The sequence below is a fragment of the Brienomyrus brachyistius genome, chromosome 16, assembly GCF_023856365.1.
Source record: "Brienomyrus brachyistius isolate T26 chromosome 16, BBRACH_0.4, whole genome shotgun sequence".
NCBI lineage: Eukaryota > Metazoa > Chordata > Actinopteri > Osteoglossiformes > Mormyridae > Brienomyrus > Brienomyrus brachyistius.
The window spans coordinates 28,925,534-28,997,622 of NC_064548.1; the positions used below are offsets into that span (position 1 = coordinate 28,925,534).

A 72,089-nucleotide genomic window follows, 5' to 3' on the forward strand; every position below is an offset into this window, starting at 1 on the left:
CAGAGTGCATTGCAGCTTGCCGAGTATGGAGCTGCGTAGCCACAGACCAGTTAGAGTGCCGATGCTGACCCCAGTCCACAGCTGAAAGTGCCTACAATGAGCATGTGAACATTAGAACTGAATCATGAAGCAATGGAAGAAGGTGCCCAGATATGCCACATTTTGTGTTACATCAACTGGATGGCTGGGTGAATGTGCATTGTGACCTGGGGAAGAGATGGCACCCAAATGCACTAATGGAAGAAGGCAAGCTGGCAGAGGCAGTGTAATTCTCTGGGAGATGTTTTGCTGGGAAACCCTGGGCCCTGGCATTCATGTGGATGTTACTTTGATACACTCTACCTACCAAAACATTTTTGTACACCAAATACATCCCTGTATGGCAACTGTATTCCCTGATATCAGTGGTCACTTTCAGCAGAATAATGCACCCTGTCACACTGCAAAAATTATTCATGACTGGTTTGAGGAACATGAAAATGAGTTCAAGGTCTTGACTTTGCCTCCAAATTCTTCAGATCTTAATCCATTTGAGAATCAGTGGAATGTCTTGCACAAACAAGTCTGATCCACGGAAGACCTACCTCACAAGTTACAGGACTTAAAGAATCTGCTGCTAACGTCTTGGTGTCAGATACCATGGGACACCTTCATTGGTCTTCTGGAGTCTATGCCTTGATGGGTCATTTTGGCGACACGAGGACCTACACAATATTAGGCAGGTGGTTTTAATGTTAAGGCTGATCAGGGTGTGTGTCTGTGGGTGTGTATATATTTAACATCTATATGTTGCACAACTGAGGCCACGTCACATTAATTAGAAAGAGGCATTAGGTGACAAGGGGCATTTACTGTGCTTGTGGAGGATTCTAAGCAATTACAAAACACTAACCTCCGATTTCTTTGGACCTCAGAAGGTGGGCCGAGACCTTGATGCCTGAACCAACCTCCAGCTGCAGTCCTTCTGTGATTCGATACCCAGCATCAAAATGAATGACCGCATGCAGATGCCACAGCTCATATAAAATTCTGGGGGCCCGATAGAGGGCACGGGGATTTGGTTTGTGAACAGCATCCATAACACTGAAAAAATATTACATCATACACCTGGTTACTTGTCAGGAATTACCAAGTTCCTCACTAGTGACTATCAGTCTTGTGCGACCTGCACGTGTGATTGGTGGATATGTGCCCACAGGTGCCCCCAGCAGAGGGGACTACCTGCAGCTTCTCCTTTTAGAGGTGAAATCAAAAAGAAAGCATGGGGCAAATAAATATGTCTGCTGCTGGTGCTTGACTAAAAAACAACAATCAACAATATCCATTTGTGAACTAAGCTCAACCACAGCTTGAGAGCGCATTAGAGGTGAAGAATTTGTATTCATTTCCCCTGACAAACATAATGGAAGAACAGCTCAGATGTAATTATCTGTAATTATCTATTTAGATATCTCATAAGTATTTCTTATGGGCAGAACTGCCAAAATATCCTAGTGGTAAAAAGAAACACCTTAAGACTACATTATTGTAAGGAAGAGAGATTCGGATATTACATGATCAGTCAGTGTTAAACTGGAGTCACCCGAACCAACAACTGTTTCCAGCAGAGCCTCATGGACAATTAATTGAACAAATGAGTCGGGTGACGTAGGTGGAAGAGACCCAAATAAAGACACATGCCCCTCGACCGCTTTATGGCCCGAGTTCACCGTTGGCCGAGGCTTTCCTAAGTGCAGCGATAGAGACGCGAGATTCAAGGGGACCCCACACAGTGAGTGTGGTTGTTCTTCCACCACACATCATAAAATTCCTACCACACATGGCTGTAATAAGCCAGCAAGTTAAGCTGTTGTGCGAGTTAATTTATTTTTTTAAGGTGCACAGACATCCGTGTTTAAAACATTTTAAGAGTGTCAAGGGATTTCTCACCATTGGCTACGTCATGTGGTAAGACCACCTGGGAATTCTCTAGACCAAAAGGAGCAAAACACACCCACCAGTTTTCCAGTTGAGCCTGTGGGAGACTATATGACACAAACCAATATACATGTGAACATGTAGGATGACTGTCCTTATCTGGTTTAACATATGTGAGCTGAAGTTCATGTTCATGCGTAATCAATAAGGCTTGTGTTACGAAGTTTGGGATGCCTGGTATTCCCAGTGCCTGCTGATGGTCCATGCTTTCCAAGATATACTGTGGGCGTCAACGAATTTCAGTCGTTAGAGAATGTCGGGTCTGAAGTATTTGCAGACAGCGCCGCAGACCCATGGCCGTCCGGCAGAGTGTGCCAAGGGAACTGATTAAGTTTGTCTGCGTTTCCAATTCGTCCTGCAGCCTGTTTCAAATCAATACAAGGAACCATGCTGCTTGCGGCAGATCGCACCCCTCGGCCAAAAGTGAAGTTATAACATCTTACAAAGCCCGCGAGGGCTGGTGGTGCGGGGGGTGGGGGGGTTCCCTGCAACATATGGTATGTAGACCTACAATCAAATCAGATTTTTCTTAACCTGCTAAATCGTAAAAGTCATTTATTTTTGACCAATGCCTTATAAATGCCGAGCTTCGTAAGCTGTTTCCACCACGTCATTTGTTCTCCATTCCCTAGGCTACGAAACATTAATTTAGAAAGCTATTTAAAATCCGTTCACGCTGATTTAACTTGTCCTGCAAGTGAAACCACTTTTGTTTCCGAGCTACTGTTACGTGATAATGAAGCAGCGGAAGAATTCCCTGGGAAGCTGGCTGACTTCCTGCTGTCCAGATGGGGCTGGTGCACACGGGACCTTGCATGTCCAGGAGATTTACCCAGAAATGCCCCACGTTCAGTAAAGTGAATTCGGGGTAAAGGGTACTGTGTTATACGTAATCGGCATAATGATGGTTCTTTTAAGTAAGAAATAAGATACTGAAACGACTACTGAATTTTTTTTTATAAAAAGCTTCATTTGCATCAACCTCAAAACACTCGCATAAATAAGCATGAAGTGTCACTGAATAGGACATATCATAGCGAGTATGACTATGATAAGTTAAAATTATACGATGGATCATCTGTTACTTTGTTTCCTCTCCTCTATACCCTTCCGATTAACTGTCAGTAGAGAATTAAGGTTATTGTCCTCTGCACTATATTAAAATCATTATTTGAAAGTAAGAACTACTAACCTTTCCATCACCTCTAAACAGGATGAGGAAAATTTGATTGTTATTCGGTTTTGTTTGCGAACAACAGCAATCTAATGGGACGCAAAGGACGTTTAAGAATCAAATTGATTACGTATACCTTTCTAAAGTGTATTTTTATAGTAATGAAATATTTTAATCAATTTTGCCATCATATATATTGTATTTTTGAACTATGAACAAAGTTATTCTCACTAAATTTTAGAGATAATTTCATACAAAACGGAGTTGTAATTATTGGACAAGTTGCACATTTTTAATTATTATTTATGTGTGGATGTACCGTTTGGACTACTGCAATAATTCGTTGTACTCTGTACAACGAGAAAGGAATGTAATTCCAGGCGCTTGTAATAACGTAGGCTATACTTTCTTTGGACTTACCCCATATGTAATATGTGTTTGCCGCAAAGTCAGGACAGTAGATTGGTTTGTTAAAAAGAAACGCACCACTTTTTTTCAAGCAGAAAAAAACGCTGCTGGATAGTTTTTGTTATTCAAACATAAGTATACTCATAATGGGAATTGTTTATGGACTGCAGATTTTCTTTTTGATTTCTGCTTTTTTAAAATATACAGCATTATACAGTACTTCCTCCGGCAACAAGAGATGAGATTGACTGATGCGTTAAGGCGCCCCTGAATTTACCTGCATATTAGCGTTTACTGCTCCTGCCACTCACTCAGAGTTCATCCAATAGGATGCGATCAGCCGTCTGACCCCGCCCCTTCGGGATTATTGAAGTTTCTTTAGATTCTCCAGCGGAATCATCAGCCAGTTTCAGCTTCATCACTTACTGAGGGAAAACACCACCATCAGAAAATGTTTCCAAGCAGATGTGTATCCCTGACCCTGTTTCTGTGGATTACGGCCTCCCTGACTGCCGGGAATATCGCAGCGAAGAAGCAGGACGACTCCTTCACCGGCAGCATTTATCGTGCAAGATGCGCATCTAGATGTCTGAGCCTGCACATCACTCGCATATCTGCCTTTTTCAAGCATTATCAGGTAGAGCTTTCGCGAATACGCGATTTTAATATCATTCCCCAAATGCATTGATTTAAAGATATTTTATTGTGTACGGCTGCCTATTCTTTATGGAGCATGACAGACGGCCATAGGTGGTATGTCAGAAATTATATTTATTTTATCCCGCAGGCTATATGTTATTGAATTGTTTTAGAGAAAATAACGAAACGTCACAAATACACTTTTTGAGCACTGTCCGTGCTGTGAGAACAGCGAACAGTCACGTCTGACCCGCTGAATTACAAAGTCTTTAAAAAGTCATCCGGAATAATAATAATAATAATAATGTCAATTTTCCTAGCAAGCCCCTGGAGCCTGCAGTTATATTCACCGTATGATGTACAAGACGTGTTTCAGGTAACTGAATTAGGGACCTTGTTTTTATTGGGGGCGTGTGTAATCATCTTCCAGATTCGTCGAATCAGCAAATGCTTGCAGATGAAGTTAACTTAAATGGGAAAAAGTTATCAGCTTTGCGTTGGGATTAAGTAATAGGGAGACCATGTTGATGGTGAGGAAAAATGAAACACGTGTGAAGTTGACGGAACGCAGAGACCCGAAAAGTACAGCGTTAAATTTCACTTCGCTCTCCCGGCTTTTTACGTTCCCTGTGCTGTTGGAACAAGTTCTGTGTTAATCAGCTCACGTTTTATTTTCGCCAGGCTTCAGTCGGAAATCGAAAATTCAAATATGCAACATCATTTGATGAAGCACATCTCTATCGTGCAATGAAAACCGGCCTATTTTTATTAAATCAGACGGCAAAGCTAAAACTTATTGCTGGTCTCATGTTAAATTACTACTGTAATGGATTCTTTTCTACATAATTGAGACTTTTGCCCTGGCATTTGTCGATTATTATTACACGTAAATCGATGTTTCAACGAAGCACGGGGGAGCCCCCCTCGTGCATTGGATGTAGCTGGAGTGGGTGCATATGCTATAAAGCGTTGGCCCTTCAGTATCTTTATGCGTTCAAGATCTCTATATACTGGCATATTTGCCATACTGTTTCAAAACCGTTCTTTAGCCTCTTTTCTACTGCATGGGTGTTTTAATAGCTGTTTTTTTTTTGTTTGTTTAAACGTGATGCATACTATTATCTGTTTACCGCTGTTTTTTAGTGATTCAAACTAATCAATGGCTGTAAAACCAGTCCATGTATACGCCGGCATGCGATTTAGTTCATTTTTATTTGTGGCTTAGTTTTTGCTGATCAAATTTGTAACTCATATTGAAAGTTAAATTGGACTCACTGGGAGTGCTCTTTAAAGTAAAGGGTCAGTTAAGCTTTCATTCCTTGGAAATTAATTTCCCTTTGTAGCTCATTAGGAGAAAGTGATGGTGCTTGTAATTCTAAATAAATTCAAAGACTGTGCATTCCTGTTTAAGGTGTGATTGAGAATGCATCAATGGCAGTTATTTTTACTTGGAGTGCAATTAAAAATGACAAGAAGTGATTGCATTTTCCTGTGTTAACAGGGGATATTTTAACCTTCCCCGGGGTCACGCATCTTAAGAATCGTAATAAAACAGTCTATAAGAAAATCTGAGAATTTTTCTCATTCTTTCTTTTGTTTGATGGTGTTTTTTGGTTCAGGGACAAAATATTGATCAAAAGTTCCTTCTTATACACTGCCAGCATTACACCTTTGCTGTCATATGACAGACCACTAATAAAATTTGACTGAACACATCCCAGTTATATGGGGCCTCAGTGAGTTTCAGTCTTTTTTTTAATTATTAGTCAATTTTTAATATTCAGATAATTCATAGCCATAAACAAATTAGCTGACATGCTTGGAAAACTTATGAATGCAATATATATACAGACACACGTGGCTCTATATTGCCTTAATCATATCAGTCCACCTAGAGATCAGTGAAAATCAGTTCAGGGGTTTCTGCTTTGTCTTTCATCCATATGAAAGGGGAGGCAGGTAAGTCAGTCAGCAATTTCAGCTGAACCGTTTCCATTTTTGTCAGATATGAATGCGAGGGATTGCACAAAACTTGAAAGAATACAGTTTAAGAGAACCACCCCCTCTGTTGCACTTTCAGCTTGCCAGTGCTTGGTATACTGGCTGTGGACCGGAGCTTGGGGACTCTTACTGCAGCCACAGGAAGCAGACGGGGAGGTTATTCATTTTCTAGACAATTATTCTAAAGAATGTCCACCGCTCAAAGCTCTCAGACATCGGGTGCGGACACACTTCATTCACTCAAGACAAATTTTCCTAAGTTCATAAAGGTGTGAAGGTGCGGCACATGTCACAGCAAAGTGAAACTCTGAAGAACACTGGTTGCAGCCAGTGGACTGGCCAGGCAGCCAAATAAATGCCCCTGACATCACAGTGAGGAATCACATCAGTTGACTCTCTGCTCTTAGAGTGAAACACATCTGGCAGTGGGGACACAGGGACGGGGTTTTGTGTGTCAGAAACCAGCAGTCCCTCAGCACTAGGAGCCGTAAATGGCCAAAGGGCAGACATACGAGTGACTTATGTCAGAGTTACTGGATCTGTCAGGCACAGCTGCAGAGGCCTAACACTGTAACTTACCACAGAGTCACATCTTTTCCCGTCAATTGACCTTTTGATTTAGCCAGGAAACATTGTGCAGACTGGCTGTAGGGGAGGGAAGATCCTCATTATCTGTGCCCTATTGCTTTGGTCAGACCTTAATTTGCTGAGGGACGCACTGCATTCCTGACATTGAAAACTATGGATCAATCCTACTGTGAGAAATAGGGGGAATCACTCTGCTGTCATGACACTTTACACCTTTTGCTGGGCTTGTGGGGAAACTTGGACCTTAGTATTTCCGTGGTGTCTTTAGTCTTGCAGAGCAACCGGGTCCTGCCACTCACTGGCCAACATGCACACGATGCATGCGGTGGGAGCCTGGAATGTATCGCTTTCTGATAAGAGATGGAGAGACATGGTTGGGACCCGATTAGTAGTAAACTGAAAGTAAACAGCAGGCCTGTTCTGGGAACCAACTAGACATCTGACCTTCTGTCAGATTGTTTACCTGATGAACTGGTGACACAAAGCAATGACGTGTTTGAATGTGGCCTGGAAGACTTCATTACGAGGCAGTAAAATATTACTCTTGAAATTAATATATCAATTATACATATGGGTTGGGAAAAGGTTATATACAGCAGTTTAAAATAGATAAATGAAAGTTGCCAAGCAAAGACATTCCTTAACTCCTCATTGACACAAGAAGAGATGAAATCTCGATCGCTGCTGGATTCCTGTGCATATTTTTCACAGCAAAATCCTTTAAATCACAAATGGCATTCAGTCTCTGGTCTCCTGTGTGTGTGACCACCTACACCCACCAAACACAATCTTAATACTCTGACTTTATTAAGCACATAATACTAAAGCAAATTATCAATAATGTTAAAGTGAATTAAATCTGATTTTCGCTGTGTTCACATTTCATGGTGAAATGTAATCTGACAGGCATAACAAGCAAATATGAAGCAGAGAACAAGAAAAATAAAACTATAAAAAAACAAATAAAACCAATGCGCCTTTGTATTATTTAGCCCTATTGTTTATATGCATTTTATGAGTTTGGACAGTCAGAGGAGCCAACATTCTGGTTTGTTTTGACATTTTCATTCAATTTCCATTCATTTTATCCACAGCGAGTTGCATAATCACTGTGGCAAAACACAATACACTCATAGTGGAAATGTGCACCGCAGCAGTAACATTAATGACATTCTCCTTAGTGACAGTAGTGGGTCAGTTTATTAAGAAGTGCAATGTGCTTTAAATGACAAATATGAGAATTCATCATGAATCGTCTTTGTAAGCCTCTAGGCTGGTCTTGCTTTTCTGGAAGAGCTTCCTGTATGACAGGTTTCTGTGTGGCCTATAAGATTCAAAATATATTTGTCGATTTCATGGTGGGATTGTAGACACATGTCTTTACTTAAGCCACTCTTAGCTGCTTGTGTTACTCATTTCCATTTTTTTAAAAGAATGGAGTCCGCTTTTGGTTAGCTGGCAGAAGTAGCCTTTAAAGAAATGCGTGTTTAGTTTGAACAGGATGAGATGTTGTTCTTCCTGCTGTCACTGTGTAGGAATATTCTGCTTAAAATCACACCATTGATCAGACTGGGAAGACTGTTTAATGCCATTAACCTGAAATGTATGTATTTAAAGATGCGTGCAGAATGAAGAAAAGCCTGTCATCTTTGAAGTTTCACAGTGAGGGGTTTGCACACTGCTGACAGCTAAAGTTGTTTCTCTAATTATTTTGAAACATTGTACTGTGGAAGAAATGCAGAAACAGCCATTGAGGTTTAGAGGTCTGGTCAGTCCCAGCACATTCACCCCCTGCATTTTTATAGGCTTCCAAATAATAATGGAAACAATTCCATCTCCCTTAAATTCTTAAACAAAAGAGTGTTTTCACATTGGTCCTGCAATGTGATCCTGTTATAAATTTCCACTTTCCATACTCTGCCTTTCCATGAGGATACTGGTGGCCCCATAGTGAGGGCCAGGTCACAGGTCATCCTCACAGGTCAAGCCTCAGTGCTATTCCGCTTCAGTCGATGCTGCTTCCTCACAATGGACCCCTGGGAAGCTGGTGCTGATATGGCCACATGCATCATCACCACGAGGTCTGTCCATCCCTGTAGCTGTCACAACAGATGTGTGTGGATTTACAGAGCTGCTTCAGGTGCCTGTGTGGTGCAGACGTTTTCCTCTCTGCATCTCTGGAAATCCTTCTGATAGCTGACCGCTATTAGCAGAGCATTGCAAATGCCGGTTTGGATGACTGGCTTATTTTACGATCTCAAGACCTCATTTCAAATGTTTGTTATTCTTTGTAACAGAGAAATTCCAGATGTTCCAGATTGTGTCAGACATGGCAAATAATTTTAAATGGTTTTACATTTAAAATGTTTTTGTTCATTAAGCATGCTGCATTGTTGAATTGGATTGAATACCAAGAACTCAATGATTCCAGCAAATAAAAATAATTTCTTTAAATGAACTTCCGACTGCTCCAGTTTAATCTCTCATTAATTCCATTACAGCATAAAGACATTTTTTGACACCGAGAAATATAACACTCTTTCTTCAATGATAAGGTCTTTCCTGGGTTTTATTCTGGTAGTTTCAGTCTTGTGCATTGCATGTGCTGTATGCTGGTTCTGTGGGTAGCACTCTTTCTGTTTACCTCCAGGCCTGGAGGTCTGAATCCTGCCTCTGTTTCCCCAACATCATGCTGGTTTACTCTGCTTTTCTCCCAGTGTCTAAAGACATGCAGTGAGACTAACTGGCATATCTACATTGCCCATAGTGTATATTAACTGTGACGGACTGGTACCCTACCCAAGCTGTACTCCAGCCTTGTGCCAGACGTGCCTGGGATCTGCTCCAGGTTTCCCCTGACCAGGATAAGTACTCAGAAGATGGATAGATTAATCTTTCATAAGCTTCTTGTGGCTAAGTTCATTTTTTATTGTTTTTCTAATCCATTTTGAGCAGTAATGAAAGGCATCAACTGAAGGTTGATTATGACTCTGCATTTCATGTTAAAGAATTAATTTAAAGCTGGTTTAAGATTAGTTCATTGTAGTTTTTGTTTTATCTTTCAATGATGATAGATAGCCAGACAGGTATTGCTTATTCCTGCATATGAGTGCATGTATGTGTAGCCATAACTGTTACAGGGATTGACTGTGTAATCGTTGGTTTCTGACTGATAAGCCTTTTCTGCCTTGTGAAACTCTATTCATAATTCTTTAAGAGATTCTGGAAACAGGAACTGTTAATGGATTTTTATGACAGCCAGAGGTTTTCATCCTGCAATGCCACATTCCTTTACCTTTTAAGAGTAGGGTTCACTGCAGAAGATGGCCATGAGTTCTCAGAATAACATACATATTAAGTTACTGACGTAACTCATTATGTGTGAAGTTCTCAAGGCTGTTGTGAAGTTGTCAAAGACGGCGTTTCTTTCATATCATCTGAAAGCCTGTTTGCAATATATTCTTTCTTTTTCTTCATGCTCATCACAGAGCGAAGGCCATCTGAATGATCAACACTATCCACACCAGGAGTAACAGACAACCTGTGGGTCAGTTCTGAAGAAAGTACTTATGAAGCTGCCAACTTGCGGGATGGTAGTAGGGCTTAGGAGATAGGTGTGCAAGCTCATTTAAATACTTGGAGCGATGCTAATATTGGTTACAGTTCGTCAATCACATAGAAGGAATGCCTAGCTGTAGGGCAGTTCCAGAAAAGTCCTGCCACTTTTAATCCTTACATCACCTTAGATCTACAACCTAACACACATGCCCATCCTTAAATTTCCATGGACAAAAGCAACTAAAACATAAAAATCCCTAATGTACTTCTTTAGTTGACAGTCTAAAGCAATGTTGCATCTTAAGGTGAAATAGTAAAATGGAATAATTCAGATTAGCTTGTGCCGAAGAGCAGAGGCCCAGATGAAGATATGAGAGTTCACGTATATTGTTATGACGGTGTGGTGTTGCACAAGGACGATCCACAAAGCGTACGGTTATAAGTCCGGGTTTCCCTGGACACGTCTTCATTTTGGGCCCCTGTTCAGGCATCTGGGCGGTTTTTCAAAAATCAGAAATTTGTCCAGGTTTAGCACTGCGATCCATATGACCCAGTGTTGCAAATTACAGTTCAGTACCAAGTGAAGGAAAAGGCACCAATTTTCAATATATGACAGCCACTCAGCATCGTCACACAGAGTCTGTAAAGCTTTTGCAAATATTTCCTTTAAAAATTAAAAGATATGCACATCCCTACATGTCACTCTGCTCACATGTGACGTCAACCTCCAGAAACTATTCTCACTGACACTATTTTGTTTTCAGTGAATCACGTCGTTTGCTTGAAGTTTAACAAACTTTAGCTATTATTTTATTTGAAAAAGACTTTGTCAAACATAAGAACATAAGAACTATACAAACGAGAGGAGCCCATTCGGCCCATCAAGCTCACTTGGGGAGAACTAAACTAATAGCTCAGAGTCGTTAAAATCTTATCTAGCTCTGATTTAAAGGAACCCAAGGATTCAGCTTGCACTACATTATCAGGAAGGCTATTCCATACTCTGACTACACGCTGTGTAAAGAAGTGCTTCCTTAAATCCAGCTTGAAATGTTCTCCCGCTAATTTCCACCTATGGCCACGAGTTCGTGTATTTGAACTAATGCTGAAGTAACTATTTGGTTGAACAGCATCCAAACCTGTTAGAATCTTATATACCTGGATCATGTCCCCCCTCAGTCTCCTTTGCTTGAGACTGAACAGATTTAGCTCAAGTAACCGTTCCTCGTATGACATTCCTCTAAGACCAGGAATCATTTTTGTGGCCCTACGCTGCACCTTTTCTAAGGCCACAATGTCCTTTTTAAGATATGGTGACCAAACCTGCACACAATATTCTAGGTGAGGTCTCACCAAGGAATTGTATAATCTTAGCATTACCTCCCTTGACTTAAACTCCACACACCTGGAGATATACCCCAACATCCTATTGGCCTTTTTTATTGCTTCCCCACACTGGCGAGAATGGAACATGAAAGCATCAACATACACACCAAGGTCTTTCTCATGATCAGCTACCTTTATTTCAGTGACACCCATGAAATACCTGTACTTTATATTTCTGCTCCCTAGATGGAGTACCTTACATTTATCGACATTAAATTTCATCTGCCAGGTAGCGGGTCAGTCGCTAATTAAATCAAGATCCCGCTGTAGCTGCTGAGCCACTAATTCAGTATCTGCTACACCACCCACCTTGGTGTCATCTGCAAATTTCACCAGTTTACTGTATATATTGGTATCCATATCATTTATGTAAATTAGGAACAATAGTGGTCCTAAAATCGAACCCTGCGGTACCCCACTATGAACGCAAGCCCACTGTGACATTGTGCCTCTTATAACTACTCGCTGTTTCCTATCTGTTAACCAGTTATCAATCCAGGTCGCTACGGTACCTAAAATACCTGTCGCTTTGAGTTTAAGTAGGAGCCTCTTGTGGGGGACAACATCAAAAGCCTTTTGGAAATCATGGGCCTTCTTATCAACTTCCTGAGTAGCTTCCTCAAAAAACTCCAACAGATTTGTTAAACAGGATCTACCTCTCCTAAATCCATGCTGGCTATCCCGCAAAATGTTATTGGAGTCCAGGTAATCTACCATTTTCTCTTTGATTATAGCCTCCATAACTTTACCAGTTATACAAGTTAGACTGATTGGCCTATAGTTAGACAAATTACTTCTATCCCCTTTTTTGAAAATAGGCGTTAGAATACATGTTGGTATTGTGTCAGTTGTGTGAAGATTGTAAAAACAATTAAGTGTAAAGTCACCACATGTGGATATTCGTTTTACAGGATGGCTAAGGAAAACTCATTAATGTTCAAAAGAGAAGCGCTACCCACCTGGCTGGTGAATGCGACAACTCATTAATATGCTGATGCCTGGACAGGTCCTCTGTTTCATATAACTAAATATGGTAACCCCAACATAACGGTTCTCATCCATAAGGGGTTCTATTATGAATAACGGGACTATGAGGGGTCAAATTAATACAGGTAAAAAGAGAACAAAAACTAACTAGACTAAGTTATACGGGGAAATAACATCATACAGGAGCAACACAGCAAACTGGAGTGAACAAGGAACAATCACAATGACCAACTGAGGAACAGAATGAGGGTAGAAACTTAAATACACATAATGAGGGCTACATGAGGGACAGGTGCAACCAAAACAATTAAACAGCACAACAAACAAACAGATACAAGAAAACATAATTAAGAAGAAAAACAACAAATACCAGGGCACAAGAATACAAAATGTCCAACAGGGTGAGGCTGATCTCTAGGACTTGCTGCAGTGATAGCCGCCCGCTTAGCTCATTTAGCCATGCAGCGGCACAAGCGACAAGGCAACACACTAGGAACAGAACCACCCAGGGAAGCAGAGTGGCCAGTCTTACCTGCTATCCAAACAGGGAGATGACGAATTGTTGCATTTATTTTGGAAATATTTATTTTGAAAAAGTAGAATATAACAATGCCATTTATCTTCTTGTCCTGAGCAGGGCCACAGAAGGTCTGGAGCCTATCTCAGGCAGCATAGGTGACCAGGCAGGGGTACACCCTGGGGGGGATGCCAGTCCATCACAGGCCTTAAGTAGGATTAGAATATAAAGTATAAATAATGGAGAAACAGCAAAACATAAATGCATGTGAGGATTATTTCCAAGTGATAAGAATGACAATGCCTGAATCGACTGATATTCCATTGAGTCCTCAAAGAAATATGATACCAGAGATGCCTCTCATTATTCATCCTAAACCAAAGATTCTGCTACCCACTTTCGCACAACCCTGTTGTTTTTTTCCCCAGTTTTACTTTATAAAATTGATCAGCTTTTCTAAACTGAAAAGCCAAGTGCCTTGAGTTCTACAAAGCTAGAATTTGCCAGTTTGGACTGAAATTACATTTAAGGCAATTTAGTCCTTCAGGAAGTTCTTGTGAAGCTGATATGCATGACATGAGTCGGTGAAAGGAGATGTCAAGTACCTATGTATGGATATGATGTTACTTTTAGCACGAAAGACATCATGTTTATCAAAAACGTTTTTATCTAATTGACATGAAGATGCTTACTTGTTGTTCATTTTTTCTTTTGCAGAATAACGGATCCTTGGAATGGTGTCACAACCATAAACAATGCTCCAAGGTAACATGGCAATAGTCTGTACTGTGTCTGTTTTTGAATCTGCTCAATGAAATATTCTTCACAGCATGGTGTTTAGGATGCTTGAATACTAATCTTGTTAGCTACCATGCCAGAGAAGGCCCTATACATTGTGACAGAAATTAATCATATTGTAAGTGATAGAATTTGATGGTAGCATATAGGTTTATATAGGGGTAATAGAGACTGACATATCAAACAATATCATTTTGCTATCTTCTTTTTAATAAGTGTTTTTATGGATTACCTGGCATCAGTATTGTGGACTGAACAATCTGCTTTAGTGTCGCTAGTTGTGTTGTAAGATCCAAGTATGAGGTAAGGATGATATCAAGGTAAACTTCTTTGAATAAATACTTCAAGAGGAATGGTTGGGGTGTGGGGGATCTCCAAAAATAAAATTTGCTGGGGGGGGGGAGCAGGCATTGATCACGTGCTTCAGATTAAATCATGTTCAATCCAGAGTCTGCCAGTTGAGTACCCCTGGTAGTTGGTATATTTGCCTGAATGATGATTACACAGAATAGTTTAGGAGGGTGTTAAGGGTTTCCACATGCTGCCCATGACAGCTCGAGCACTGGTGACAATCTACCATCTGCATATTCTTTGCACATTCTCACCATGTCCTCACCATGTTCTAGTGGGGTTCACTCCGAGGGCCCATCACACCACCTTAACACAGCCTTGGGCTTAGGATGAATTGGTTAATGCCCTTCACTGGAAATGACAAAAGCTTAGAATAAAATGCATAGTTACCAATGGATGGATACAGAATTTTATCTCTGAAAATTCATGCTTGTGACAGTGTGTGCTTAACGTTGCAACCAGATGTCTTTCCTTTTGATTGGATTTCATTTTATTCTTTATTCACTGTTTTCATATGTCTCAAATTGCCAGTTGCTGTCACCTTGATTTGAAGTTAAGGTTCTCATTGTAATTGAAACACTTTTGCAGACAATGTTCATTATATTATACAATGTAAACATGGTATTAGTGATGCCAGAATACTGAGTCAGTTTTATGAAAGAATATGATAAATCTAATGACTTTCCATAATTTTTTGCCCCCCCCACCTTCTGAGGCACAATCATTATGCTCCATCCCCTCCCACCAAACCAATATTGCACCATTGTGTTATTTATGGCTTTTTTGCCCCTTGCCCCATTAGAGATTAAAAGGGGACTTTATTTTTTCCTGGTCATGGTGTTTTAAGTAAATCCTTTAGTGATTAAAAAGCATTTCCCTGAAAGCTTTGTAGGTTGGATACTAATATATTTTCCTGATAAATAAGGGAATGAGCAAATGAGGAAAATTATGACTGTTACACGATTGAATTAAAAGCAGGCATAAACAGATGGATGTGATAAGATTGAATATGACTCTTCTCCAGGTTACGGGAGTCACTGTGTGCATATACACAACACCACGGCTTTTTTGGAAATCTCTAGGAATTAACTTGTGGCATCATGAAATGTGTTGTGTGGGGCTAGTGCTAACAAGTGCTGCTTTGGAAATGAAGCTCCGTTTGAGGTTCCTTTTCTTTAATTTCTGTGTAATACATATGACTTTGTAGCCTTTTGACATACTGATAGCCAGTAGTACCTTTTGTTAGACAGTCCCCTGGCCATTCATTATACAAACTGCGTGTTTAAAAATGGTTTGGGTACAGAACAGTAGAATGTTGTTCAGGTGAGTTTCTGTGGTGGGAGGGGGGGGGATACAGGGCTCCCGTGACAACATGCATGCCCCCCCCGTTGCCCCCCTAAATACACATGCTACTTGGGTTTGAAATAAAGTGTATTATTAAGGGTCCAAAGCACAAAGTGCTATGGAACCTTCTTGAAATTGTTAGGATTTTTTTCTTCCCCAAAACTGAATGCCCAACCTAAACCGTAAGTCTTAGGCCTGCCAAATTTGGCAGGCAGATGTCAATTCCTACCCACTACTCAGGGCCTCCAACCCGTCCCAGTCAGTCAAGTCGGGGCGCTGTAGCGCCCCTCAACGCGTTTCGGTCGATATCTCCTGACCCGTTGGTCCTAGTCGAAATTTTTTTTTCTTCATATTCTGGCAGGCGTGTCCAACCAACTTGCCATTTGGACTATGAAGCTCCGCCTACTTAGATTTTTTGCTAATTTGCATAATTTGCAAATCCTACTTTTTTCTTAAAGTCCTACCTTGTCCTACCAAATCAGACAAGTCAGGTGTCAAACGAATCAGAACTCTCAGCTGATCAAAACAATTCGGACATTTGCCTATCCTACGGCCATTAGCCACGCCCAAACAATGTCCAAAATTGTCCCGTTTTTGTCTGACTGCTATAACTTGGCCCAGCCTTATCCTACCTCTACCAAATTTGAAATCCTACCTTCCTACCCCATTCAGGGGACAGGCTCCAAGGCGGGCCGCATTTCATCAATAGGGGGTGCTACAACTAGCACCTGTCTATATCTCCTGACTGCCTTGGCTAATCCGAGTGAAACTTGACAGATATGTACTAGGACCCCGCCTGAGGTCAGACAAGTACAATGAAAGTCATAAGTCCTAAAAGTGTGGCCGCCATCAGCCAATCAAAATCAAGCAGCCATTTGACAAGCTTAACGATGGCCAATCTAGACCAAATTTGGCTCGTACATTTGTCCTCCGACCCTCTGCCCACCCTGTAAAGGACACCTCATTTGGCCAGATGTCGCTGTCGTGCCCCCATCTGCATTTCGGCCTATTTCTCAAGAACTGTCGAGCCTAAAGTTGAAATTCATTGCCAGTGCAATTCAGTATGTCGTGCCAAATCAAACAACATGCAGAACTTGGTTCTCCATCTTTGCGTTTTTCCATAATTTATATAGGTCTGAAAACATGACATTTCATTAACCTCCTAGGATTTTCACCCCACCTTTATAAATCTGGTATCATTCAAATCAGGAGACAGTCTTAATAAATAATTATAAAAAAAATCCTAAACTTTTTGTAAGCTACCGCCAGCAGACACACCCTTACTGTACTGGTGCCACGCCCATTTCAATCAGACAGCTATATCTCAGGCCTGCTTAAATCTATCCTCACCAAATTTAACATAATGATGTAGCATTCCTCACCTGACATACCGTCCAAATTTCGTGTCGATTGGTGAAACGGGAGCGCTACTACCACTGTTTATATATGTCCAAGACCCAGCTAGGCTAATTTAGCTAAAATGAGTTTCCAGATCAGGTAGGAAACTCTCTCCCTATCTCAGCCTTCTTACCCAAAGCAGCGTGTGGCTTGCAATCAGAGGGTGGCCGGTTCGAATCCAGCTTCGGTAGGTGCTTGAGCTAGGTGGCCCAACAGGAGCCTGCTGGTGTCAGTCAGTCCTACTGCTCTCTGCCGTCCGACCGTCCTAACCTTTGGACCCTTCAGTCACTGCCTGCAGTTACTAGTTATTATTACTATTATATAATTTACATATGTGGCCTAAAAGTTTGTGCACTGGGAACAGGCAAAAACACAAACATTATTTTCTTGAGGAACTCAACATGAGTGCACTGGGCAGTTGAGTCGCTTCAGTTGGTGAAAAGGGAAGTTAACGACAGAAAAAAAAAATTAAAAAAAAATCAAGCTTGTGGAAGCAAGACAGTGTCAACAAGAAATCAGAGTTACATATTTGTAAAAGCTGTGAAATGTGACTAAGGAGGACATTAAGGTCAAATGCATCTGCCCCCTAACAGAACATCTGGCCCCAGTCTGTCCCCCCTAGTTGAAATGGTCTAGAATCATCACTGATGTCACCCGTTCACAAGGCCAAAATGGTTATAAAGAATTGCTGGCGGAATTTTCTGGATTCCATGCTTTCCCTTTGATGACTCTGTGCCTCAAAATGTCTGTTAAAAAGCCTTCAAACTCACCCATCTCCTGTACAACAGATTTCAAGTCCCTGCAAACATGATTTCATGAGATTTACTGACAGAATTTATCAATTGTGCTGTTATGTGTTATGCTGCCGGTGTTATTTTAGAAATATATTTTTTAAATGTATATTTTGTGCACCTGTGAATTTCAAACATAAAAGTTCAGAACTTTTTGCATTTTACATATGACATGGGATTCAATTAATTTGAATTATTATGTTACCCTAAATACATTACCTTGTGCGGATAGGAGCCTTACAGCATTGTAGCTTGGAAATCCTTTACGAAGTGCTTCATTTGATGGGCAGAATGTTGCTGCCATAAAAGCTGAAGTAGTAGCTAGTGTGAGCTGCAGATCGTGCAGCAAAGGGCTTCTTTGAGGACTGAGTACAGGTGAGCTTAAGGAAGGTTTAGAAATGATTTCAACGAAGATTATTTCACCACTCCCCTTGTCAGTCCTAGAGGAAATCAAAGCTTCCAGCTTTGACTTCTGATGGCACTGCAGTCGTCCTGGTCTCAGAAATGAGAATGAAGCCCCCCCCCCCCCCCCCCCAGTGGTAGTTAACCCCAGTGATCTCTAGCTATAGCCGGTAGATGGGACATTTAGGACGACTGCAGAGTCATTAGCATGTCACAACACAGGCTGCCCCCTCTCAGCTTAAGACCGACAGCACAAATTTTTCAGTCAGCTCTTCTTTCTTGTTTTACCACTTAGAATGCAACCACTTGAATAAAAATTTGCCCAAACTTTGCCAAAATGTTGGGCTAACTGCAAGGGCTCTTCTTTGTGTAAAGCTGAAGTGGGTCTGGATGGATGACAGATTGTGCAGATTTGTGAAGTTGGAAGGCAGGGACAGGGCAAATCCCAAGCGCAATGACCCCGGCACAGAAATCCTGGCATCAAACTGTCAAAGTATCCTGTGCAGCCAGAAAATAAGAAAAGTCATTTTGTGCTCCGTTTCCTTATTTATGCTCATGCATACTTAGCCGAGAGCCAGCACTTCATTCTTAAGAAAAACAATGACCAAAAGTGGATAATTTCTTTTAATAAATGGAATGTAATCCTCATTTGGAATAAAATATGATTAATAAGCATAACAGAATAAATGTTTGGGGTTTTCTGCAGTTTTTTTTTTTTAAAGGAATAATCTATTTTGTAGTTACCATGTTCAGTGATAATGGCTGTCACATTATTTTGTATTGTGTTTATTGTGGAACTTGTATCTTTACAGGAATAGTTTTGCTGTACTGAATGACAAATATTGAACTTCGATTGATACAACCATGTATTTCTGCTAAAAGTGCTCTTTTTATTACATTCATGCTTAGTTTCTGAAGAACAATGTTCAATTTAAAGTAAGTGTTAAAGATAGTCAGTTCTTGCAAAAAAATCATCAGTTCAAATTATGGGAAATTATACTAAATTTGTAATTTAAAATTCCTAATAAGGATGTAAAAATATTTATAGCAAAAGTGTATTTCCTTTAATGGCATTTTCTTACATTTGGTTGCAATTTCAGGTGATCAAGTTGGAAATTCAAATGACAGTCATATCCATTCCATGAGATTATTGATGATTTTCTGCCCATTGCTTGTTGTTTTCCACTGCTCTGTGAAGGAGATGCAATAGGCGATCTGTGTGGGTTTGTGTGTATTTTTATGGTCTTGAAAGTTTGTCTTTAAAGCAACTTTTTGTCATACAGGATGTGACACCCCCTTTAACTGACTTAAGGCCCGCCTGATTCCTGCATTCTCACTCTTGTTGCCCGATTCCCACCAAGTGCTCCTGCGTTCTGACTCTCACTCAGTGCTTTATCACTGAGCTGTTCTGCAGCCTCACTTGTTGGCTGCACAGTCCTGGGCCCATTGAGGGTGTCTGGCCCGGCATGTGGGTGGTGAGTCTGCATGGGGGGGGGGGGGGGGGGCAGTCAGCACGCAGCAGGAAGGGCCTGATCTGGTCATGGCTGTTAACTTCCCTTTGGTGTGTGGGGTCTGCAGCGTGGCCCCCACTGCCTTTAGGGCTCATTACTCACGTAGTGGGTGGCAGGGACCGGCGTAACAGTTACTGTGGGGGGTTGGGGCTTTCAGGACAGACAGGACTGAGGACAGCTGGCCAATACCTAAAAACTTCACAGGGAGTGCATGCTGGGGAGGGGAACCTGTGTGTCTCTTGTGGCATTTCAAGGATCTTTGCTATAATCACAGGATAGGCTGCATATTAACTCCAGTAGAGAAACCCAATACTGTTTACTCATCTACTGAACAGAAGTGTAACTGCCCCAAAACAGCCCAACAAGGACAAGCTGAGTCTGCGAAGATGCATAGTCAAGGAGCAAAGTTTCAAAAATTCCTCCACTGGATGTGTGAATGGGATAAGTGTGTAAGTATGTCCCATTTCTGGGAACTTAGTGCCGTTTAGAAATGTAACAAAAGTTCATTATTGGTTTAGATGAGAACTGAGTGAGTTTTTGGTCCCAGTACTGCAGCATACGAGGCCACCAGCAGTATAATCTCAGAAAGATCCTTATAAAGAATAGAAAAAAAAAAAAGATGACTGAGTTTTGGAAATTTTTCTTCAGTTCTGATATCTGTTTTTGGTAAGTAAACAACTAAAATTTATTTATTAAGTGCCTTTTACAGACAACAGTCACAAAGCCACATTTTCCCAAAAGCCTGAGAATAAAGGTAAGTTTTAAGCTGGCAATAACAGCAACAAAAACAATAACTGATGTTATTATTTGAAACGATATTTAACTACAACAGCTTCCGGAGGTACTGCTGCTGAGACTGAAAAGCCCAAGTCTCTCTTCTCAGACTGAAGTGCAAATATGAACCTGTGTGTCTGTAGCAGGACTTTTACCTGGAGCCTTATGCTGGTTGTTTGCTCCTCCCTGCAAAAGGGCTCAGTCATCAAAAGCAACTAGCCTTTCATTATCGTTTTGCATAGGATCTTTGGCTAAATATGCATATGTCCATATACAGAATAAAATATGTATGCATACACTCACAGTGAACAACAGGTGGCACCTTTAAGCATGAGTCCTTACCAGACCATTTATTATATTCAGACATTTATTCTGTGCCTCAAACTCCTTTAGATCTCACTGTTAAAACTACCAAATTTATTTCCACTTTCCTGAAGGCCCCACGTATTTTGAATGTTGTGTATTTTTCGGTTTGAGCCTAGAGCACCTGATACTTTCTCCCGGATCAGGCAGCGCCTCAGCCAACCAGTTCACTGCTCATGATAGCTGGATGCTTCAAGAGGCTCTTCGGACCTCCAGCAGATCGGGCTTGTGTCGCATTTGCGTTTAGAATAGATCACGGAGCTTATGCACTGAAGACTGCTCATTTGAATCTGAGAACACTAGTATGTTGTTGATGTACCGTGTCTCGTGGGATAGAATCACAGTGCCGGCAGTGTTTGATGAGCCAGTGACCATTTCATTCAGGGGCAAATGAATGCAGCACCCGGGCTTATAAATAAGGCGAGCTGTGTGTGCTGGATGTATAATTAACAGGCTGAGATCCCCACCCCGTACCTCCCTGCCAGGGCCCTCCCCAGGGAGCCTTTGTCGGCTGCCCCTCTATATGCATTTGAAATCAATAATTAAACCAGCACTCTGTCAGTGTGATACTGCCTGCCACTATTATTACTGTTCACTGACCAGCATCAAACTGCTACATTTACATGCACAGCATTGAAAAGAAACCACAGAGCAGGGATTTCTGAAATAAATCGAAACACACTACTCTTATAAGCTGCTTCTTTAATATCACAAGGGTAATTATGTCAGAACTAACGTTTGTGTGACTACAGCTGCTTTATTATTGCCTGGCATAGCGACAGTGTGAGAAATGTAAGGACAATAAATCAGGCACATTAATGTTATGAATTATTTTGGATATAGTTTGGCTCTATGTCTTATTTGGTGTAGACTGAACAAGAAGACACAGTTTGGTAGTGTTTTGTGGGTTCTGCAAATACAATATGAAAAGTGACAGCTGAGGACCAGGCAGTGTCATTAGCCTGAAAGCTTAGCTTGTGCTGAACATGGAGTCTCTTTGAATGATGTCTTCTGACTGTGTACCGGACGCCAAACGAGACCCATGGCTGTCTATAACCCCTGGTTAACACTGCAGATACTATGGACTTGAAGGTACCTCTGAAGCTGCAGACAGGTTGTGTCAGACTGGGCCGCATTCAAAGAGCCGGGAGATTAGAGTCATGAAAGGCATCCTGTTAACTCCCTCCTCTGTCCTGGTGTTCAAACACTCCCGAGCGTCTGGGGCAGGTTTTGAGACACACACCTTGCAGAGGAAAGCTGAAAAGGAGAGGTTTTCAGCACACGGCTGTCCTGAGCATGAATATATTAAGAATTAATTCACCATTCTTGAAGAGATGTTTAAATATTGCCAAACCCATGTAAGAAACTAATCTTAAGCACTAAGTGAGAATCTCGCATGAGATTCTGTCATACAGAATGTTTTCTGGTTTCCACCAATTCTTTTGAGTGTTTTCTTTCATACAAGGAGGCTTCCTTCAAAAGCCTGACCTTGGAAGAGTCTGCCTACCATGGCTGAAGGTGAGGATGGCTGCCTCACATAAACATCATGAAGCCCTGCAGTAATGACATTCCCCACGAGATGCCTGCTGCAGTAGCTGTGTTGTGACTGAGATCCAGGGCCACAGATATAATGCTTCCAAAAGCGGCCTCCATCTCATTCGCTATTAAAATATTCCTTTAAAATGAGCTGGCAGAAGGATGCGAGGACATCAGAGATCTGTACATCTGCCTGACGTCCTCCGCCTCTGCCGCCTTGAAGTTTTAACTTTGTTTCTGGAATCTGAATCCTCTGTGCCGTCTCTTCCCACTTTATTGCCAATCTGGCCTGAAATGAAATGACTTTGAATCACAATGATGACGTGGAAGACAAAGCCATCGCCACGACCAAGAATAAGTTCTTCGGTGTGCGAGTAGCACAGTGGCGACAAGGGAAATTTTAATGTGGGTAATCGCACCTAGAGCAGAGGAGAAGGAGATTTGAGTCGCTGACAGAAGTCAAGTGAGCAAAAAAGAGCAGCTTTGGGGAAAATGAGCAGAGAGGATTGATGAATGAGAAGAAATGTGGCGATGATGAAATATGACTAGATGGGGGGCCATGAAGCCAGGCTACAGGATCACAGAGCGCAGGAGAACTGCTGCAGCCCATTGATAGTGGGTGGTTTGACTGTGGGCCTCACCAGCACTGCCTTTCAGATGCTGCAGGGTAGCTGTGTGCCTGCGGGGCAGTGCATGCCTCTAGGGGACCTGTACCTGGGTGCATTGCTGTAATGGCAGCGATTGGGCCATGGTGCGCGTGTGTGTGTGTGTGTGTGTGTGTGTGTGTGTGTGTGTGTGTGTGTGTGTATGGGCAGGCGAAGTGATTTAGGCTGCCATGTATCAGTCTGTTAGCTTAGGTCCTCACTCTTCACACCTAAACACCGGGGAAAGCTGCTATATGGACATGTCGAATAGGCCTGTCAGATCATGTACAAGTTACGCTAAAACATTTTTGGTAATACATTACTTGACAGGACACTACAAAGTATTTGTAAGTCACTTATTACTGAAATACAAATCATGAACAAATATATTCACTACTTAATGAATCACGGCATTTTTTATATTATGAACAAACATGACAGTGTGTAACTAACAAGTTTGTGATAAGTAATACATAAGTAATAGCATAATACTACATTATTTACATCCCATCAAGTAAAGGGTTACCAATTTTTGAAATTATCAAACATCTCTGTTATTTAGTTTGATTACATTTAATAATCTAAAGATGTATATTAATATGTATACGTATATAGCTGAATGTTCTACTCTGCTCGTAGGCAGAAAGGCAGATATGAATAACTTTGCTTTTTAAGTTTAATGGCCTCGCTGCCTCCAAGCTTTTCCCCTTGTTGTCTCAAGTTGTAAGCCTTAAACACATATAACTGCGAGAGCTGTAATTTCAGCCACACCTTTTAGCCGTTTCACTGTCAATTGAAACAGTGGCTTTAGGTAACACAACAATAAGTTTTTGCCAGATGACACAAGCGAAATTCATGTTAACTGCTGTAGTTATACTCGCACCGCACTGCCGCGTTCGTCCTGTACTAATACTTATCACTGGTAATTTGGCTAGAGTGTTCTGTGTTATTTCATGTAGCTGGTACTGTAATGTCCCATGTCATCTATACCAGAAGTGTGTCGGATCACTCACAAAAGTTTATTCATACAGTCTTAGTAACAACATTCATAGATATTCTTTTGTTGTCCAAGCAAACTCCTCTGGGATGTCTGAGCTTATAAGATGCCCATATAAAATTATATTGCTCTTGAGAAGCTTGCTACAGTGCATCCCCCCAACCGCCTCCTGCCCCGCTGATTTATTTCCTGCGAAGACAGTCACTTAACCTGACTTTCACATTGGGCCCCGATAAAAGCCTTTCAAGGTTCTTCCAGCACGACAGCCACTGGTGCATTATTATAGCATGAAATGCGAAGGGAAGAGGCCTCACTGCTGCCCCACTTAAAAATGCAGGATGTGTCACTTTTCTCAGGCGACGGTGACGACGCTGCATGAGCGAAACATAAAAACACTATTGTGGGAGGCCTGCTAGGGGCTTCTCTGTCCATCACGCTCATCTCATCAATATTTATGTACAAACTTAATAATAATTCATTTCATTTTTTTATTGACATGCTTTAGTAGGTATTGCTCATCTATAACGAGTTTAATGTGAGTGCCGTGTCCTTCTTCTGTATTATGTTGCTATACTGCGAAGCAATGTGCAGATTTCTTCAATAATAATCTTGTAATGCTGTGGATTAAGATAAATTGATGCTGCCCACTTTAGTTAGGAGATGCGCTGGCGTCACCCTGACATGTGCGAGTTGTTTTGGCAGTTTGATTGATTACTGTGGCATTATAATTATATGCAGCTTTCGAGCTGACTTTGGCATGACGTCTCTCATCATTTCTTTCTCTCCTCCCACCGAAATGTCAACAGATGGATGTGGCTCTTCAACAATAACAACAAATTGTCGGTTATCAGCACACCTGTGACTGGCTTCAGGGGTAGCTTTCAGATGGTTAGCCTATCTTGGAACTTCTTAGGACAGGTCCACTTTAAAAAGACCCATGAGTGTAAGCCCAAAAGGGAGATATTCTGCAGATTGTCTTTTTTTTAAATCGGGTTTAATTTTTTTTCTGTTTGCACTTGTCTTCATTATTGTATGGGATCTCAGACTGGTTTTATACACAAAATAGGTACAAGCCAGTTTCAACGAGGTATTTGACAGCGGTAATGAAAATACCATGGTAAAGTACATTTATCTGCTGCTATGCAGTTCATATACAGTATGGCCACCTTCATTCGGAAAACATGTTCCTCCACTACGCTTGATCCTGTGTGTGTGTGTGTGTGTGTGTGTGTGTGTGTGTGTGTGTGTGTGTGTATTGAGTGGTTTGTATCAGGGATTTGCTTTTACTCAAGCATGTGCTGACTTTGGTTCCTATAGTGATGTTCTAGCAGAACTTGTTTCCCTGCTCGTTGTCAAAGCAGGGTGTCCTTGAAGCCTGGCCAACAGGGGGATGGACACTGAGGCTTAATGCAAGAGTTTGGTCTGCTGAATGTGCTCCATTAGGCTCAGTGACTGTCTTGTAGTAGGATCAGACCTCACAAACCCCAAGACATGACGTTGCAATTCATCACATTGCCCCAGAACAGTGGACGGTGAGACTACTTGCTCATTATGATACGGAACCTTTGTTAGATGATCTCTTAAATAGGAATTCCATAATGAGCCCGATTTTTTTTACTTTGTTTTCCTCAAAATGGTTTTTGCTCCAAAGGCTTGTTTAGTACCCATGATTATACATCACGGTTCTTCACATAGCAGGTAAACCTCTGACTTTCATCCTCTTAAATTAGTGCGTGGATTTTGGTCCATGAACTGATTGGCAGCTATATTGTTCACTTTGTAACTGCATCATGCCTGTCATTGCATACAGTGTTAGTCCTCACTGTTGCATCTCCCATGCAGTCAGTTTAAAAAAGAAAAGAATAAATAATCCCTCAGGCATACAGTGATGTATAATACCTCTGAGACACCTTAACAACAGCTGGCTAGTTATGAAGCTTGAAATCCCGGTCCAATTTTAAAAGTCCTGGGGAGCACTGTGCTTTTTCAGCTGGTCCATCAGATTTAAAGCAATGCCTTGTATCTGTTACCTCTGACAGCACCAATGTGTGGATTGTTTATAGCAGATGTAGCACCTCAGAATATGCCATTACTGCTAAGAGCAAAGAGCCTGGTAATGTACTTATGACAAGCTTCTACAGCAGATGTCAAGAGGTTTTGGTTATTAGGGAAGATTGGGTGTCAAGTGCCAGAATGAGGTGTTATTAACTTCCGCCTGTGAATGGGACAAGTGAGCTTGATTTAAGGCACTTTGAAACGCCAACCCTGTCTGGTGCCGAACTGTTTCCATATGAGAAACTCTAAGCCTAATATCAATAAGAATATACATTACACTGCCTCAGAGTCTGAAACATTGATATGCAGAATTTCTCTTGAAAGGGGCCAGAATTTAATTTCCTGAACTTATATTATCAAGACTTATATAATTAATGTGGAAGGTTTAGACAGAATATTGGTTTAAGACCCTGTGTCCAACAATACTTAGAGGAAAAGTTTCACTCACCACTTTTAAGTTGCATCATGCCTGTTATTCACCATTTTTATACTCAGCCAGAGGTGAGGCACCTGATTCCCTGTCTCTCTTCTCCTCACGTGTCCCAAATCAAGGCCCACATATATATTAAAGTCAATGCTCATTATTCTCACACAGATGTGGAATATCGAAACAGCAGTTAGTGATGTACTGCTGGCAAGTTGCTGGAGTTGTGGTTTTGGCAGACAAATTGGTTACATAGGAGAAATGTTTTGGTGGTTTGAGTCAGGTACACTTTAAATATGGAGTTCTGTTTCCGTTTGTCTAGAATGAGTGGTTTTGAGATCAGCCAGGTTAGAATCTCAGTGCTTACATAAGTGTGGTTTTGTGGCTGACAAAGTCCAAAGCGAAGGTTACGTAGGCGCTGTGATACGTGTCTTCACTCTGGGAGGTACTGATCTCCAGAAATATTTGGAGAGCTCTACATTCATAGTCATTTCTTTTTCATTACTGTAACAAAATAATGAAATTATTGAATTTGTGACTGATTAAATGTATGTGTTAACTGTTTTATATTCAATAAATAACCACAAGAAGGATTTACAGGGTATCATTACCAAAATATGACTTACACGCTGTGCAGCTGCAAATTAAAGCAAAAAGATGGTTACAAAAATGATATTTATCCAGATGCAATGTGGGTGTTCCATTAGTAGCAGAGGGAGAGTCAGACTGCAAACAAAAGTGGAATTTGGTGACACAGTAGTTACCATGCAAGTCTGCAGTGCACTCTGCCTTTCTGCCAACCTGTCCAAACTCCATGCTCTTTACTACATGTGTGTTGTAGATCTTTTGATGTTGCTGTACATGGCCCTTGTGTGTCGGAGCGCGTGCAGGGTCGGCACGTGTCGGGGAGTGCCTGGTCATGCCACCACCGGCCTTTATTGTGGATCGGCGTAGCTGACGGCTCTGTCTCCTTCTCCAGTGCCTGGAGCCTTGCAAGGATTCATGGGACCTGAAGGAGAATCAGTGCCAAGATTTGTGTGAGGTACAGCACCAGTATTACCGAGTATTACAGAGTATTGCCGAGTATTACTGAGTGTGACAGTGCAATGCAGGCAGTCAGAAATGCTTTCTAGTGGTGTTCAGACTGGTGACTTTATCAACATTCAAATCAATTTAGTCGTTCTTATCTTTCCAAACTCACGCTGCTAGTATCTTAGACTGCCCGTGAATGTAAGCCGTGAAATTGCATTTCTGTGTTCCATCCTTTCTCTGTGACCTTTGCTTCAGTCGCTGTTTCCCAAAAAGCATTACGAGTGCCTGACAAGCTGTGAATTCCTGAAATCGGTGGAGACAGTGAAACAGGGGGACTGTCCCTCTCCGGAAAGGGCCAGTGGCTTCGCGGCTGCCTGTGTGGAGAGCTGTGAGGAAGACGCTGAGTGCTCCACAGTGAAGAGGTGCTGCTCCAACGGCTGTGGACACACGTGCCAGCTGCCCAAGAACCTCTACAAAGGTGGGGCAGCATCTCACCATGTACATGTGTGAAATGGCTGAAATTCACTTCTGTCCTAATTAGCAGTTTTTTCTGTGAGATGCCTTGGTGACATTAGAGGTAAAGGGTTTAACTTTTATCCTAATATAATTACCAAAATTAAGAGAATTGAAAGTTCATGCAGCTAGAAATTTTGTGTTACCTACAGCAATATGTGACTTCAGTCTGAGGTCTGAAGCTATGTTTACCTTATAAATTAGACTTTAATGGCCAAGAGGTTATATGACATTTTAAAGTCTGGATACTGAATTGTACTAGAGGCCATAAAAAGGTGAAACTGAGAAGTCATGCTAGGTTGTCAATTTTACAAGTAGATTAACTTAAGATGGTGTAACCCGCCCAGTTATTAAAAGAAAAGGCATTCTATATAGTGGCTGCTACAAGCCAAACTATGCAAAAAGCTGTGAATCAATGTGTCCCCATGGATTCTGAAATTGGAAATTTAAAGATTTACAGCCTTGCTAACCAGTGTGAAAGGGGCAATTCATTTACTCAGCTTACACATGTTATCGTTCCTGTGTGTCCAGAATATTCTGCTGTTGTGGGATGATCTCTGGTAAATGATGCTTAAAATGACTAACCAAAGTGACTGGAAATGGGGACTTGCATTTCCAGAGATTACTCTCAGATGTGCTATAGAGGTGGAAGTATATGGGATGAAAAAAGAATCAGATAAAGTTTAAAGCTTTCAGCTTTTTGAAATCCTTTGAAAAAGTGAGAATCTTGATACGTTTGTATGTGTTCATATTTCACATATGCTGGCAAAGTGATTTCAGTCATTTTCGGTTATGCTATATCCGACTGCAACAGTCCACCAACTGTGGCAGGATATAAGATGTTACATGATGCTTTAAGATAAGATAAGATAAAATAAGATAGGACTTTATTGATCCCACAGTGGGGAAATTTGCGTGTTAATAGTTTATATGAGGGCTTGCATCATTTTCAAAAGTGTCCATTTCTGTCTTAAAATTATTTGTGTAGCTGACGAATCTATGAGTGATCCTGGCAAGAAAAATCCATCCATCCACCTATATATTTTCTATAAATGCCAGTTCAAAGCAGGCTTGCAGTGAGAGTATACAAGGCAGGGGGCACATTGGGTAGGATGGCAGTAGCTTTATCCTTTTTAAGCATGTATAGTGCATCGTTTTTTTGGCCCCAAATTATAAACATTTCAGTTGAGTTTTGTGATGATAGTAAGGGGACAAAATCACAGTTTACTCTTCATGTTCAAGCACCTGTGTCCTTAACTAGCTTTGTGTGGATTGTGAGATTCAGGTGACTATCATGATCCTTTTAAGCTTCATTTCTAACAATATATTTGCACAGATTATGGAAAATGACGCTTCAAGACAGTGGAAAGTTGATTTGTGTTCATAGACTGTGCTCACGGGGATGTCGTCAGCTATGGTTCATCGCAATAAATAGAACCTTTAGAACTCAGGGGAAAAAAAAAAAAAGCTATTTACATTAATTGACTTTCACCATATCATTTCTGAGATTGGGTGGCAGACCCTGTTTTACTTTAGTAATATTATTGAGTTACGAAGGTTCCATAAGAGGTTCCATAAGAGCCATGAGGGGGTTTTCTGAGAGACAGGCACAGCAGGTGGAAGGTGTAAGCTGCAGTAATTGGGAGGCAGAGACAGAGACACTGTTCATGACGTTTTGGAGCGTGACTGGTCAGCGGCTGCTGTCGTGTTGGGACTGTCACCTCCCCCGTCTGGCAGTGTAACCTTCACTCATACGCAGCTGGGTCCTGAGGGACGTTTTTGGCTATTAAAGCTGCACAGGCTCACATGTACCTGTATGTGTAAACGAGGTCTGTGGCACTTCAGCCACTCACTGCCACACCTGCTCGTGTAACACAGGGATACAGCTCTAGAAGAAATTAAGAGATCACGCCATATTTAAAAAAAAAATGGCATTTGTAAATCCTGGTTTAATCCTGGTTCTGCTGGCAGAAGGTGACTGAGCGGCAGGTAGCTTCCAGGGTCAGTATTTCTCAGACAGCAGGACACAAAAGCAAGAAGCAGGAGACACTGGGAATGACCAAAAACCAGCCAGGTGGAGGGCAGAAGCAACTTTCAAATGGCAGCGATGACCATTAACTTATCTGACAGCGCCTCGTGAATAGGAAGATGACATCAAGTGACCTTCAAAAAGAATGGGAAACATTTAGTAGTGTGAACTACTAGGACAATTCGTAACAAGCTCCTAGAAGCAGGACTGAAGTCCTATAAAGCTTGGAAGAAGCCCTCCATCCATGAAAAGCAGAGAAGAGAAAGGCTGGAATTTGCAAAAATATATATATATTTTATAATAACGTATAAATTGACAATTGAGTGAAGCTGAAAATTTTTCTGTGGACTGGAATTTTTTCCAGAGCTTTATTTCCTGACATTCTCTCCTCTCAAGTTATGGGTAATTAATGTCTTTGCAGCTATACTGTCTTCCACTGGAACTTGCTCAGAGGAGACCAATCACTAGGGATGTTAAGGCAGGTTAAGTGAACAGTGGCTCTTTACCATCACTTGGGAAAACTTCCTCAATTATTGCATCCAGCCAATGGTGATTTTTCAAGTTGGTGTGTGCTGTTCGTCTGAGTTAACAAGGCCTCTTACTCAGTTTCTGTTTTAATGACACCATAAACCTATACTCTGAACCTATACTCCCCAATATTATTAAATGAATCATATAATGTTGAGTTACATGTGGAATGTGTTAGCTCCTGGGTCATGGTAGGAGTTGCTAAAAGAAAAATTCAGTGTTCCTGTGCCTCAATGTGTGTGTGTGTATTTGTGTTTGGGACCACCTCTCCTCTACCTACCTCACTTATCCATCTGCATATAATATATATCATAGAGTGACTATAGTCCGACCGACTGTTCCAGAGCCAGAATTCTTAATTTGCACCAGATGAAACCAATATCAACTTTGGCTTTATCAAGCATAATGACTGGATCCTTGTGGGTGCATGGAAGAAAACAGTCTCAATATGATGTGTTCAGTCTCCTGAGAAGAGTAGTCCTGCCTATTAAATGTGGCAGTATTGGTGGTATGGTTTATGTGTTTGGCAGAGGTGGGTGACCCGAATTCTTGGCTTTGTCGTCAGGAGCACCTCTGAAACCCAGGAAGGAGCTTAACTTTGTTGAGCACCCTTCGGGACACCTGGAGATACAATGGTCTTCAAAATTCAACATCTCAGTGGAGCCCGTCCTGTACGTGGTCCAAAGGAGGTGGAACTATGGCATCCACCCCAGTGAGGATGACGCCACTGAATGGGAGACTGTGGCACAGGTATAGTGGTCTTCTGTATGTTGAGCATCATTAGCAACATGTAGGGAAATCCAAGAATCCGCTTCATACTGTACATCTGCTCTCGATAGCGTCAATATACTAAGCTCTCAAAAGGAAACTGCATTTGTTATTAAAGTATTTGTTATTAAATTTGGTGACATCAAATAGAAGTCTGGCTTTGCTGTTGAGCGCTGGGATTTCTGTTTTCATTTTGCCTTTAATGCAATTTCTTCATAGTATTACTGAAGTATTAACAGACATTGTATTAATATTAGCTCATTATTTAGGCTCCATAAAATGGAAACATCTCCACCGCATTAGATTTAAGTGGAAATACAGAAAAAAAACATGTACTACACAGATATGGATATCCTGGCCCAGCCAGTGACTATGGTCTTGGTACAGGTCATCTGCAGGGGGAGGGTAATATTAATGCATAATTCTATCAAACAAGGGCTGATGGATATGGAGGAAGGAGAACATCAGCCACAACCCTATGCATGATCCCCGAGTCCTCAGGGCTGCTCCCCCCTGTTTTCCCCCTAGACTACAGATGAGAGCGTAAAACTGATAGACATCAGAGCCAGCAGGTGGTACCAGTTCCGAGTGGCAGCGGTCAACGTCCATGGGACCCGGGGCTTCAGCGCCCCCAGCAAGCATTTCCGCTCCTCCAGAGGTCAGTCTCCTTGGGTGGCCCTCCTTTGAACCTTGGAAGATGTGTTGTGTGTCCTCATCCACCTCAGTGCTGTCCCTGTTTATTGTGGCAAAGCTCTACAAGGACCCAACTGTATCACGATATCTTCACTAGCATCCTGTGGGTGCTCAGTGGTTGAGCATAGCTTTGGGAGTTGGAGGTAATGAAAAAGGTGGCTAAAATTTCTTTGTTGCTAAATACAATACATAAATAATTGAGTATTGTTAATGTCTATGGTTTTAGCAGTTCATTGCTTTTTAGAAAAAGGCAAAACCATTAAAACCGGCTATGTAAAGTGTTCTTTGCCAACCTTAGGCACTCTGGTAACAGCTCATAAAGCTGTTTAGCACTTAGCAAAGTTACTTAGCTTCAAGTGCACAGTCCCCCTTATTCCTCCTCTTTATGATGGTCTACATAAAATCTGCACTTCAAAGTAACATCTAAAAGGAGACACCTCGGTCGCTGATGTGTGTCTGCATGCTTTCCTGAGCTCACTTAGAGGGGGTTTCTCGCTTTATGCCCGTATATCATGAAATATGTTAAAACTAGTGAGTATATTGCAGATACAACATGGATTCAGCAGTGCTTGCAGAAATAGCTGAGGTAGCTTGCCTCAGACCTTCTCAGATCTCTGATGGGGAGATATTTTGGTGTGCCAACCCTTGAGTTACACTAAATTAGTCTTCATTGGAGTAACATGGAGAGAAAGTGTCTGTTAAACGCCGGGACAATCTCTCTGGAATTCTCAGGGATTATGTGGTCTTAAATGTCATATCATTTCTTGATTTAATCTGCTGTGATGCCATTGAGGTTTACCTAGTTGACCTGCTGCTCACACAGGCAGCTGAGGACCGTGTGTGACATAGAATTTTAGAAAACGATGAACAGGGACTGATTAATGAACAGGCTTGGCTAGTCTGCAGCCAATGGCCCCAGAGTGATCGGGGGGGGCACTATTGGCAGTCTAGTTTGTTCATTGTTATTTTTTACAAGTGATCGTTTATTTGTATGCAAGTTAGTGATTGGTTAAAACTGAATTGGGAGACCAGCTCCAGATACATCTTTTTTGGCACACCTCTTTATACCATTGTGTTATTTCTGGTATGCGTATGTGTCGTCTCTTTCTGTTACACAAAGTCTGTCTTTTTCAAGAATGCAAATAGGAAAACATTCTAATGTTAAGAAATGGTTTTAGATTCTTTAGGAATTTGCCTCTCTTTGTAAAGTTCTCTCCCCCCACAAAGTCTCGTTCTGCAGCAGTGATCAGGCAGCGTGCCTTCATGTGTTTAGGAGTGGCTTTGGAGGGGTGCCTGAAGTGAGGGGGTGGGATTTTTAAAAAATCTGCTGGTTTCTCCAAAATTTCATATCATAGCCTTTATATAGCAGATACACAGATAGACAGACAGATAGATAGGATAGAGGAGGAGAGATTTCATTATTTTTACCGTAGTACACAGTAAAGATCATTTATATATCCATTTTTACTTTTTTCCCCCCGTTCCAAGGGATTACCGCACATATCTGCAGTATTACTGCTTTCCCCATTCCCAGGCAGCCCTCTGCTTTAATGTTTGAAGGTTACCGCTGTTAAGTTTCAGTTAGATCTCTGTTGTGCTGTTTCAGGTTGCTGCAAATGACTGATGTGAAAGTGTGAGCAAGTTTCTTGTTTTTCTGATGCATCCTTTGGTACAGCATCCCATTCAATTTGAATTTGTAAACATTTTTCCATAGTTACTAATATTTAATAGCTGTAGAGTTAATTGTATTATTTTTGGGAGTGAGAGGAGAAGTGGGGCCTACAGATATAGCATAGGGACCCAGAACACATTAATCCACCACTGACGCTGAAGTTGAGTGTAATCTTCATAATGTAAATGCTTTACTGGAATCTATCCAACTCGCTGAATATACTTCAGCTGAACTTGGAATGTAGCGGTCTGGTCATTGGCGTACACATAATCATTGCTTGTTACTTTCTAACTAAGTTTAGATCTTAATTTTTTTATTTCTAACCATGTGGTCCTCATCATCGTATGTCATTGCAGTTTATGTATGTGTGTAGAATGGCCACATGGAAATTGCAACCGTTCCATTCGGCTTACGCATGCAGGCTTGAGTGTGCTGGTTAAGCCTTCCCAAAAGACCAGCCCTGTGAGGCTTGAAGTGATACTTGTTTGGTATCAAGCTTAGGGAATGTGCATGGTGCGTCCACATTGCTCTGGAACTGTGTGAATATTGCAAAAACATCACTAAAATGTAGCTGAAACTCACACTCACATCCACAGAATAGCAGCAGAGGTGTAGCAATGGCTGCACTAAAGCCAGCCATCAAGAAGCTGTTTTAAATCATCAAATATCAGTGTTTTATGTCCTTATTTTCAGGAGATGGTCATTTGGGACAGTGGACCAATATCGTTCCAGGGGCAATAGCACTACTTACCCTCTCAAAAGATGGGGCCAGCTGGGATCTAAACCACCTAAAACACATTTTGTGTTAGAGAAAAACCAGTGTTTGGGAACAGACACTCACATAGTGATCTTTTTCTTAATAAGATCCAGCTCCCCTCCTCCCAGTTCACATCTGGTACACTTCTGCAGACCCGGGGGAGCATCGATAGTTAGACTGTGTGGCTGCCAGCAGTTATTTCTAGGTCGGCTCCCTTCTGGGAGTCATGTTATGAAGATGGGACGTCTTCAAGGCAGTACTGAAGTGGTGGAAATTTGTTTGGGGGATGGATAGAAGCTCACAGCAAAAAGGTAAACAACCCAGGTCCTGGTTTAGAAGGGAGGAGCTTATATATCGTATATGGTCTAATCATTGGAAACCACCTTCACCATATCCTCATGCTACTCATAGCAAATGGGAATAAATTCTCTCGAACTGGTTTCCCACTGCATACCTGACAAAGGAAACATTGTTACTCTTAAAAATTGTGCATAAAAAAAAAATGGAGAAAGTAGCAGAGAAATTATAATGCGTTATGATGCAGGGTTGGGTGCATAGTGGTGGGCCATGACTCCCCAAATGAGCCATTATGCGGCTCCAGGATCAGCCACTAGGGGCACCATCTGCATGTGGCTACCGATCATCTGCTTATCCAACGCTTCACCGCCCTACCATCAACAACCTAGGACTGGGCAGTATATGGAATTTTTACAGTATATATTTTTAAAATGTCATATAGGATAATGCAACACCATTTATATCAATATATAGTTCTTGTGCGTTAAAATTAGGGCTTTTAAAGATCTTTAATAGAGATCAATAGTATTCCACTCTGGATGGAAACAACTTGAGAGCTTTGGTTGCAACATTGCACAGACTCCCAGAATCCTAAACTAAAATCCAACCAAACCAATTCAGGTAGCAAATCACTGGGAAACTGAAGAAGTGGAAGGCAAAGGAATCGTCGTTACTTGGTTCATTTCATTTTAAAAACACTAACAAACAGCTCACAGGTTAAAAATAGTCATTTGCAACATTTCTTTTATTTTGTTGAATAATAAATAATAACTTCATGAGGGTTTGTCCTGCTATTAAATGCAATTTAAATGGTTTTCAGGCTTCTGTTTTTAAGAGCCATTTGTCAGATATATTTTATTTTTTTGTTCATAAACATTTACCTTCTTTTTTAAGATCCATGTCATAAACTTAAAAAAAAACGCTGTACACATAGTGGTATAAAATGGTGTTGTGTTGAGGCTGATTCATTGGACTCATTTAATACAGATGTAGACTCAGGCATAACTTTTTTGAAACTTCTGTTTACAGTCATGGAAAAAGTCTATACTGAATAGTTATATATAGTAATAGAATATTATTGTCTTTGGTAAAATTCAGGTACCACTTTACATTAAGGCTCCCCTTCACTGGTAAAATATGGTTCTAACTCATAAATAAAAAGAAAACTGTTATAACTTGTTTATGATTGTCTTAATGAATTACGAAGTGTTATAACCTAATTAATAACAACCAAAATCTATCCCCATACACACTGTTTCCCTGCTTGGGTAACAAAACATGGCGTGCTTTAATGTCAAAGAAATAATGCACTGTGACTTCTCTATGTCACTAGAGGAAGTTTTGAGGATACTAGGAACAGATTTTTTTTTTGTTTCTTCACAGTTGCATCTTTTATCTGCCCAGATGAAGAGCATGAAAAATCTGAAAAGCATTTTCTAATCTGAATTTTGCTTCCATAGATCCATCTGCACCACCAACTCCATCTAGGCTAAGGATCAGCAGCATGGCAGTCAGTGTGGAGGGAGGTGTCTCAGCCCGTCTTCACTGGACCTTGCCAGAGGACCCCGACATCCCCGTCCACCACTATAAGCTCTTCTGGAGCTGCAGTGACACTGGGACATCTGTGATGCTGACAAATAGGAAGAGGAGAAGGACTCTTAATGGGGTAGGGGGATTTGGTATTATCCTTCATTACCGTTAAGGCCCATGGCAAGAGCAGGACCTTTGGGAATTAACATCTGCATGTGAGCTGGTCTGTAACCACATTCATGGATGAGTATCACAGCATCGCAGGGCCAAAATAAACAATCAATGTATCTCATTTCTTTTGTGGCAAAAACTCATCATCTGCCCATTTTTCGGAAAACAGTCCAGCTTCACATGCTTATGTTATTGGCTTTGACAAATTAATCCATTTAGAATGAAAAGTTTTTCTTTTTATGAAAACAACATAATATATACCGTCCATTGTATTAATAAAGGAAAATGAGGCAATTCCTCAGAGCTTTCTTTGGATAAAATGAAGACGGTTTTCTGACAAGTACATTTGGAGCATTGACTTCAGATCCAATGGAAAACCAGCCTTAAAAATTCCAGAACAGCATTAAAAGTGATGCTGCCCAGCATTTATTTGCTATGCAACATTAATACTACTACTAAAACATCTAAAATAAAATGTTATATTTCAAGATTAAATTTCAGCTGAGTATTAGATCATCTGCAGCAGCTCAGATCCAGGGGATTCATTTCTTAATTTAGCTGTACAGTGTTTTTAAGCCTTAGTCAGTTCTGTTCCCACCGTGGATTAGGAGAACAGTAACAACTGACGGCCAAGACTTTTCAGGCTTTCATTGTAGAGTCTCCGCTCAAGGTTGCTTTGGTAACCAGTTGCAGATGTGGCAGAGCAGACTCAATGGCTAGAGATACAAGATACCTTCTGACACGTGTGCCGCTTGTTTCCAGCTTTGCACCTCGGCCGCCTGCTGATGTTGGAATGTCAAAACACGACAGTTGATAATTGCAGTCAGCCAGAGGCCCGCTGATGGAGGAATGTCGAAACTTAAACACACATTAACAATCTCAATTTTGGGTCGGTAATGGGGGTCTCCCCTGTGGTGTCTGCGATGGTGGTACAGGCTACCTGGTCTGCACATGCTTTCAATTGCCAAATCTTTGGCTCTTATGAAGAAACCTGACTGCATGTGCCCAAGTTTGCTTTGAGAGCTGGGTATAGCCAGGCTGCCCTGGACAGCTACATCTTCCCAGCTGTGCACTCTAGTGCTAACCAAACTGTGGAATATTATTGCCTTTTGCAGGCTCAGAACTATGTGGATCTGGAGGGTCTCCAGGAGGACAGCAGCTACTCTGTGGAGCTTCAGGCTGTGACATACTGGGGTCAGGTGCGCCTAAGGAGCTCCAAGGCATTGCTGCAGTTCAACACGACTGGACTGAACAGCACAAGTAGGTCCCCCTGAAATGTACATGGAGCAAACCTCGCCACAGCTGCTAGCCTGAGACAGAGCTCCTTGCACAAGTGTAACAAGTTGCTTCCTCCAAGGAACAGAGTGTTCAGAATTCTTGAATCTTAGATGTATTCTCCTTCAAAGCACATTGTCAAATTATTTTCAGATTGTTTCTTTGTGTGTAAAGCAATACTTTTGAACAGAAACAAAGTCTGTATTTCTCAAATGAAATAAACTGGCATTTTCTGTTATCTACAGTACAGTTATCTGTTATCTACTGGGGCATGTCATTAAAGACAAGATGTATATGAACTTGGATTATATTTATCTATATTATGAAGATTAAAATAAAATGTTCATGTTCTCACATTAGAAGAGGCATCAATGAAATCCAAGAATGACCAGGATCAAGTAATGAGCTCCATGTCTGCAAAACGGGCTGCGGGCCCGCTGGAGGTGGGAAGCCCATACTACCAGGATGACCAGCTTCAAGTCAAAGTCTACTGGAAGAAGAGAGGAGGTATGCATGTTGCATTAGTATTAATCTAATTGGCTTTACTTCCGTATCATACAATACTACATTTCTAAATAATTATACACCGGGGTCATTTTTTTTAGAATGGCAATTCTCTCACCAGGTTATAAATGCATAATGCATTTGTGTGCTTACAATCAGTTACAGAAACAATCCTGGATTTCACCCTAATTGTGAAATACACTTTCATAAAGATTTAAGAATTAACAGTGAAAATTAATTCAATTTAAGTAAATAAAGTTATGGTAAAAGTATAGTAAATACATAAACCAGTAACATAGTTGTTTGTTATAATTATCAAGTATTATATACTGTACATAATTGTATGTGCTATACTTTTACACTATACTTTAAAGCAGTAGGTCTGTTTACTTCAGCATCGCCACAAACACACACGAGTAATGTGTCATGTGTAGGAATTATTAGCTCAGGTAAATTTTAATATCTCCACCAATATGTTTTGAAATTAATTAACTTTTAATTAATTATTAATTAATGCTGATTATTAACCAATTGTTATGCCGAATGGTCGGCTCCTCCAAACTCAATTGCGAATCCCCGATATCTGTTAATGTGAGACTTAAATGGGATTCATTAATAACCAGTATTGCTTAATAACCTGGGTTAGTAGGCTCGTCCAGCGAGCTGCGTCAGCAGGTAATGTAAACGATCGGTAGCGAAGCTCCCCTCACGGCCGATGAGAGAGAGTCTCGCGATATTTCAGGCGAGTTTAGAGGTTTCAGAGCGTAGTAGCCAGATCGCACAGAGGCAGGGACTATTGTGAGCACTCAATGATGGAGGCTGAAGTTGTGTAAAAAGACATGCATTTATTCCTACAACTAACATAAGACAGACATTACACCTAACAAACAATAAACATGAAATAACGGAATAGACACAAATGATGTAATCATGAAAATGCAATGACCAGATTTAAAATGATTAACCTGAAAAGGGAAAAACTGTTCTGCAAAGCAAGCAGTTTGTAAGGATTATAAACCTAAAGGAATATAGCAGGTGAATAGGACAGTTCAGGTTGTTAGAAAGGAAAGGAAGTTGGTTTACTTGGATGCAGGAAAGAGGGAGGTCTTTGCAGTTGGTTGCAGTGGCTGATGAGCTGATGGGTGATGGCTCTCAGGGAGGCGCGGTGTTTGCAGCGGTTGTTGGAGTGGAGTCCCTCCGGTTCTTTCTTCTGGTGAAGCTTGGGCTGAGTTGCAGTTCTTTGGGTCTTCACCGACGGGCTTTAAGAACGCTGCTTGTTTCTCCTTTTTCTTCCCTGTTTCTCCGGATTTTCTCTTTCTGCTTTGTTCTGAGATGCCAGGTTTTATAGCATAGGTTTCGTGATTAGGAGTGACCAGGAATTCGAGTCCTGGACCAATGGCTGACCATCCATTTGGCGGGCTTCGGAAGGGGGTCGGTATCAGTCTTTTTGGGATTTATGACCAGACTGACTTCTCTGGTAATGGTGATTTTCATTAGGCTGGTGTAACTTTTGATACGTCCACTTTTGTGGTAACCACTGACCAGATTTGGAAACTGGAGTGATTTTCCTTCGGTTTGATACCAAACATGCCGTACCAGCCTAGCGGTTCACACCAAATACCATCTGTGATGATTAATTAATGATTACTTATATTATGCTATTATGTTATGTTCTATTACTCACACCAGTATATGGTACAGGTGGTTTAGGTTGTACCTCAACAGATATTACCCTTTATACAGACATTATATGACATATTCTCATGTCATAAGCACATCTTACCCTTAGATAGGCAGGGTAGAATACAAAGATCAGATAAGGGTTGCCGAGGAATGTGGCAAAGAAAAGGGGGGGGAGAAGGTTTGTCAAACAAAGAAAAAGAATCTCCAAAAGTTAAGACACATTCGAACATAACCTGTACATTTCTGTATATTAAGACTAGTAGTCAAGAGTAAATACATATACAGATATACAAAAGCCAAACTTAAAAGAAACTTTCTTTGGGGTGTTGGTCTGTTCGGTGAGTGGTATGTAAGGCAGGATGTCTGGGGAGGGGGTTGTGTGCCAAGTCGAGGGACCCCTGTCCTTGGGGTCCACTCTGTTCTCTGTAGGTCGTTAAAACTTTGAGCAATAAAAGTTGGAGTGCTGGCCTCCCTGGTTATCTATGTGTGTGGGGTCACAAACCCCCCTTTGGGGCCTAGGTCGATGTGTGCCTTCTCGTACCAGGGTAGGCCTTGTCTCAGGCCACCTGGAATTTAAGCTTTGTGATATGTGCATGTGTGATCCTACACATGTTATCACATCACTAGGCAATAGGAATTTTTCAGCTGTGTTATAATCTTATGGGACTACTGTCGTACATGTGGTTCTTCACTGACCGAAAAGTTGTGCTGCATGACTGTAAAGATGTTAGTTCTGTGTGAGCCATCGCAGTGCCTCACTGTACACCCATCAATCAGAGCAGAGCTCATCAACATATTAATGAGGCACCCAAAAAGGGGAAATTGGCCTGTTTCATTCTAAGCTAAAATAATAGGGTGTAAATGGCCCTAAAAAACAGTTATGGGCATTTATCGACCAAACCAAGTTCACATATCTTCTACATAGAGAACAATTTAAAAACACTAAAAAAAAAATTATTCCATGAGACTTTTAAATGTATTAAAGAGAGCTTGTGTAAAAGGATGCTAAACATAACTTGCAAACCTCCATATGACAAAGTTTAATGGCAGCTGTATTCAATAGATGGCCCTACAAAGAAAGCAGCTCAATATATTGTCAGTTTTGCTTTACAAGACTTGACATTATTTCTCAGAAGCATCACAAAGGAAGCACAAGGGTAAAAGATCATAGAATTCCAAAAGCAGTGGTGTTGATGCCTTGCTTTTCAATTAATGCCAGAGTGGAAATCCTCAGGCCTTCAGCTGCATGCTCCAAGGCTTGCATGTCAAGTCCAATTCAGTGGTTTCACTTGTTTTGCTAATATATGTCACCACCCAAGCCAAACTTCATATAATCGATTCAAGATTGGCCCCAATATAAGAAGCTTCACATTGAAAATCTTTTTGCTGAGCAACAATCAATGGAAAGGCCAATTTTTCCCCATCTGAAGTCTTTAAGTAAACTAGAGTTATCTCCTGTGGCTGAATGAACATAAGTCGGTGGCCCAGGCTTCTCAGACTTGGGTTTTACAAAATGCTTTACCTCCAGTTCATTTGTCGGCTTGCAGCAAACTGATTTGTGGTATTGTTTGGTCACTGTCTCCATTTAGGGGCAGAGAATTACAGGCCGCATTTTACAGTTAGTGAACAGCTGATGTTAAGTGCTTTGCTAACATATGCTGTCCTAACAGATTATGGGCCACTAGTAGCATTTCACTAAAGCATTTTTTCAGTCTGCACAGTCTGGTAGGAATAACAGCACATAATTGGGCATATTGGCAATAAAGCTCACCAACTGGAAGAGCAAAGGAAAAAAAAGCAAATACATGTTCTCAGTTTTTTGTGGGAGACCCTTCATGTCATACTTTTCACGTGAGACTTGTTTTCAGGCTGATTGCTTTGCTCCTTCTCTGCTCTTTCAGCTCACCTCATTACATCTTGTTTACTTATTTATTTCCTTCCCTTTCTCCCTGGTCTGTAATTTTAGTTGTTTTCTTCTTCCCAGCTGCTGGAAGCCTCCAAGTGCACATGCCTTCAAGGGACTCCTTTCATCTCTTAACCAAAAACATGGTCCATGCCGAGGGCCAGTATAACTCAGTTTTTAATATGAGAAAGATTAATAACAGATCTATATTCTGCAATCTTTTGAACAATAGGTATAGCAAAAGTTGGTGTAGGAGGGCATGATTGCCCACTGGGGGAGTGTCTGTGTAATCGGAGTAATTTTGAAGTTGTATCACTATGGAATGAAAACCACCACATGCTAACAAACTAATTTGCATATTGTGTTACAGTAAAAATACCCACTTGCCCCTTTCAGAATTAACATCTGGTTATTATGTTAGACAGGGCTTCTGGTCAGGGCCTCCTCCAATTTATTTAAAATATCAATGATATGCTATATGTGATGTTGATATGCTCAAAATGTTCAACCACTGTATTTTGTACAGACTGAGTTTTAGTATGTGAGACTGTTAGGTAGGCAGGTAACTTTTATAATATATAAAATTTTCAAATTACTGAATACATGCTCTAAAATATAATTTGTAACGTATTCAGGTACTTTCCTCAAAGTTAGTAATGTCATCTAAATACTTTCGATTGCTTTCCAAACTCAAACATAACGTATTTAAAAGAAGCAAATCAAGTTCATTTAAGTTTTTTTCCATTCAAAGGCTTTTAATACATTAACAGTTAACATTAAACCACACAATTATTGAAAGTCAATAATTTTCATTCAACTTTGTGTAAAATAACAACCAAAAACAAACATCATGTTTTTAGATTAATTGTTTACTCTACAGCCACATTAAACATTTTCATTTCCAGTGTGACTAACGTCTGTGGTTTTACTTCTTTATGGTTAAGCAAATATCCTCAAGACTTACGCGTAAATTATTGCTTTGAACCTACACGTGATCTACACAAGTGGCTTACTGTATGCCACTGAGAGAATTATACTTGAAGTGTCTCTCTGCAATTACACCACTAAAATGCTAGACGATAAATAGGTTTAGATGTTGCATTTAGCATCTTTCCATCCTGCGACATTCAATTGATGAATCTCACAACTGAAACAGAAAAAAAACATTTAACAAAGTATCCATTTATTGAATCCAGGTTACATTTGTTCTTTCCTTAGACAAATTTGGAAAGTGTTGAGCTGCTCCAAAGTCTTCTAAAGCTAGCATGTATACAACTTTGTACTTTTTTTTTTTTAAGTTTAGTTTTTAGGCAAGTGAATTTGGCCCTGTCCTCCTGAGTGTTTTGTAGAACTGTGGACCTGTTGCTGCAATGCTGAGGGTGGATTATTTAATGCAAGGTATAAATGGTGCTTCTGTTCCAATCAGCAAAAAGTACACCTGGGATGTCCACTGCCTTTGCTCTCATAAAAACATGAATGCTGCCAAGTGGACCAATCTTGAAGTCAGCGTTGCTGCAACGTGTAGTTACATTTCTCTGAAGGTGCACATCAGGCTACGGCATAGGTTTCTGCATAGGGTCCACAGCTACGCCAAACATACGGCATCAATTCGACGCAGAAGTTCAGCTTTCAAACCAGCTTTTAGTCTACGTCCACACTGCTGCATTTTCATTTAAGAACACTTTTGTCTCAGTTTTCGCCTTCCACACTACACAAAGACTTTTGACAACACTTTGGAAAACTTGCAGTGTGGATAAGTGAAAACAGAGATTGTGTTCAGTGTATTCACATCAAATTTGAAGATACATGGTTTTTGTTCAAAAGTAAAAAATGAAACACACTTGTGTTACTGGCTCCTTAACGCTATAGTTACGGTGCTTTTCTGTAGGCACGAGTCGTTGGGCTGAACCATGCCAGCAGTACATGGGATATTATTGCATCCGTTGCCATACATCTTGATGTTTGAGAAAAATACATCTCACTACAGATCTGTGATATTTATATCTTAGCTATTGTCCTCAAATATCAACATATCATGTGTTGATTCTACATTTATCAATTTAACTAAAACAATGATGCATTTACAATAAACATCCTTCCGAATGTCAGGGTAATTAACAAAATAAATAATTTACTTCGAGATGTATTTGAGGTTTGATGTTGAATCTATCGATGCTGACAACAGCTTGGTGGCAGGCAAACAGATCATGCATTGCACTGTAATATTCCATCCTTTAATGGGCTTGAATATAAAATCTTTCCCATAATTCAAGACATGAATGGCACTGTGTGTGTCGGTTCAGTGATTTCCATTCTTACATCACATTTGAGTTTTTTTAATCCTGTGGGAGTGAGCGACACCCCTGAATGGTCTATTATTGAATACATTTTGATTTTGAAAGCTGATGTAAATTAAAAAGTAATCTTCTTAGTAATTTACATGTCTTTGAAAAGTAAATGTGTTTTGATTACCTCTGTTTATGTGGTATTTGTAACGAAATACAGTTATTCATATTGTTTAGTTTATTTACTGTCATTAAATTATAGTTATTATAATTTATTATAATTATAGTTATACTGTATATAATACATTATTATAGTTGGAGTGTTTTGGAGTTACATTTAGTTGTGAAATTAGTTTTGTGGTTCGCTTTAGCACTACATGTGGTTGTGTTCATGCATGTACCATGAAGGAGTGATATTCCTTTCACGGCAAAAGGGGGCCTTTTCAAGATGTGTGATGCTTCTTTCAGTTTCATTGCCAGTATTATTTCACCTCAGTTCAATCATGCACAAAGCTGTTGCACTTGAAATATTTTGAAAAAACTAAAATGTGAAGTTCTAAAGCAAATCAAGATGTTTCACAGTTAATGCTTTAAAGTTTCTGATAATCATTTTTTTTAATTATTAGATTTTAGTTTTAGTATTAATTTTGGTGATAAACAGATTCACAAACATTTAACAAGTCTGTTTTGGCCTCATGGCTCTGCTGAGCTGTGTCGACTAACACATGCTCTAACTTTTCTTGCAGAACCAGATGGACTCGGAAGTCGCTACCATGTTCAGTGGATGCCTGAGTTCTGCAGCCACAATGAAACAAGGGCTCATGAGAAAACTGTCACACAGGTATCTCATGCAGCCTACAGTATCTAAGATTTAGCATGTAAACATCTACAAAAAAGACGACTATCAAATACCAAGCATTTTTACCAGTCTTATGTTATCAGCTCAAAAAGAAATCAGAATTCAGAAATAGGAACAATAAACAGCTTTCTCTACAATGAGTGATTGTGGCTGTTTTACATTACGACTCAGTTTATTTGGTTTAACATGTAGTGTGATATCCAGTAAAACCTGTTAACTACAGCAGTGTTTCTGCTAAACCGTGCTGCCCCAGCAGATTTTGAGAAGAGGATTTTGTTAGGTCTTAGCCTGATGGAGAACACCATTGGTTAAGGTTCAGCACATTCTATAGGTGCTCTATTACCGGTTGCTAGGAAATACACATCCCTTTCCTATAGAATGCAGTGGAACATTCCGAAGCAATTGCTATGCTCCTTCCCCTTTGTGAATGTTGTGCCTCATTTGGTTTTAATAAAGTCTGCTTAAATTGTAAGTAATCATTAGCAGTTGGGTTCTATTCTTCAACCCAGAGCAGAACAAATAAAGGAATGAGGAGATATTGACACTATCAGTTTGGCAAATAATGTTTTGCATACTTGGGCTTTTTCCTAAATTTTATAGTATAGGACCAATCACTTGTTAGAATCTATACTAAATAAAGCCATGTGTTTGTAGTCACTTCTATAATCGCACATAAAGTAAAATATGTACTTTCACCTGCTGCTTTTAATTTAAATTAGTTGTCTTGGTTGTCTCCTGTATGTAGCACAACTTCATACGTAAATGGTTACTTATATTTTGGTGATAAAGTCTTTAGAATTGGGGGAAATGTGGCTTGATGTTCAATATCTCCTGAGGTCGCAGGAATCTGAACTGCGAGTAAAGCCAGACTCAGAGCTGAGTAATGCATTTCTCGGTTCAGGAGAACTACATCAACCTCCCTAGCCTGCTGTTCTCCTGCAAGTACAAAGTCACCGTGCGCACAATGAGGTCAAAGGGCCGTTCCAAAGCAGAGAGCGTGACCTTCCTCACACCATCCTGCTCCTCAATCAGCAGCGAGAGTCACAAACCCATCCAGTGCTCCTGGGATGGTGGGTTTATCTGCATTTTTCTAGCCTTATGAATAAAAAGCTGTCAGATGGGCAGGGTCACCAGGGCTTCTCTCTGTTTTGTCAGCCAAAGGACCCACAAAGGTGTCAGCCAAGCCAGAGAACCTGACAGCAGTCTTCTCTGTTCATGAGAGAAACATCACAGGGAGCTTCTTCTGGAAGGTCTCAAGGACACACCCACACCAGCGAGTCACAGGCTTCCAAGTCACATGGGCAGAGGTGACCACACGCAGCAGGCAGAATAGCCTGCCTAATAGCCTCATCTCTCAGTCCCAGATCTTGCCCCCGGTAGGTCATACTTTGGACTGCACTACTGGCATGCCATGCTTACTGTCTTTTGACATCACACAGCTCACAAATTCATGTTGCTGCTTGTTCTCATGCTGCATATTTGTAACACAAATATTCATGTGAAAGCAGTGTGCCTTTGGTGTAAATGAAGTTGGATGTTCTTCATGGTTTCACTGAGCCTGACATTTTAAAAAAGACTGATCTTCATTCCGAGAACATTGTGCCCGAAAGAATGATTTACATGTGAGAACTCAGATCTTCTACTAAAAACCCCACCTACTGTGTTTCATCTACCTCCTCAGCAGTTTCACCCACTCCCTGCATGTAGAAACCTGCAGATTTACATAATCATTGCTATCATCAGCATCCAGGTCTTGTTCCACACCACCCAGTGAGGCTGTTTTGATCTAAAAAGAAATTGTCCCATAAGTACAGATTGTCATGCCAAATCAGGAGGAATGTTTGATTAAGTGCTCTTTATTTACCACTGTGAAATAACTGAGGGCAGTTTGTGCTTTCAGGTGATAACAGGAGCTTGCCTGTGTGAAGGGTGCTTTGCAAGGCTTTGGATAAATTTCTTATGTATGGGTAGTGATTTTGCTATATACTGTGGGTTTATTTTTGCACATGTGATGCCATTGAGTGGGGAAATTTCTCTTCTGAGGGATTGTAAAGACTAAAAAGGACTTTCCACATTGCCTGTCTGGTATGTTTCTCTGATTACTTTATTGTTTGTGTCACACCACTCCCAGGATTTACGTAGGATGCGTATGAACATTTTTATTCCGTATATTGAGTAAAAACTGAACTGCGATGGGTCAGCACCCCATCCTGGGTTGTTCCCTACCTTGCGCCCATGGCCTCTGGGATAGGCTCTGGACCCCCTGAGACCTTGAATAGGACAAGTGATTACAGAAAATTGATGGATGGAGGAATGGATTTAAAAATGAAATTGCTTGAGTTTTTGTTAATCCTAAGTTTTGTTTGCTTCCTTGTAATGTCAATACATTGCATAGGTATAACTGAGAAAGCAAAAATTTAGGTAAATTCAACAGTTAAAAGTTTACAAGATCTTCTTTGTTTTCCTTTTGCATGTCTATCTAAGGACCATAATCTATTGGTAGTTTCCAACCTTCGACCAGCAACGTACTACAGGCTGGAGGTGCAGGTGCTGACGACGGGGAGGGAGGGCCCCTCTACCATGAAGAGCTTCCAGACGCCCACGCTTCCACCTGACCATCAACAACGTAAAAAGAGTGACTTACCGGCTCGCTTTGATGGTGCGATGTTGCTTTACGTGATGTCATGTGACCTGTAATTATATACCCTCATTGTGATGGGCCACAAGACTGACCGCGTATTTGTGTGGCATTTAGGACCCAGACATAAAGAGCATCACCAGCATCACCCAAAGCCTTCGTTGGAGTAGCACAAAGTACTCAGGGCAGCGTGGTGGAACACAGAAGAACAGAAGTAAAGATCAGGCACGGTGGCGCCTTTCATCACACTCGGCTGTGTCCGAGCCTCTCTACTCAGAGGCCCAAGCCGGCCCTGTGCGACCAGACACCTAGTGTATGTTTCCAAGTCTTCACTGTGACAATAGGACAATTTCCTTAAATGATCCAGGAAGAGTTGCACTATTGTTGTAGTATAAAGGTATCGGACTACATTTTGTAAAATAGAAATGTTCTCTCTTTCAAAAAGGATCAGATTTGACTGTAAATCCATTAAATGCTACGAAAATTAGCAAACAACTTCCTTATAGTACCAAATGTATAGCACCAGACATGCAGCACTGTGGATTGATGGAGACAAATATAGTTTATCAGAGGACAGGTTGTAGGGTGACACTGCATGTAGGAAGTATTTTTATTAATGTTGTATCTACTAGCTTCAAACTGAATGTCCCCCCCAGAGTTTTGCATGACAAAGCATCTCTTACTAGGCATGAGCTACATTCCTGTTACTTTTGTTGAATATGTTAGCAACTTAGACTAACAGATTTTATTTCTCAAAAGAATAATGTCCTGTCTATTAATATGAAATTTGTGTTGAAATTTAATCATACACATGTAATTGGCTGTAGAATATTCTATGCGGTACAGTCACTAATTGTCTATATTTATTTGTATATTACAAAATTTAATTTGTATTTGTGCATATGTATCTATTCTGTGCGTGTGAGCATGTTTGTTCTAGCCTAGCTATTTTCTAAACTGACAAAATTTTATGTAAAGACATTTTGTAAAAATGGAGTTGTAAATACATGCTGTTTTGTTCCATGTTATTTACCCCCCCCCCCCCCCCCCCCCCGAGTCTGAAATTACCCGTACTGTTAAATAAAGTTTCATAAAGGTGCAGTATGTAGTCCATAGGTTGTCATCCAGGGTCTGGGTGTTTTTCCACCAGAATAAAATGAAGTAATATACAAGACACAGGCGGATTAAAAGATGGAACCTTATAGCTGGGTAACTGTCTCTTTACAAACTAATGACTAACCTCACATTTACATGTTTTGTTATTGACCCACATCATGAGGTTTCTGTCACAGTCTAAGATTGCTTCTGACTCTGTAGAATTGAAACCATATAGATCATAATGTATATCTGGCCTCCTGCCAAGTACTTTCTTTGCATTTTGATTTTTATTTGGGCCAGCCAGAGTATTTCCATCATGGTGGTTATCATCTCTATCCTTCTGTTTCTCATGTTTACAATGTTGCTTTGTTCTACTCAGGCATATCTGACAAGTGAGTAACTTCCACGCTCAGCCAAACCATATGACCATGATGACATCTTCTCTGAAATGAAAATATCATAGAGTCACTGAGTTCCAGAGACTGCCGGATATTGTTCTGTAATGATTCCTTATTTCATAAATCATTATAATTGTTTCATTAAACCAAACAGATCAAAGAGCATGCTTTTTACCACAAACATTACAAGACATTTAATTTCCCTTCTGATCTGTGATTACAATAAATGTATTCTTTTTTCTTTCTAAAAAATTGAAACTTGTGCGAACTTATTTTCATACAGAATGTAATATACAAGATAATATGTGCGTTTATGAAGATCCAGTGGTATGAAGCACTGAGTATAGTTTCTATATTTGAAAGTTGCACTTGTCAAGGCCAGTGTGCAAGTGTTCTAGAAATTTACATTCACACCTTGGCCATGTTTCCCCACCTCGGCTCACACCAGTGTGGTTCTCCTGCTCGTGTTGGCTTGCTTTTTCACTCCACAACAGAAGCCTCTCCACTACTTTGCAGACACACATCTTCTGAAGTAACCCTTAATCCCCAAAGCCTGAAATAACAGCTCACAAATGTAATAAGGAAGAAAATAGAAACAAAGGTAAAAGCAAACAGCTTATCAGTGAAATATTATAAAAATGTGTATCTTGTATTCCTAGTGTTTCACAGCTCATTCTAATTGTGGGTCATGTTTCTCATTAAAACAATCATTCCTCCAGCAGCTCATAATATTGCACTGGATTTGCTATATTTTTACAGTTGAGCCAGCTGAGGTTCACTTCCATAAAAACACCAAGCCCATTCATTGCGAACATCAAGAATCATTGTCGCTGTCTTCTGTATGCTTCCTTTGACCCTCAGTGTCCATGAGCTCAGCAATGAGCTACGCCCTGCAGTCCATCAGACCCCTCACGCTACGCCCGTCTCCGTTTCACCTGTAATATCATACTGTATACGTGCCCCTCCCAGTGGGCGCCATTCTATAGATTATGAGATTATCAGGGCTCCTCATTCAGACAGACAGACTCTCCCAGGGAGCACTGGAAGGGGACCATTTATTTCCTGTGGATCTGCAGAGCTGAACAACAAATATAAATTCATTATATGAAATTGGAGGTGAATGGTGGATTCCTTCCTTCTCGGTGTGATGGAAGGATGGAGAAATCTCTGACCTTGCCCAGGGGGCTGGAGTGTTTCTGGTTAAGATCTAGGCAACAGAACAAGACCAGGCGCCAATGCAAACCTTTTATTCAGGCCAAGAGGATGTTCAGCTTAGTTTAATGAATAACAGAGTACACATGTGTGTATGACCCACTTGCAAACAAGGGCTCCATGCAATCATGGGGTTACTGAGGACCTCCCTAAACCAGCTTATGTACATGGACAAAACCTTCCAGACAACAGCACTCCAAGTCCCAAGTAATGAAGAGCAACTTTGCTCCTGCAGGTTAAGAAATTAATAGGTTACGGTGCACATATCTACAAAGCCAACAGGAAACTGGAGAATGTTACAGTTTACAGAATGCATCCCTTATCATTCCCGATCTCTTGCTGTATCAGTTCATCTTAAATCAGATGTTCTAATTTGCTTTAGTCCATTATCAGATCATTAGAACACAGCACCTTGTTTTCATTGTAGTTGCCTGCTGTGGACTGACATAAGACAACTGGTCTCTGTGGAGACGCCATTCTGTCTCACAGTTATTTTCCAAAGCGGCCAAACCTTTTGTAGAAGCCAAAGACAGATTCCTTAACTTCAGGTTGTCCCACACTATTTCACCAAGCTTAACAGGGGTACGTCTAGTGTTGAAGTCATGAATAGTATTTATTCCTAGTGCTTATGAAATGCCTTCCAAGCTTTTATCATGGCCCTGTAATTCTTTTTATTTAAAGACAGATTATTATTTTTTTTGTTTCATATTTAAAACCTTTGGACAGAAATAAAACGCAACTCTTGGAATAATGCAAGTTTTTCATTTTAGAGAAGCACATTTTAAGTGTATGCAAATGTCTATTTTTCTCCAAAGATTGTTTGTCATGATGCTAAATATTCAAGTTCTAGGGAAATAATGACACTTATCCACATATAATCCCACAAATTCAAAACTTTAGAAGTAATTTCTTGGCTGCATCACCTTCTCAACACTTTCCACTGTCATTTTCCACAATTCAAATGTCATTTAGTCCCTTCTTTTAGACTTCAAAGAAATGCTAAATTCTGAAGAAATTCTGCATTTTCATATATATTGACTTCATGCATCAGATTAAGAAAGGTCATGTCTGGACCAGCTTTTGAAAATCCAGAATACTTAAAATAAGTGAAGTATTGATGTGATCTTTTTGTAAGAAGGAAGCATCTTTCGCAAATCCCATAGACCTATTCTTTACAGAAGCAATATTTAGCAAAATAGAACATTTATGCAAGTACCAATTTCTTTAAACATGGAAAGCAATACTTGTAACACATTCTAATAATTTGTACGAGTCAATAGCTTTATGCAATTCCAACATAAGATGTACTGTGACTGAACATGCACAGTACACTGTGCAATAAAAAAAATGAACTGAAATATACGGCAGTTCTGTTTTACAATATCTTCAGAATTCTATAATCTTGTATGATCTTGATATTCATCATCTTTCACCTCATCGTCTTTTAAGACGTCCATCACATCCTAGTTTCCATCGGAATGGTAGTGTGGTAATCATTTTAAGTCCCAAATTTAAAGCAGCGGGGTGATACATCTGGGTGTTGTATTTCCCCACTTCTCTGAAGTTGCATTTCAGGGATCAGCAAGGCTGGAGGGCAGCCAACCTCTGAGGCGAGGTCATAAGGTTGGCAACCCGAAGAGACAGGATAAGGTGGCAGAGAGGCCAGGAAGCTTGGTGCAATACCAGGATGTAGTCTGGGGTCATACTCAAATCAAGGAGCTGCTGTTCTCCTCTTAGGACCTAACTGACAGTGTCAAGGTAACAGAACTTGAACCTCTGAAGTATTGGGATCATTTTCAAGTTAAATAAACAAAGTAAAATGTTCAAATCATTTGTTTTTAAATGACTGAATAGAACTGAAGGAGTAGGGGTGTGTTTCCCAATAAAAATGACTCTTAATGTCTTACAAAGACTCTGAAGATATATGCCGTCTGTTTCCCGAACAATCTCTTAAAAGATTGCTTTTAAGGGAGAGCTTTTTACGTGCGAATAAGCACTGGAACACCTAAATGGTTGACATCGATGGCTTGAGAATACATAATTCCTCTCATGCAGCTGCTTGACCGCCATAGAGAAAGTGGTGTTCTTTATTAAAAAAAGAAAAAAAAAAAATTGCAGGAATACTTAAAAAAAATGCATTAAATCAGAACAGGGGAGAACCTAGAAATAAAGTTCAAAATTAACAAACTGAGTCATCTAACCTTAAATATGATTTTCACCGATCGGGTGCATAAACCCACCTCCCCAGGATTGTAGTATCACCATTTAATTTTTATTTGTTGTATAAAAAAACTCACACGCACCAATATGTGTCCATGTCATTGATATTTAGATGAGCAACTGCACAATAGCCGAAAGAAATGTTAAGACAGTAACGCAACTTAAGAGAATGAATGTCCTATGTGCTTAAGAATTGACTGCAAAGGACTATTTCAGTGTGATTTTTTCAGGAGAATATATTATGCTTACATATAAATGAACCTGCAGTGTCGACTCTCACCAATCTCATGAAACAAAGTTTAGATATACTGTGACTTTTAAGGGTCTATGCTTTCCAGGGGCATTGGAAATTTGGGGGAACGCATCCACCTCAATATTTACAGAACCCTCAGCTTCCTTCCCAATTTATAAATAAAGGCATAATCAACGGAGTGTTCTTATCTTGCATTAGGAATCCGTGCATTACGGTGGCCAATTCGCTAAGCATTCAGAGCGCAAGGACGGAATCTAACAAAGACTGTAATCATGTATCAGACAAACTTTTTTTCTCAAAATGGACCAGTTATTTTTTAGTTAAGGATACAGTATCATAACCAAACATCACTTAATGATGTTAGTCTCATTTTAAATGAGCGGTATGAGCCAACAGCATTAAGACCAGCAAGAGCACCTCAGACCAACCTTACAAAAGAATCTCTTATGAAAGATATACTTAAATAAGAATGCTTCAGGAAACACGTTGGAGCGTTAAGAGACAACTTAAGGTAGAACTTACAAACGGCATACCGTTAAGGTTTTGGGACATGCACCCCAGTATCTCATGACGTCTTCTGACTTTAAATGTATATACATTAATTGGCAGTTTAAAACTTAGTTAGGGAGCAGTTACAATGCATTTTCTCTGCACTGAAAATATCACAAGATGTAATTGTCTGTCATGGGGAAAGTTTGTGATAATGTGGCAGACCACGAGTTACTTAAAACATGTTGAAAACACTGAAATGTACAGAAAAATCTGTTGAACACCCACAACTACGCTAAATACAGAAAATTTGTCTCATATTCTTGTATTTGTTTTAAGTTCCAAGTTCAACTCCCCCCCCAGCACATTTGAATGACAGAAAAACATTCACAGATAGTTCCTTATGTCAGGTAAAGCCATTTATTGCATGCTATAAAACACCAATAAAGAATACACAAATGCAATACTGTGAATTTCTAGACAACCACTCTGAACTAATATTCCATATGTCCCATCTAGCTGGACCTGTGGGCTCCATATGTAGGATCAGGGTGAGTTCTGCTTTAGTTATCCATTCCAGGGCACTGATGGAAAAACAACAGCATGTTAAGGGGTAAAACATAAAAACAATGTCCTTCATTGTTAACGATTCATTTATGGCTGACTGCTATTAATCTGACATAAATTAGACTTGTTCTGGGAATGGATTCTTGATCATGTTCCAGACACAAAGGCAGCTTCTGATGCAGGCAGGATCCTCAAAGAGTGCAGCTACAGGTGTGGAGAGCTGGGCCTTAACAAAACAGGGGCAGGAATGAAATACGGAGCGGAGCGGAGCACACGTCACAGACACGAGAGAGCAGTCAGAAGAAAAGTCACACAAAAGGCTCACATTCTGACGAATGCGTCTGAACAGAGATGCAATTTCTATATTTATTTGTAACAAAGTATGTGGATCTGTCACTGTTTGTCCTCTAGGATGCGGTAAAAACAGAGAAGACGTCAGTTGGTGACAGATGCATTAATGATATCAACAGTGTTCATCAGCACATACTTCAGGAATCCACTCCATTTAATATCACCTTCAACATATGTTACAGCTACCTGACATGCATCAACTTGTGATATTATTCATCTGAATATAATATGAAAAACTACTAACAAAAGCTGAGGGTTTTTGACATTTTTTCCAAAAAGGTCATTGATTACTAACACTTTACTTTTCAGGGCATAAATAATATAGTATTAAAATTTATTACTTATGTGTTAACCACAAACTTAGTCTTAGTTACATAACATACTGATGGTAATTTTATGTTAATTTAGCTGGGACGGGATGTTTTTCCTTTGTAAGAAGTCTTCAGTCTTGTGATCCTACCCCCATAGTCCAAACATATAGAGAATACAGGAGATTTTTGTCACATGTTTTGTCCCATAATCATCAAAATCCCTGCAGCTTTTTCAGTTTTGATATAGGCCTCTTGGCAGCCTCCCTAACCAATTTTTTTCCTTGCCTTTTCATCAATTTTGGAGAGATGTCTAGTTCTCCACTTCTTGACAATTGTCTTTTTGTGTTCCATTGTATGTCTAATGCCAAAATATTTTTGTGGCACCTTTTCCTGACTATACCTTTCAACAACAAAATCCCTTTAATGCTTTCTAAGCTCACTGCAAACCATGGCTTTTGCTGTAGGATACAACTGAGTAAATGTCATGAAAATCCTACTAGCACAGCTGAACTTTATTTAGGGTTAATCAGTGTCATTTTAATTGATGGCAGCTGTGCACTCAAAAAGTCTCATGACTGACTAATGATGAACATGCATGGGATCGGTACCTAACTAATACTTAGTTACTAGTTAATTAATTAGGCATTAAGTAAGCATGGACTACTACAATATTCATGTCCCCTCAAGTAAAGTGAGACCTATTTTCATATATTCTTCTCCTTTATTATCAATGTGATGCCTGTATAATGTACACCAGTGTTAATTTTTATCATTTCTTTAACTTTGCATTAGATTCTGTGTGTTGTTTTTAAGTGTGTCAGAACCTAAACTGCTGGTGTAGTAGACCTGATTTGACTGGTACCTTTTCCTGATCACTGGAGGTTAATGTAAGCAAAGGATTCACTTAAGGGTGGATGGAGTCTCTTACAAATAATTAATCAATGGATGGGTGCAGATTCATTCTTCCACCCTTAATAGAGCATCCCATATGTGTTTTCAAGCCATACCCTTTAACAAAAACTTCCTAGTTCCTCTGTGTATCTGTTCCTACCAATCCAGTCATGTTACTATTTAGCTAGCAGATGTCGCTGGCCATCCCGCCTGTTCCAAATGTTTCCTAGCCTATTGTCTTGATCTCCCATTCCTGTTTCCCATTCATGGCTCATTATATGTAAATTCCTAATGTTTGGCTTGTTACCAATGATTCACGCTTTCAGCTTGTCTTATTCCTTGTTATCCAGGAATATGTGCCTGCCCTTGCCATGTTCCTTGTCGACCATTGTTGATGTAGAGGTTAGTGCTGTGCATTAGTGTATTAGTAACGTAGGTTTTGCTTCTGCCTCCCTGTGTTTAATCCCAGCCCTGTTAATCCTTAATTATCTGCCTCTCCTCAGTTACGACCCATCAAGATCCCTTTTGTTTCTTGTTTATACAGTCATGCAAATAAATTGGAAAGGTGCATAGTGGATTATCACTCCATCCCTGTGTCCTATTGTGACACTGGGTTTGGCCACTTTTATCCAATAAAATTTCTCCAAATTCAAATAGATAAACTTACACCTAAATCGTAAACAGCAGGTTCTGAACAATAATAATTATTATATACAATAAGTCATTACAATCAATCATTTCTATGATCTAACATACTCTATACTCTATACTTTCTGCTGACAAGAGTGGATGGTATTAATTAACACCTGATCAACCAGATAGACATGTGACAAGACCAGGAACCTGGGAAAGAGATAAGGACAGATAGATCAGGGGACCCAATGACTGGTCCAGACAAAAGAAGCCACAGGGGCTATGGACTGGGGTATATCAAATACAGGATAGGGCAATGGAACATGAACTGAGGAGGGCAGAGGATGATGGAGGGGCATCGATGGGGCATCCATCGAGTCTTCCAGCTGCTGGGAAGCTGGGCACTGACCCTTGAAAGTGGTCCTACTCCCCAGTGTGGCAGGACCCATCCAGACCAAAGGGCCAGTTGGACCAGGTGAAGCTGAGGGGACAGCAGGGCCAGGCAGAACCAAGGTGTCAGCCTGACAGGAACAGGAGCAGTAGAGTGCTGAGGGAACTGCTGGGTGGGAGCCAGAGTGTGTTGCAGGGATCACAGGCCAGGAACAGGAAGGCACAGAGGGATGTATAGGACAGGAATAGGAACAGGAGGGTGTTACGGTTCCGCTCTTCAGGGCTGCATGAGGCAGAGGTGCCTGGGTAGGCGATGTTGGGCAGACCAGCGGCTGGGCAGCTGGCCCAGATACTCCTCTGCCCCTCCTGGAGATGGAGACTTGGCCTGCCCCTCTTCTGGGCCCTCAATTGTACTGTAGAACAGACTGAGACTTGGGACTGGGTCAGTACAAGCATTTGGGCTGAGGTGGGGGCCCATGGAGCAGGACTTTGGGCCAGGCCCTAAGGATCCCACTCCAAGCCTTCTGACTGAACATCATCTGGGTTAGTCTAACCAGACTTGACAGTGGCTAGAGAACTGGGGCACTGGCCTAGAGGCAGCCATAGAGTTTGGCGCCAACTGAGAGGCAGCCAGAGAGTTGGGCATCAGCTTGGCAGCTACTGGGCGATGACAGGAGATGAGGAGCTTGGTGCCTGGGCGATGACAGGAGATGAGGAGGCGGGTGTCTGGGCGATGACGGGAGATGAGGAGGCAGGTGCCTGGGCGATGACGGGAGATGAGGAGGCGGGTGCCTGGACGATGATTGGAGATGAGGAGGCGGGTGCCTGGGCGATGACTGGAGATGAGGAGGCGGGTGCCAGGGCAATGATTGGAGATGACGAGGCGGGTGCCTGGGCGATGATGGGAGATGAGGAGGCGGGTGCCTGGGCAATGATGGGAGATGATGAGTCGGACACCAGTGGGGCATCAAGACGATGAGGTGGGCACCAGCGGGACATCAATAAATGTCAAGGTGGGCACCTTACGATGTAGGGAATCTAGGCTGGAGCCAGCAGGATATCAGGGGATGAAGAGGCAGGTTCTGGCTGGTCATCAGGAGACAACAAGGTGAATACCAGCAGGATATCAGGAGACAGCAAGGCTGGAGCCAACGAGACATTGGGAAACTAGGCTGGAGCAGGCATGACATCAGACAACTAGGTGGGCATTGGTGGGGCATCAGGATACGACACTGGGGCTCGTGGGACATTAGGAGATTAGGTGAAGCCAGGACACCTGGAGGTGAGCAGGGCGACACAGCTGCTGTGGGGTGTGCGTGAGATGGCTTTCTCTGAGCCGGAAGCCCGGAGTGTGGATGGAACAGCCCCTCTGGGCCAGAAGCCCAGAACGCCGGCTGAGTGGCCCTTGCTGCGCTGGGAACCTGGAACACAAGTGAAGCGGTGGCAAGGGTGGTCTCACCTGTCTTAGTCCATCAAGATAGGGTCAGGTGTGGATTCAGCTGATTTCCTCCTTCTCCTCTTTTGGCATTCAGAGACAGTGGGGGGAGTGGCCGTGAGCCTTGGGGAGCATGTGGGTGGATCTGTGAATGGCCTTACAACAACAACAACAAATTTATTTTTGTATAGCGCATTATCACAACATTACATTGTCTCAAAGCGCTTTACAGCATCCCTACCCAAAGCCCCCAGTGAGTAAGCCATAGACAACATTGGCAAGGAAAAACTCCCTAGAAGGAAGAAACCTTGGGAGGAACCAGACTCAAAGGGGAAGCCTAACCTCCAGGGGCCGGCAGGGAGAATCAAATAGAAGAGATGGCTAAATTCCAAGTCACACTGTCCAAATCATAAGATTTGAGACACAACCGGGAAGCAGGGAGGTGATGACAAGCCGGTACCCATTCTCCTTCCAATCGCCAGGCAACCAGATGTAAGGCAGCGGGTCATACATGGAAGATGACACAGGCAGAATGGCGAGCTGGATGCAGGAACGTCACTGGTAGTGGCGATGTCACATGTAGCAAGGTGTGTTGGATATCTTGATAGATTGAGGTCTCTAAGGCAGCACACCCCAGGTGGGATAGGGGAAATAAAATGTGCAATTAGTCAAAGTAGGAAAGACTATAGGCAGTGCTAACAGGGAGGTGAGTGCAATATGAAGTGCAAAGTGCAAGCACTGGCAGATCTGGCTATGGCAGCATAAGTAGAAGGGAGAGGCTAGTGGGAATGAAGGCATGGGCAGTCCCTGAAATGTCAGCACTCTAATTCCACAAGGGTTTGTGAAGCTTGAGTGACGGCTCTGATGGTTCAGTTTATCCAAAGTCAATGGCACCGATCCCCACCCAGTTCTACACCTCACACTATAGGTATAACTGGGAGCGAGGAGTTAGCTAGAGCTAGAACTAGTGTCCCTATAAGCTAAACTAAACAGGTATGTTTTTAGTCTATACTTGAATACTGAGAGTGAGCCTGAAACGCACACATCAGGGGGAAAGACCATTCCACAGATGAGGAGCTCTATAGGAGAAAGCTCTGCAGCCTGCCGTAGCTCTTTCTACCCTAGGTACTAACAGATATCCCATGGCTTGAGAACAAAGCAAGCGTGGAGGGTTGTATGAGGTCGACAGATCACTAAGGTCTTCTGGTGCAAGGCCATTCAGTGCTTTATAGGTTAACAGCAGTATTTTATAGTCAATCCGAAACTTAACTGGTAGTCAATGAAGGGAGGATAAGACTGGTGTAATGCGATCAAATTTTTTAATGTTTGTGAGAACTCTGGCTGCTGCATTTTGTACCAGCTGAAGTTTATGCAAAGATCCAGACGGGCAACCCGTTAGGAGGGCATTACAGTAATCCAGTCTGGAACTTACAAAGGCATGTATTAAGTTTCTGCATCATGAAGTGAGAGCATCTTACGAAGCTTGGCTATGTTCCGTAGATGATAAAACGCAGTTCTACTTCTTATGTGAGCATCAAAACATAGATCTGAATCAACTATTAGACCAAGATTTCTAACCACCGTGTTAGGTTGTGTAGGAAGGCCACCAATGTTGAGTTGTTGAAACATTTCTTTCAGCCTTGGGACCAATTACCAGTACTTCTCTTTTTTTCTTTGTTTAACATAAGGATTTTTTTTGCCATCCAGCACTGGATATCTAATACAGAGTCTTCTAACCGAGATAGTAGTGATGTATCACCAGGGTTAACAGATATATGCAGCTGTGTATCATCTGCATAACAATGAAACCCAACACCATGATTTCTAATAATGTTACCAAGAGATAGCATATATAGGGTAAACAGTAGCGGGCCCAGTATTGATCCCTGCGGGACACCATATTTGATTATGGTTACCTTGGAAGATTCATTGTTCACATGGGCATAGCGATCAGTTAAATATTAGCGGAACCAAGAGAGTGCTGTCCCCTTAATGCCAATCACACCTTCAAACCAGTCCAAGAGGATATTATAGTCCACAGTATCGATTGCTGTAGTTAAATCTAGTAATACCAACAGAGATATACAGCCACGGTCAGAAGCCATAAGTAAATCATTCATTTTTTTGACTAGAGCAGTTTCTGTGCTATGGTTTAGTCTAAAGCCAGGCTGATATAATTCATTAGCATTATTTTTCTGTAGGAAAGAACACAACTGACAAACTACAACCTTGCTCTTTGAAATGACAGGAAGATTTGATATAGGTCTATAATTTCCTAAAACACTAGGTTCAAGATTTGGTTTCTTTAGGACAAGATTAACAAGGAAGCTATTGAGAGGCAGCTCAAGTGAGTAACATGAGGGCAGGAATGAAAGGTAAGACAAATGATTAATAGGTGTGCCACAGTAGGGCCATGTTAGAGGGTAAACAGGAGGATCAGGAGGCGTGACACTCACTTTCCATTTATATAGTTTCAGGTTCTGTTTGTTTTAAACAGGCTTATATAGTTTTTCTTCATTTTTCTTACATCAGAATTTCAGCTGTGGCTTAGGCTAACAAAAAAAAACAACATTTTGTTTCAACCAACCAGATGAGTATAGAAATTCAGTCACAGAGTACTCAGCTGATTAGAAGAAAAAAAATCTTGGTTTAGATTTGAACTTTCTGGCCAAGATATTTCTACCTCTGTCCATATTCAATGATTAATTCCTCAGGCCAGATTAAGTGTTGTTAGCAAGAATTGATCCTTTAAATGCAAGAAGTACTAGACCGTCCTCACCCTGACCCCTTTTTCAACATGCCAGCGCAGCACTGCTGAAGCCCTTCAACCTTCACAGTTGTCAAATACCCTGGTGTAAAACCAGAGGAGCTGACCCTTCCCTGATTGTGCTCTGAGTTGTGGAGTCACACCAACATGCACTGTATATTGGAATAACGAAAAAAAGAAGAACAAGACAGCCCTTTTAAGAAATACATTTTATTTATCTCAGACTTTATAAAACCGACATGCCAGCTGGCACTGGCTGGTTCCTGCGGCTTAATACTATGCTCTGCTGCAAAAAGTAGGACTCAGAAGATTCGCTTTTGTTTCTAAGTGTCATTTTCATTTGACTTCTCTGGCTTTATCACACAGTTTGGCTGGAAATTGGGACATGAGTCTCATAACGGTGCCCAAATGGGCTTCAGCTGCTGACAGACTCTTTGATAACCAATGAGGAAGATGACCCCCCCTCCCAACACAACACAGACTCACAGACACACAGCACACTTAAGTCCGGAACAGGCTAATGGCCAACTCAAATGGTCACTGCCAGCCTGGGTAGAAGAGAGAAGAGGCAGAGGCTGTGCTGCCTGAAAAGTTTCATTACGGTTCACAAGTCCACTGTGTTTTTGTTAAATTACATTTTTTTAATGTTCAAGATTTACTGGTAGCAAAAGTTATTACTCCAAGAGGAAGCTGATATTTTGAAGACCTATGAGACCTTTATCAAAATAAGAATATACATAAAGTCTGAATGACTTGAAACAATAATTAATGAATGAAATGTGATGAGCTTAAATGTGATGAAAGATGCACACTGAGTATGTAGGTTTCTTGATGTTTGCCTGTATTGTGTCCAAGTATAAATTCCAAGAAATAGTTATATTTGTTTATGAATAATGTAAATGGTATATGAACAGTTTTATGGGTCCAAAAAGAGGCTCATTAAATCTGTTCCATTATGTTTCTCTGAATGAATCTTGTGGTTGAGGACTTGGGGGGTGAATATGGCTTGTTATTTCTTTCTGGGAAAATACTTATTTCTGATCACAGATGCTCATGACCATGTTGATTTAGTGCTAGTCTGAGATCTTATGATTCTGGATCAGAATGAAAGTGTGGCTGTACAGCTTGAAAGGACTTCATGGCACTCCGAAGGGAAAGAAGATGTATGTTTTTTTTTTTAACAGCTAAGCTAATAATAGCTTTTGTTTTCCATACAAATTGCTTTGAAGCAGCAGGGAGATTACAAACATATACAGTAAACAAACATAAACATAACAGATCATATTCTTATTCACAGTGGGGGCGATTCTCCTCTTCGCTGCCAGACTTAGGTATGGGCAAAATGAGCAGCCTTCCAGGATGGCATCTTTCCGGGGGCGGCATAGGGCACCCGCACAAAACAAATCAGAACAGTGATATTTGCATGATTGTTTTATACCACTCATTTGCATGTCATGTCGATGATATTATGTCAACCTGTAGGTTAATGAACCTTGCTGGGTGCCCTGATTCTAGTTTTGGAGCTACACTGGCTATCACTCAGAGGTAAGAGGTGGGGAGAGGGTGGAGCTGGGTTGATCTCAGGTCCCCCAATTGGATGGCCAAGGAGAGGCAGTGGGGAAATCTATCACATAACACACATTTAACTTTGTACAGTACTAATGTAATTAGTAAAATATTTACAATTTTATCATTATTTATTTGCATGATTCCAAATGTCAAGTTAAATGACAGTTAGTGCTGGATGGTGCTTTTTTGGTTGGTGTAGGGGGGCGGTGTCATGCCCGGCTCGTCCGCTCCTCGTGTGTGCCACGCCCTTTAGTTACCCACGTGTTCTTCCCTGATTGTTCCCAGCTTTGTCTGATTACTTTGATTAGTCTCGTCCTATTTTAGTCCTGGTCTTACCTGTTCCCGTTGTCTGTCATTGTGTAGTTTGTTGTGGTATGGTGATAGTATACCTGTTCCTAGTCCTAGTTCCTGATTAAAACCCATAGTTTGCCCCGATTTCGCCTGTCTAGCCTGCTCTTTGCACGCCTGCCCACACGATCATCGCTCTCTCCGCGACTGATCGTGACAGGCGGGGATTATATGATGCAATGATTTATAGAAATATATAAATAATATACAAAGTATAATATCATTAGGCAGGATTCAAGTGACATGCCTCACCACACCTAGCAACCGGATTAATTAGGCTAAGTCACTGGTTGATTAGAAAATCATTTTCAATTAAAATGAGCAAAAAACTGGCTCAAATGAAGTAGTATGTCCTCACAGTCCTAAGCCACAATGCATGACAGGCAGAGATGTCCTCATTTTTATGTACTTTGATGGACTGGGTGAAAGGAACAATGCAGGGGATTGCCTCATTCAGTTCTGACAAGAGCATCAGCTAGCCATCACAAACAACCAGAGTGGCAGCTATATACATGAACATCACAATCAAATCGACTAAATCTTATTCCAACAGAAATTGATAAGTTCTGTTCTCACAGTTAAGACATTCCCCTGGTGCAGACTGTGGTTCAGACCTTGAACTACTGATTCTACTAGAGGGTAAAACCCAGATTCTGCAGCATAAAAAAATCACCTGCAGCAAAGAAATTTGACATTGGCAAGATCTCCCCCATTTACATTTACATTTACAGGATTTGGCAGACGCCCTTAGCCAGAGCGACTTACATAAGTGCTTTGAGACTCTGCAATGAATTTCCGATGGTAGCTCAATAAGGACCCAAGCTATGAATACTATCTCTGAGAACTCCATTGAGTAGTGCAGAATTTATTTTTTTTTTAAACACACACCAGAAAAAGAGTCGAGTAAGAATATAGAAGTTCTACGTCAGGTATTTCTGAAAAAGAAAAGTTTTGAGTCGTCGCTTGAAGACAGTCAAGGATTCAGCTGTTCGGACATCTAGGGGGAGTTCATTCCACCAATTAGGTGCCAGGACAGAGAAGAGCCGAGATGCGTGTCTTCCTTGTGCCTTGAGGGGAGGTGGGACCAGTCGAGCAGTGCTGGAGGATCGGAGAGATCGTGGTGCAGAGCTGGGTGTGATGAGGTCCTTTAGGTAGGATGGTGCCAGAGAATTTTTGGCTTTGTATGCGAGCATCAGTGTTTTGAATCTGATGCGTGCAGCTACAGGAAGCCAGTGGAGGGAGCGCAGCAAAGGAGTGGTGTGGGAGAGCTTGGGAAGGTTGAAAACAAGACGAGCAGCTGCATTCTGAATCAGTTGGAGGGGACGGATGGCGCTCAGTGGTAAACCCGCTAGAAGCGAGTTACAGTAGTCAAGGCGTGAGATGACGAGGGACTGGACGAGTATCTGGGTAGCCTGAGTGGAAAGAAATGGACGTATCCTCCTGATGTTAAAGAGTAGAAACCGACAAGAGCGAGAAAGACTGGCGATATGTGAGGAAAATGACAACCGATCATCTATGGTAACTCCAAGGTTTCTAGCAGAAACCGAAGGATGGATCAGGGAGTTTTCGAAAGAGATCGCAAGGTCCTGGAGGGGGGATGATTCAGCCGGGATGTAAAGCAGCTCAGTTTTACTAGTGTTGAGTTTTAGCTGGTGAGTGGTCATCCAAGATGAGATGTCTGCCAAGCATGTAGAGATCTTAGTGGAGACATGAGTGTCTGAGGGAGGGAAGGAGAGGATGAGTTGAGTGTCATCGGCATAGCAGTGGTAGGAGAAGCCATGTGAGGATATGACTTCGCCAAGAGATTTAGTGTAAAGGGAGAATAGGAGAGGGCCAAGAACTGAGCCCTGAGGGACACCGGTGGAAAGACAACGTGGAGTAGATGTGGATCCATTCCATGTCACTTGGTATGTTCGGCCTTCTAGGTAGAAAGCCAGCCAGCGCCAGGCCAGGCCACCAATGCCAAGACTCCTAAGGATGGATAGGAGAGTTTTGTGGTTGACCGTGTCAAATGCTGCTGATAGGTCAAGAAGGATGAGGACAAATGACAGTTTGGCTGATCTGGCAGCATGTAGGTTCTCAGTGACTGCTAAGAGGGCAGTCTCTGTAGAGTGAGCTGCTTTAAAGCCAGACTGATTAGGATCCTGGAGGTTGTTCTGAGAGAGATAGAGAGAAAGCTGGTTGTAGACTGTACGTTCGAGGATTTTTGAAAGGAAGGAAAGAAGCGATACTGGTCGGTAGCTGCAAGTGTCTGAGGGATTTAGAGTGGGTTTTTTTAGGATGGGAATGACCCTGGCTATTTTAAATGCTGTTGGTACATGACCGGAGGTTATGGAGCCATTAATGATAGTCGTGATAAAGGGGAGAAGGTCTAGAGAGATTGTCTGAAACAATGCAGAAGGGATTGGATCAAGTGGGCAGGTGGTAGGGTTGGAAGATGAGATGACTTTCATGATCTCATCTGCCGTAAGACCGGAAAACTGGGCCAGTGAGGGGGGAGGAAAATCCTTAGCGTGTAGTGTAGTGGATGAGGGAGAGAATGTCTGACAGATTCTGTCAATCTTCTCGGCAAAGAAGTTGGCAAAATCTTCAGCAGTCAGGAAGGAAGGAGCAGGAGGAGGGGGAGGGTTGAGAAGAGACGAAAAGATGTTATGGAGTTTGCGAGGATCACGTGAGGATAATTCTAGTTTGTCTTTGTAAAAGGCAGTTTTAGCTGCAGTCACGTCCATAGAGAATTTGGATAGCAGAGTACGGTAGGAAGACAGATCTGCATCAAGCTTAGATTTCTTCCATGTCCTCTCTGCTACCCACAATTCTCTTCGGTTGGTACGTAATGCAGCTGAAAGCCAAGGAGTAGGCCGAGTTTTCCTTGGTTTGGAAGACAGCGGGCAGAGGTTGTCCAAGGATGTGTAAAGTGAGGAGATGAGAGTATCAGTTGCAGACTCCAGTGCCAAGGAGGAAAAGGAGTCAGGGTCAGGAAGGTAAGACAGGGTGCAAGAAGCAACAGAAGAAGCGGAGACAGAGTGGAGGTTTGGTCGAGTGGGGAGGAAACGTTGAAAACTGGGATTGGGCAAGACGGGTAGGGCAATGGTAAAGGATACAAAGTGGTGATCAGAAATGTGTAGAGGAGTAGAAGAGATGTCAGTAGCCAGAGAGGGGCGGCTGAAAACCAGGTCGAGGACGTTACCTCCTTTGTGTGTAGGAGAGGAGCTGTTGGATGTTAGAGAGAAGGAATCGAGAAAAGGGAGGAGACCAGAAGAAGGGAGCTTGTCATGGGGGAGGTTGAAGTCACCAAGGAGAATGAGAGAGGAGCTGTCAGTGGGGAAGAGACTGAGGAGAGTATCAAGCTCCTCTAGAAAGCAGCCTAGGGGGCCAGGAGGGCGGTAGACAACAATGATCCGAATATCGAGTGGAGAGGTAACAGCAACTCCATGGAATTCAAAGGATGAAATGTTGAGATGGGGCAGAGAGAGGGGCGTGTAGCACCAGTTCCGAGTTACCAATAGGCCTGTGCCACCGCCCCTGCCAGTCTGGCGAGGAGTGTGAGAGAAAGCATAAGCAGAGGAGAGAGCTGCCGGGGTAGCCGAGTTCTCAGGCGATATCCAGGTCTCCATCAGGGCCAGAAAGTCAAGAGAGTGGTGTGAAGCAAGGGCGGAAATGAAATCAGCCTTCTTTACAGCAGACTGGCAATTCCAGAGGCCACCCAACACGCTTCGCTGGGACTGGGGTGTTATAGTAGGGTATACAAGATTACTGAGAGTGCGGCGACTGGATGTTGGATGAGATATTCTAGGTCTCAAAGATAAGTGTACTGGTATACGTCTAAGGCACATGTCTGTAGTGATGGTGTGAGAGACTGCGAAGTAGAGGATAGGATAGAGTAGGAGAGAAAGGTTTAGAAGCAGTAGTAACAACTAGATTGTTTACCTTTATCCGCCACAGACACCTGTGTCTGTGGCGGTGTCACCTTCAATTGAAACTCAGTAAGCCCTGCCCCCTAATTAACACCTTCAGGGAGACCGAAACTACACACAACAACAGTTCAGGGAGACCGAAACTACGCTTGATTGCCAGAAACTACACACAACAACAGTTTCAACAGACAGTAAACAGAAAGCAAACAAAAAGAGTCCTACCTTACTAGAAGAGAAGTAATCCACAAACAGAGCTTGAAGCACACATATTTATGCAGTTCAGGTGAAGAATAGATTCAATTTTCTCAATATTAAAAACCTTCCAAGACGAGTTTTGGAACGAATCAAGATGACCATCATTGAAACAGCTCAGTACATCCCATATGAAAAATCTGGTAAAACTGCCAAATGGATCTCAGACATAACCATCAACATAGCAGACAGGAGAAGAAAAGCAAAGGACGCTGATACACAGGATGAACAGATTCTTCCAGAGAACAGAGCAATATTGGAATGAACAGTGGAATGAATGCGGCAAGAACACACCCCTGACAAACCCCAGAATCCACTGGGAAGAACACAGAGGTTCTCCCTTCACTCTACACAGCACTCAGAGTACCAGTGTGTCAGCCAGCCATGATGTCCAGCTACTTTGGGGGGATCCCACGAAGTCTCAGGTTGTCCCAGGGGGCAACTTGATCAACTGAGTCGAACGCTTTACGAAAATCAACAAAGGCTGCAAAGAACCTCTGCGAATATTTGCACTTGCGATTGATGAGAACCCTCAGTGCAAGGATATAGTCAATAGTAGACTTCTTGTGAGACCCGCTGGAATGGAAGCGGGCCAGACCAGACTGTCTTCAGGTGAAACCATAATCTACTCCGGGCACGAAGACGCGGACCACGATCACACCCAAGGAGTTGCGCTACTGTTAGCACCAGAGGCTATGAGGGTGCTGATGGCATGGGAACCCGTCTCACCAAGACTTATGATAGCCAGGTTCAACTCTAAGGGCAGGAGGATCACCATTATCCAATGCTATGCACCCACTAACGCAGCGCAAGCAGAAGAAAAAGAAGACTTTTACAGTTCCTTGCAATCCCTTTTTGACCGAACTCCACAAAGAGACATAAAGATCATCATGGGCGACTTGAACGCCAAGGTGGGAGGCGACAACACAGACAGAGAACTCATCATGGGCAGACATGGCATAGGCACCGGCAACGAGAACGGAGAGCTGTTCATAGACTTCTGTTCCTTCAATGACCTAGTCATAGGTGGCACCATCTACCCACACAGGAAGATCCACAAGAGCACTTGAACTTCACCAGATGGGAAGACTGACAACAAGATCGACCACTTCACCATCAACCGTAAGTGGAGGCGAAGTATGCTGGACGTCAGAGCAAGGCGCGGCGCAGACGCAGCCTCAGACCATCAGTTGCTAGTGGCAACACTGAAGACCAAGCTGAGATCCTTCTGTGACTCTTCAGGAAAAACACACCGCAAGTTCAATATACAGTTCTTGAATGACAGTAACCAAGCAAAAGAGTTCAACTGTGAAGTCATTCGAGACATTTGAGGCGCTGGAGGATCTGGCCGAAGAGACAATAGAGAACCACTGGACAGAAATACAGAAAACCTGGAAAGCCGTTTGCACCAAAGTCCTGGAGAAGAAAAAGAGGGAGCAGAAGATGTGGATGACAAAAGAGACATGGGAGAAGATAGAGAAAAGGAAGGAGGTGAAGCAGAAAATTAACAGATGTCAAGATCAACATGAGAAAACAGACCTCAGAGCACAATATTGGGAGATGAACCGAGAAGTGAAGAGTGCCAGACGGGACAAAAGACATATGTATGACAGAAGAGGCAGAAACAGCAGCCAAGCAGAACAACATGAAGAGAGTGTATGAGATTACACGGACCTTGTCAGGAAAGAGGTTCAACCCAAGTAAGCCAGTCAAGGACAAGCATGGGAAAACCACCACAAGTGACGAGGAACAAAGAAGAAGATGGGTGGAGCATTTTTAAGAGATCCTGAATCGACCACCACTGCAAACAGTTCCCGGCATACCACCAGTAGAAGAGCTTCTCTGTATCAACACCAATCCACCAACCAAGGCAGAGATCACCAAAGCCATTAAGTCCTTGAAAAATGGAAAGGTACCAGGGCCTGCCGGTATCCCTCCAGAAGCTCTCAAGGCAGATGCGGCAGCAGCAACGGAGATGCTACATCCTCTCCTAGTGAAGATATGGGAGCAAGTGCCTGCCGACTGGAAGCTTGGGTACCTGGTGAAGCTCCCCAAGAAAGGCGACCTATCGCAGTGCGGCAACTGGCGAGGAATTATGCTGCTGTCCATCCCCAGCAAGGTGTTGGCCAGAATCATCTTGGAGAGACTGAAGGAGGCACTAGACAAGAGACTGAGATCAGAGCAGGCAGGATTTACACAAGACAGATCATTTGGAAACTGATGCAGCACTACAGGATCCTGCAGAAGCTCATCAACATCATCCAACAGCTATACGAAGATTCGTCCTGCCAGATCATCCACAACAGAAAACTGACCAACCCCTTTGCAGTGAAAACCGGAGTGAGGCAAGGCTGCATGCTGTCACCGACAATGTTCCTGATAGTCATGGACTGGATCATGAGAAGAACCACAGAGGGTAGCAACACCGGTATCCAGTGGACCTTCACCAAACAGCTGGAAGACCTGGATTTTACAGACGATGTCAGCCTTCTGTCCCACAAGCAGCAACATTCACAGTCCAAGCTTACACGGCTCGCTGAGGAGGCAGAGAAGACCGGCCTAAAGATCCATGTCAGAAAAACAGAGGTGATGCGGCTGAAAAACCGACAAGAACATCCACTGCAGCTACAGGGAGAAGACTTGATGGAAACCGACCGCTTCGTCTACCTAGGAAGCGTAGTCAACAGTGATGGCGGCGCAGATGAAGATGTTAGGAGCCGGATCAACAAAGCAAGGCTTGCATTCAACACCCTGCAACCCATCTGGAATTCCAAAGCCTTATCTCAGCGCAGCAAGATCCGCATCTTCAACAGCAATGTGAAAGCAGTCCTCCTGTATGGGTCCGAGATATGGCGGGTGACCAACACCATTACCAACAAGATACAGATTTTCATCAACAAGTGCTTGCAGCACATCCTCAACATCAGATGGCCTGAGAAGATCTCGAACACAGACCTGTGGAAGAGAGCCAGCCAGAACCCGGTCGGTCAAAACATCGAGAAGAGAAAATGGGGCTGGATAGGCCACACACTTCAAAAATCATTCGACAACATCACAAGGCAAGTACTGGACTGGAACCCACAAGGAAAAAGGAAAGTGTGGAAACCCAAACAGACGTGGAGAAGATCTGTCGAGAGCAAAGTGAAGGCCGCCGAATGACGCGGACCCAGCTGAAGAGAACGGCCCAGAACAGAGTTCGTTGGCGTGGTGTTGTTGTGGCCCTATGCCCGCAATCCAGTCGCTGTACGTAATGCTTCCTCTCTAAGCAGGATGTGTATCACTAGACCACATTACCTTAATAATTTGACCCTTGTCAACATGGTGACAACGAGGGCTGAATGTTAGCATACCATCTGAAAAATCCCAGGCCGTACTGTAAATGACGTGATTGTCCACATGGGGATAGTTGTAATGTTTTGGCTCATTGGTGTTTATATACGGTGTGTGTGAGCGGGTTTACCTTACCTTATGGAAACACAATGTTCCCACAATGTGATGAATATCCTGGTCCCCATAAGGGAAAACTCGATGTGTCACCTGCTCACAGAGTTCTATAGCAAACCCCTCTTTATCGACCCTGAGAGCTCTCACAGCCATTCTCCTCAGTTCCTGGCACAGACTGGATTTCCCACTAAGTTGTGTGCTGCAACTCCTCTTAATCATATCTAGGCTACCCTGCAAGACGAAATACCTTCTTCTGGGAATACTGGCAACACCAACACAACCCTTGGCAACCTTCAAAGTCTTATCACGGAAAACCTCCCACATCACATTAGATCAAATCTTCCATTTCTCTCTAAAGTTCTGGAAAAAACAGTTGCAGCACAACTTCATGATCACCTCAAACCGAATCACCTGTTTGAAAAATTGCAGTCCGATTTCCGCCCTGGCCATAGCACCGAAACAGCCCTGGTCAGGGTCACCAATGATCTTCTGATGACAGCAGATACTGGTCCCCCTTCTCTACTCATCCTCCTTGACCTGACAGCTGCTTTTGACACAATAGACCATAACATCCTCCTTCACCGCCTGCAATGCACCATTGGACTGTCAGGAACTGTTCATAATTGGTTCATATCATACCTAACTGGCAGAACTGAGCATGTAGCCTTTAACAGTGCAAAATCTAACATCCACAACGTCACCTGTGGTGTCCCACAGGGCTCTGTGCTAGGGCCCATCCTTTTCACCATCTACATGCTCCCTCTTGGAAATGTCATTAGCTGGCATGGTTTTTCTTTCCATTGCTATGCCGATGACACTCAGCTTTATCTCAGGACTACCCCTACCTCCTCTACTTCTCCTCTGCCAACATCCATACTGACTACCTGCCTGGAGTGGCGTGGATGAGGTTCAGCTGAACAAATCCAAAACAGAAGCCATCTTAGTAGGCACACCACACCATCTCCGCTCTTCTACCATCACCAGTATCACTTTCTCTGGCCAAAACATCGACCTTTCCACATCTGTCACCAATTTGGGTGTTAAAATGGATTCTCAACTCACCTTTCACACCCACATCAAACACCTCTGTAAGTCATCATTTTACCACCTCAAGAACATCGCTAAACTCCAAGTTGGAGGACCGCAAGGCTGTATAGATTCAGTTCAGCTAAAGTCTCCTCATAAAACATTCCTCTAAGACCAGGAATCATTCTTTTAGCCATACGCTGAACCCTTTCTAAGACAGAAATATCCTTTTTAAGGTGATGTGACCAAACCTGAACACAATATTCTAGGTGGGGTTTTACCAAGGAATTGTATAATCTTAGCATCACCTCCCATAACGTAAACTCCACATACCTAGAGATGTACCCAACATCATATTGGCCTTTTTAATTGCTTGCCCACACTGGTGAGAGTGGGATATGGAAGCATCAACATACATCAAAGTCTTTCTCACTATGAGCATCTTTTATTTCAGTGGAACCCATAAAATACTTGCGCTTTATATTTCTGTTCCCTGCATGCATTACCTGACATTTGTCTACATTAAAATGCATCTGCCAGCTATCAGCTCAGTCACTAATTAAATCAAGATCCTGTTGTAGCCTCTGTGCCACTAGTTCAAAATCTGCTACACTACCCACTTTGGTGTCAACTGTAAATGTGACCAATTTACTGTATATATTGGTGCCAATATCATCTATGTAAATTATGAATAATAGTGATTCTCTGCTTTTTTAGCACATCAGCTTCAGCTATACATAAATTGGTCATAGATGGATTAG

At 41.7% G+C, this 72,089-nt stretch overlaps 1 protein-coding gene and 1 pseudogene across 1 annotated transcript; both read left to right on the top strand.

Annotated features, from left to right (window-relative positions):
• The first annotated feature begins 3,924 nt into the window (after positions 1-3,924).
• Positions 3,925-48,861, top strand: LOC125710238 (anosmin-1-like). Its single transcript, XM_048979773.1, has 14 exons — positions 3,925-4,196; positions 13,953-14,000; positions 27,603-27,665; positions 27,911-28,133; positions 31,291-31,475; positions 32,022-32,151; positions 36,373-36,578; positions 37,729-37,873; positions 38,249-38,395; positions 45,010-45,104; positions 46,024-46,192; positions 46,278-46,498; positions 47,607-47,781; positions 47,878-48,861. Exons 1-14 carry the CDS (start codon positions 4,011-4,013, stop codon positions 47,928-47,930), a joined length of 2,046 nt encoding a protein of 681 aa, XP_048835730.1. The 5' UTR covers positions 3,925-4,010; the 3' UTR covers positions 47,931-48,861.
• An 18,578-nt stretch (positions 48,862-67,439) lies between these two features.
• LOC125709449 (uncharacterized) lies at positions 67,440-70,109 on the top strand (annotated as a pseudogene).
• Positions 70,110-72,089: the final 1,980 nt, after the last annotated feature.

What these genes read in the sequence shown, in the direction of transcription:
- LOC125710238 (XM_048979773.1), top strand. Translation starts at nt 4,011, where the DNA reads ATGTTTCCAAGCAGATGTGTATCCCTGACCCTGTTTCTGTGGATTACG. An exon ending in GGAGAAGGACTCTTAATGGG is followed by an intron (nt 36,579 to 37,728) that starts GTAGGGGGATTT and finishes TGCCTTTTGCAG; the next exon opens with GCTCAGAACTATGTGGATCT. An exon ending in CTTACCGGCTCGCTTTGATG is followed by an intron (nt 47,782 to 47,877) that starts GTGCGATGTTGC and finishes TGTGGCATTTAG; the next exon opens with GACCCAGACATAAAGAGCAT.